The following is a 60,173-nucleotide window of genomic DNA, read 5'->3' on the forward strand; positions in this document are numbered from 1 at the left end:
AAAAGGGGGCTCGTCAGCCTATTATGTAATCGCCACTGTTTTTCTCATAAATTCCCATGTCCTGAAGCCAAACATCTTGGGGGGAAGGATTTGATGATCCTGAGAAATCTGAGAATTGTTTTGTCAGAGCACACAGAGAGTAAATTGTTGTTGCAGTGGGATTTATCTAATTATTGTTTAATGTTTCTAAATTTACTGTGCATATTTACTGATGGAAACATGTCCGTACATTTGTGTGAAACCCACCACTGAATCATCTCCTCAACTGACACATTGACGAGTTTTTTATTTAAAAAAATGCCTGAAGGATACATCTTCCTTCTTGGATGCGAAAGATCTCTGGAGTGCTGAGGCAGTTTTTGGCAGACTGAAACCCAAATTAGAATTTTTCTGCATGTCCTCTCTTTGGAGCTTGACATTCCTATGTGAACTTACTGAGTTAAATTATTAAGTTGAGAAAATTTAAATATAAAAATGATTTTAGCTGATAGCGACTACATCAGTCTTTTTTTAATATATATGGGTCAATATCTGTCAAAAGGTATGGTGAACTATTGTCTTTGCTTCCAGAACTAGCCTAGGAACAAGAAAAAGACAAACCTAAATGCAGAGCTAAGATTAATCAAGTTTATCTCAACAACATCTTCTTAGAATTTGCAGAGGAGAAGGCTTGGAGAAGATTCCATGGAGGGTTGGCAAGTAAGCAGTGAAGGTCCAAGAAAGTGGGATGCATTGAGAGGTTTCTGACTGGATTTCCTGAGTGTTGTGGCGACAAACGGGGAAGGCTGCTTTGACACGATGCAGAAGTAGCATGAAAAGAGAAGCAGGTGGTGCAGACTGAAGCAGCCATTTCTAGTTGAAGCTTGCAGAGAGAAATGAGCGAACCTGAGGCAGAAAGACAACGGGGTTACTTGACTGGAAACAAGAACAAACTAGTGCTGACTAAAACTGAGCAGAGTGGGCCTTAGTGTTAGTACTATGTTGGTGAACTGAATGAACTGGGATTGATTTTCCACTGAATCTCACGTATGGGAAGGAATAAGCAGCAGAAGGGGATGGAGTGTCACACCCACATAGACATACATGCAAGGAGAGGGAGACAAACTGGGTAAACAAGAGACACAAGGAGAAGGGAACAAACAACAGAAACACAAGGGACAGATGAGAGGCATATGACATGTACTGATATGGGAAAAGGCCTCTACCATGCTTGCTTTGAATCAATTGAAACTGTGGCAGAATGTTCAATAGCTCATCTCAGGAAATTACTTCAAAGCAACTTTATTAGACTTGGAAGCAGACAGATTGACATGCACGTTATTATTGATTCACATTGACCTCCATGAAGGAGTTACAAGCCTCAGTGGATGAGATGGGAGAGGCAGTGCATACATCTGTGTCCTGCTTTCACCAGGGAAAGCTTTATGGTGGAGTGGCAAAGAGAAAGCCACTGTTTAAAAACGCTAATTTTAAATCTATACTAGAGTTTATCAGATGGCTTGTGGGAGACCCGAAAGTCAACTGGAGGGAGGTTCTTTGGTCTGATGAGACCACAATTGAGCTTTTTGGCCAACAGACTAGACACTTTAGACTAGAGCCTGCACAAACACTCCTCTCAATGCTCCCCACCTTGAAGCATGGTGGTGGCAGTATCATGATGTGGGAATGCTTCATGCCAGATGGTAGAAGGTAAAATGAATGCAGCAAGTATTGTAAAACTCTGGGACAATCTCATGCAGTCTACACTACTATATGAAAATTTGTTTTCACTTTAACTTCAAAGACTCTCAGTTGTAAAAGCAATAAAAGGACAAACTACCATGGGGGTTGGATACTTGTTATTGGCAGTGCATTCATTGCAAACCTGTTTCTATAAGGCTGAACTGCATATTATGCAGCACATTGCGTATGAGGGTGATTATCACCGACCAATCATTGTGCAACTGTTTTCAACAGTTCGTAGTGACAGTTTGCCCAACCTTTCCTGTGTTGAAGCACATAATTTGTTGTTTGTGTGTGTTGCCTCGCACAAACATAAATGCTATAACTAAAACCGGTAGCAGCCAAGCTTCTCAGAATGCAAATAATTCATTTTAACAGCTAGCTTCATCAACCACATGCAATCTTAAGGTCTCATAAAATGCAGACAGCTCTGTTGAAAATACCATAAGAAGTTACATATGGATAGTAGAATATTAGCATTTTTCAGTCAAAGAAAAGTTACACAACTCATTGTTTGCATTTACCTTCATATGCACCTATGTCCACTTGTGCTGATTTCAGAGCAAGCAGCTGACAATGCCAGTAACATTATGAGGCTGGAGGTTTACGTATATCATGGTTCATTGAGCGTGGGTGTCTGAAATATGTTAAGCTTTTGAATAGACAGTTAAATCGTGGAGTGTACTGCAGGAGAAGTTTAAGTTGTTGCTGTAGATGTCTTGATATTTTTCTTCCCACAAACTGGGTCATTGTGGAAATCCACAGTAACTGTTGTGAATCCAAGCTGACTACAACTGCTGTCAGTGAAGGAGCAACTCTTCAGAGCCACGTTTCAAGCCTACATTTGGTGATTTCTTGATACTTTTAAACGTGGCAGAAAATAGTGAAATACAACTCGAGGGTCGATTCTTTTTTTGTTTGTTTGTTTGTTTGTTTGAAGCTTCTCTTACAAAAGGCCTGGTGGGTTTTGAAACGGTGAAGGATGAAGGGAAGAAAAGGGTAGAGTGATGCAGCAGGACAACATGAGCAACAGCAGCTTTCATGGATGGTTTCCAAGAAAGAGATGGATTTTTCTTGTACTCTACGGTGCACCTTTTCACCTTTTACTCCAACCACATCCCTGTTCTAGGGATTTCTTACAGGTTATATATAAAATAACATTTCCTGCCTGCTCACCGTTCACACTGTATTGTTTTTTTTTTTTCATGAAAAATACATATACAGCACTAACCTACTTGCAGGCATATGTGTTTGTGTGTACATGTGTTCCTATATGTTCGTGTGTGCCTTCACTTGTCTACTGTATCTGTGTGTCATTGTTTTTGTGCAGAACTTGAGGCCAGAGAGCCAGCAATTAAAAAGAGGACTGGGACATCTAAAGGCTTACAGGCACAGACCCAGCACACATGCTGGCAGTCAATTGGCAAGCCAGGGGAGGTGAAATTGGAGCGAGAGAAAGAGAGAGAGGAAAGGAGGAGGAGGAGGAGGGTGAGTGCATGTGGTAGAGAAGGGGAAACCAGAGAGAAGAGGGCGGGCTTAGACTCAAGCAGAGCACACACACCCTCTACTCAGCCTTCAGTCTGGTCTAGGCATGCAAGAGGCAGCATGTGTGAGTATGTGCTGTGCTGTAATGTGTGTGTACATAGAGTGAAACGCTGCGCTGGAGTCCGGGAGATGTCTCATTGATGCAAGGATTCCCCTCTTTGCCTCTTTGCTCTTGGAGAGGACACGTGCTGATTGTGTTTGAACCACCAAAGGGAATTAACTGTTACACACAGAGGAAACACTGGGAGCTTAAGTGAAGGTAAATAGATGCATTTGTTGTTTTGAGGATGTTTTTTTTTTTTTCAGCTTTGTGAGAGAGAGATTTGTTGGGGGAGTTAAAGTAACTGGTTTCATGTGGTTTGTGTTAAGATGATTTGTTAACCATTTGTGAGGAAGGAGGTGAAGTTGGAAGTTGTTCAGTAGTACAAGATTTTTGTGTTGCGTTATTTGCACACCAGTATATGTTGGTGAGCGTACACTAACGTTTTGTCAGATCGCATGCTTTCTTACACAATGTGTGTCTCTGTATGTGAGTGTGACTTCTCTCCTTTGCCAGTACAGTCTACTACTGTTTGATAATGATTATTTATTTCTCTCTTTATGACTCTCTCCCGCTCTCTCACTCTTACACACACACACACACACAGGCAAATAAAATGAAAATTGCTTTTGAAAAAAGCTTCACAAATGTTTTAATAACTTACTAGCAGCTATCCTCCATGGGCCATTGTGTGTATTAGTTGATGAAGGAAGTTTATCAATCATTAATGCCCTCAGCAGGGACATTGCCTAGTTTCCTACCCGAGGTAATTTGTTGATAAGAAAATACCTTAACAGCTCTCTGGACTGCTGCACCTGATATTTCCCCACCACTACAAACCGCACAGCTCAAAGGGCAAACGTTGGATACATGCTGTGGCAGAGCATGTGTTTGATTGTGTTGTGCTTTTACATAAGATGATACAGAGATGTGAAATTATATAAGATAAAGTGAGATTACTCTCTCTGTGAAATAAAAAAAAAAGATACAATTACTGTCAAAAGCTCATTAGAGAGCTGCTGTACTCTGAAGAAATGTGGCAGTACAAGTCAAAATTTGTGGTTCCGTCATCAAAGGTGCACAAAGCAAAATGAAGAAAGAGGGATCACTCACTAACGGATTATGGTCCAATAAAGACATTAGCCTACTTTGTGTGTGCGCTCTGTGTTGTGAGGAAATAATAGAGGAGAGGAGAAACAGCTCAAGAGCAGAATAGAGGGGGACTTACTCTGACAAAGAGGGAGACTTACTGAAAGTCATGAGGGAGCAGCAGTAAAAGGCAGAGCGGTACTGAAGACTTGGAAGAGAGCGACAGTAGCCGAGAAGACAGAGAGAGAGACAAGTTGCAAAGAAACTGAAATGCAAAAAAAAAAAAGAAGGAGAGTCTGTAAATGTGCACTGTGGACATATTCACCATCTGTCACTCAAATGTATGTGTGTTAGAGCAGGTGTTGGGTCTCAGCTGTGCAGAGGGTCATCTTCAGGCATCCACACATCCAATGAATTATGACAGATCAAAGGGCAGAGAGTCTCTGGTGTCTTTTCTCTTCCCTTGCCTTCTTTCTTCTTCACCAAAAAACCTGTCTCTTTTTGGTGTTTGGTTGTGTTCATTGAGAAAAGTTGAACAGGTAGATTGTCCTGGATTATCTAAAACTGCATTAGCCATGAATCCAGCACAGATCAAATGAGGAATCCTTCAGTTTTACAGTATTTTTTTTGTTAATCATGGGACTCTGATTGATAGTATGGTTTATTGTTGTTGTGGCATATCACATTTAGGTAATATTCCTTTTCTATACAGTCTAGATTCCTGTGATACACTCAGATCTTCCACAGAACCTCTTTGGAACTTTAAAATGACAGAAGTCACAGGACATTTATCTCTCTCTTTAACTGTAAAACAGACAATTTCACAGCAAATCAGAAATTCTCTTCGGCCTTATCAGCAAGCTTTAGCACGGTGTTTACTCTGTGAACCTTTACCAGCAGCATTTGATGTGTTTTTGAGAAGAATAAGACTAATAAACTTGCTCTCTGTCTATCTGTCTCTTTCTTATTTTCTTTCATGTTATCTCTTCCCTTGCCACAATTCCCTGCTTCAGTTGCTGCCATGAGGAAGTTGAATATTGGCAGGGTATTTTGGGGAAGTGATCCGTGAAAGGATTTATAGTGGCAGATAAAAACTGATGTGTGTGTGTGTGCGTGTGTGTGTACCCTCGCACACTTTTTTTTTTTCAAAATTGACAAAGACTTTGCAAAAGCCTGAGGCAGTAAAGAGAAGGGGGGAGGCCAGTATCTCATATACTGTTACACTCTGCTTATCCAGGTTTTTGTGTATATGTGTGTCCATTTCCTATGTGAGCAAGCGGCCGTTGAGGGGCAAACATGCCTGTGTGTACATCCACACAACCATGTGGTCTGGGTACAGTAAGCTAATATAGTGTGTGAGCGTGAAGGGGGGGATGGGACTGGGCTAAGTGAGCCTTGTGGGTGTATGTGTGTGTACATACTGACCCAGATTGGTACAATGCTGGCACGGCTCACCTTTAAGGCAGATGTAGGTATTCTCTTTTACATACGCCCAGCCTTGCATAAACAAACATTCTGGAGTCTCTAAATTTACATTCATGTGTTTAAACTAGACTAGAACGTGAGTAACTCCATTCATGAGCTCAAACAAAAACCAATGCTGAGCTTTAAAGTTAGAAGTGGAACAGATTTTTGTTCTCAAATGATAGATGGGTCCTTGTGACAGATTGCTGCCCCCCATAGTGTGATTACAGTAATACACACACAAGTTAATATATCGGTAGATATTCTGCAGCCTCATTATAATCTGTGCTATAAATACGAATCACCAGGTCGTACTTATCCTTTGACCTGTTCATGTAAAGCTCATGATGCACTGCATGTATTAAATAATGCATTACACAAATGTAAATTTTAATAATAATGATTACAATCTTCTACTTCACCAACACCAATAACAACAGGAATCTCGATCTTCCAGCAGATACTCTCTCATCATTGTCCACTACAAGACTCTTCTGATCTTGTGGCAGAGCAGACAAAGAAATGATTACAGATACGCTCCGTAAGATGTAATTTGATGTGCGTGCGGCAGACATGATAAAGTGATGATGCAATTAAAGTGAAAGGGATGATCTCTCTTTCTCTCTGTCTCATCTTTGCCTGTCTGCCTCTCTCATTTTCTAAATGTTGCTTCTTTAACGCTTCATCCGTCTTCCTTTGTGGTCCACTTATTTCTGCTGTTAAGCAAATATGAGGCTTACGCAGCCCCCGGTGCCCATCTCCCTGCATGCAATCAAGCTGTTTAAATGTTTGTGTTTGACTGTGCGCCTGTGGGTTCTCTGTCTGTGTGTGAGTTCCTGCCTCTCCATCTCCCAGTTCTCGGCTGCTGTCACTTACAGCCCACTAGAAGCCTGCTTTGGGGGAAACCAGGGCGAAACTGGGAGTTGATGGCAGAGAAAACGTTTGTGTGCCTGATTAAGGTGCTGGTTCTGTCATGGTTGCATACAGTAACAGAGGGAATCCCTTTGCAGTGTAGATTATAAAATATGGCTGTACTCCCTAAGCTTGGGGTCAGGATCCTCCCTATTCAAAGGGAGTTACACACAGAAAAAATAACTTTTATGCTACTCTAAATGGAGCTTGCTTCTTCTAATTGACTTTTTGGAAAATTTCACTTCAGGAAAAAGCTGCTGAAATAAAATGCTGTTTTGTTGAGCTGGTCTTAAACCATGCTGTGAAAATGGGTTACAAATAGACTTTCTTTCATTTTAAAGTCAAACAGGTTGTTAATCGCTGGGATGTGGTTGGCTGTTGCAAATTTTTTGGAAATTGTGTAACACGGGAGCAGGCGAATGACTCATTGTGAATATTATGTGAGACTGACGTGTTTGCTTATGTGCATCCGTTTGTAATGCCGCTGGTCTTGTTGAGCAGGACTAGAAGAGCTGTCAGCAGGAGAGTGCAGAGTATAAGGTGAAGAACATTGTGTAAGCCTCCTCAACATCGGCCCTCTGTTGAGAAGGAAAAAAAATGGAGAACGAGAAGCAGAAGGGATGCCTCTAATTTGTGAAGTGGTCCAGACGGGGGAGGGGTGTCTCAGAGCTGACATGAGCTGGCATGTGCTCTCATTCATTTCCTCTCTTTTGTCTGTTCTGTGTCTGCTGATGAATTGGGAGTTTCCTTCTTCCTTCCTTCCTTCACTCCATCTATTTTGTCTCTTTGTCTCCCTCTTTTCTTTCTCTTTCTTGCTCCATCATATCTCCTTCCCTGTGACAGCGTTGCCATCCCTGTCATGTCTGCCCATTATCTCTGATCAACGTTGCGTTCCAGCCCACACATCAGCTCCGGCTGCCAGCTGATGAAGGCTAAATGCGTGTTTGTGTGTACAAGCATCTACATCTTATTTCACATACAGAAGGTTTGATCTTCTTATTTCTTTCCTGGAGGATGAAAAAAGAAAGATGAATATTTATTATTTTGCATGAGTAATCAACATACGCAGGATGCTGGTAGCGTGCAAACAAAATGATATTTTGTCATTGCTAAGAAGTACAATGTGGATGTGTGGTTTTGATGGGAAAGGGAAACATGCTCCCAGACAAGATACTTGAACAGGAAACTGCTGTAAAAGACTTCAGAGACAGAGAGTGGAAATACATGTGTGTGTGAAGTGCTGAGTAGGGATTTAAGAGAGGCATTACTGCAGAGGTGCAAAGACTGTCTTCAAAGATTGTATTTATGCTTTGTTTGCACTGGGGAGATTTAGCCTTCCTGGGATCTCCTTTTGTTTTTATCACTGCTCGGAAATCTTTACGCTCCCTACTTTTCTGCGTGGGTTGTCTGTGAAACTTTACATCCACTTGACTGTGTAATTACAGCAGAGGAAACAGGTCAGTCAGCCATTGTCTCTGCTTCTGCGTCTTCCTTGACTCTCATCTTTCCCTTCAACCCCCCACATAGATGGTTGCCGCTGCCGACCTGGCTTCTGGCGACTCAGTGCTCATCACATAGTCACACTTCGCGTTGCTGCTCGTTGACCTGGAAGCGATGCGGTGGGATATTACAAGGCGGTCTCAAAAGCCTGTGCGTGCTTTTGGAAGTGTGTGCAAGCATGTATGTGAAAATGTATGTGTGGGAGTGACAAAAGCAAGGATGAAGGCTCTCGGGCAAAGCTGGATATTTAATTTGTTTCATTCTTTGGGTATAAATAACCTGTGCTGAGTGCTGGGTAAGGTTTCTATCAGACTGTGTGCTTTTTGACGTTGTCCCGTGATGCATTAGCTTTTAGGCACGTGAATGTGTGTGAGCGTGGTCAGGTGGTCTTTGTCGTCTGCCCTCAGGCCTGCACTCAGATGTCGGTCGGTCGTGTGGAGCTTATGCAGGTCACTAATGCACTGAGAGACGAGGCTCTGTTCACTGTAGCCACTCAGCAGGCCCAAACAATAACCCCCAGCTCGGGTCCGCACAAGAGATCAACTCCCGGGAAATGGAGCCATTGACCTAGATCCAACCTCTTCCACTGGAGGAGACGCCACATAACCGACATGCTGCTGACATCCTCGTCTCAGAGACACAATTGTGTTTGTCACAAGGCGTCTATTAATCATTGGCTGAAATCCAACCGGGCAGTAATTTGAGCACCCTTCTTCTATGTAGGATGATATAGTTTAGCCTCATTAACTTAGATTAGGTTTCACTTTCAGGAAGATGCTGCTTTAAGAAAAGGGATCTTATTGTTCACTTTTGCAAATACCTAAATCATCATGCTAATTTGACAGCATGGGTTGGAATTTGTGTGTGGTTTCTACTCTTTAGCTTTACAGCATTTATTTGTACCACTGTCTGAGCATACTGTGTCATGTGGTGCTGAGTTAAAATCATTTAAATGCTATATAATATACACATAGGGGGCTTGGTTCCACTAAAAGAATTAGATTGAATAGAAAACGGAGAAAGTCTCAACAACACAAGCAACGTGAAAATTCTGGCAAATTAAGATTATTCTGCTATATTCTGCTAGTTTGTTGGTTAACTAAGAGATCCGTGTGCCGTAAACGGTTCAATCAGTTCTAAAAATAGTCATTAGCTTCAACCTTAATCTGTCTTGAGTTTTATTTTAGCCTCTGTGTCTGTGTGTTTCTAACCTATTGTGTGCTAACAAAACTGGTTGGTTTGGTGTTGTTGAAATTTACAGAACATTGATGCAACAATCTGGGCGTAGGTCCACTCTCCTTCTGTGAATTTGTCACACCTTGCAAAGGGTGTTTGTGTTTGTGTGCTCGGTGAAGAAATGGAGGGAGGTCAGTTTTCTCTTGTGAAACAATTAAAAATAGTCTGATCGTGTGAAAAGTACAGTATATGATGCAAATGCTCTTTGAACTGGACTAATATTGTTTATATTGTTGTCACTGTGTTATTAGGAGTTTTTAAAGGAAGATTTTTGTACTAAAACTATTTTTCATGTGTCATAATTTCTTTCTGCAGACTGTAGTAGGCTTGCGTTGAACTATTGCGTATTGTTTTGCTGGTCTGTCTCCCATGTTGGCCTGAGACGCAGACACAGTGCACACTGAGCTGGTGTCTGTCTGTCTGTCACATTCTTGCTGAACATTTCTTACCCCCATCCCTCAATGCAGCACATTGTCTGCTGTCTCTCCTTCAAGGGGGCACTGCTGTTGACTCAGGTGCAGGGATGCACTAAGATAACTTCCCCTTTCCACATCCTGCTGCTCCCCCACCCTCCCCCACCCTCCCCCATCTCCCTCCAGGCTTAAACTCTGCGCTGCCCATTCCTCTGCTGCTAGCATCTCTCACAACATTACCTGCATCACCTCTGTCAGGTTTATATTGGGATGGTATGTTTTGCCCCTGTCTCTCTGTACCATCTTATCCTTCAGTGTTTTTTTTCCCCCTCCCTCTCCTGTGGTACCGTCTCCACTTTTCGACTCCTTTCCTGTCCTATTGTTCAGCCAACCCCCTCTATTGCTCCCTGGTGATGACTGAAGTATTACTACCAAGGTTTTCCATTTAACTTCAGCAGTGATCTTAATTACTGAAGTGATAACAGTTTTATAAACCATCTATGATTTACTCTGACAGTTCTCTTTTAACTAAGAGGAAGCCTATACTTGTTTACACCCCCAATAATTTTATCTTTGATGCATTTACTTTACAGTTAAATACAACAACAAACAGTTTTGTTAACACATCCTGGTTAATAGTTATTTTTTCATGTCACTCTTGACAAATTTAAGGCCTGATTTCCGTTTTTATTCTGTACACAAACTGGAAATGACGACTGTGTGCTGTAGCAGCTTATTTTTCCCGTTGCATTTCTATTTTTTGGAACACACATTAGAGTTCAATCCATATGTTTTTTTCATGAGGAAAACCAGCTAATAGTAATCCAGGGCACCAATAGGTGATATATGGATTTATCTCTTGTGTTAAAATTTAAAATCACGCAAACTCAAACACAAAACTTTTCTTTATTTGTTTCTCACATGTAAAATTAAAAGAGAACCTTTAAACATTTATCCTCCAGTGTTGAGGCTATTCCTCATGGAACCAATCAGACAGAGCAAGACAATACTCACTGTTTGGTGACTACAGATGGAGAACGGTGTCTGCATCAGGGCCTAAGTACAGCAGTTTTGAATTAACTTATTGTAATGATGGGTAAAATCACACCTGACAATCATCTGTGCTGATAATCGGTCAACCCCATACAGAATGTAGCCTTTGAACAAAAGACAGGATGCTCTAAACCATTTGTGCAAAACTCCGTCAATCTAGATAATCACAGTAATCACAGCGCTCACACGGAAATATTCAGTTTGTTCTTCTGAAACAGGATAATGAGGGCAATTTAATTTTTGTGACTTTCCATTATATAAATAATTTAGGCTTTGTTGTCCAACAGCACCAAACAAGCACCTTAAAGATGGCCTCTATCTTTCTTACAGACAATCTGGTCAACACTCCAACAATAACCTCCTCAATGACTCCCTGCAGGTAGTCGTCCAGTCGTATCGTTACTTACGACAAATGGGGCCTGTTCACATCTGCCCTACTTTGAACTGACACAGCATCTATCTCTATCAGCCCCTCAGGACCTATCAGCAGCACTCCACCTCTTTACCTCTTATGTCTCCTTCCACCTCGGCACGCATCATTCATCTGTCTACCTGTGGCCCAACACTCGATTCCACCGGCTCCCCACCGCATTAACAGCCTCTCATCCCCGCTTTCAACACCATCATCTTTTTTTTTTTCCAGGCCCTCTTGCTGCTCTCATCCCATCCCCCTGTCTCAACCTCCCACCTCAATCAGTCTACCTTTGCCTAAAACCCTCTTATCCCCCTCTCTCACCCACACAGCCACCCTGTTATTTCGCTGTCCCTTCCGGCCTGCACACAGCGGAATAGAAGTATTACCTGCCAATTTAGCTCCATTCAAACCTCTCTCTGTTTGTCCACGAGTGTCTATATACAGTGTCTGACTTTGAGGCCATTCTGTAGTGCAACTGGCACGAATTTCTGAAGACAGCATTTGATTCTAAAGCTAAGTATCTTCAATCTAAGATGAAAGGAAACCAGTTTTCAAAAATACACTTAGCTTTCTGACTAAATTGGTTATATTCTTACAGTTTACATCATGTGGTAAACTATCCATCTATGTCAAGCTTAACAGCTCTTTACAGAATGGCCCCTTTCACACTTCATTACTTCATTGCCATGTCAACCAAGCTGAGAGGAGTTTCGTCTCAGTGCACCACCAGTAAAACCTGAAAAGGAAACACAGGACAACTTCCACACATTACAGCTCAATAAATGCCAAAGAATCCAATGGCACAAACACCACAGGATTGCAGGGCGTGCCTAAGTGCAACGGTGATAAAAACAGACTGTAAAGAACTAAACAGACTATCGAGGATACCCAAGTGATTGGGTCACTAAACATGCTGGAGTAATTAAAACAGTAGTAACAAGTTAGTTGTGATTTTTCCCTCCGTGTTTTTTGCTGATCAGATCTTCCAAAAAATGCATAAATGACTTCCTTTTATCTCCTGATTAACAAAAGCCCAACACTGGCTGACAAAACACAAGTCTAGAAATGCATGTGTTACAGTTCTGGAGTTTCTTTCCCCCTTTTTCTTCTCCTTCTGTCAACACCAGCAGCTCCTCCTCCCCCAGGCAACGTCTTTGCCCCGCAGGGTCTCTGCAGTTACCAGCTGAATGTGGAGCACAGTCTCATCCTGCTCCTCCTGGATAATTAAACAACACTCCTCTTACTGCCTCGCACATATTTGGAATGGCAAATCACCGCATGAATATTCAGTTGATTGGTTTTGATGACTGGGAGGCGATTGTCTGTGCAATCACTGTTTCATCAGGACCGAGCCCTGATTGAGACCTGGCAAAAGAGGGAGATGACTTATTAATATTTAACAAACAGCAAATGGTAGTTTTTTCGTTCACCATCCAACCTGCTGCACCGTATGCCTGAACTCTATCAATAAGAGGATTTTCAAGTGGCATATTAACCTACAACAGAAGTCCCTGGAAGGATTTAATTAAGTCTGACATGTCTTGATCTTGACCTTGGGAGAATGGAGCACTGTGATCATCTTGTGTAAAAGCCTCACATTAAAATATACATCTTTAAAAATCATAATGGGAGTCTTTAAATTGTGGGGTTTCCTTTGATTTCATACAGGGACTCCTGATAGCTGAGGTTGCACTCTGCAGCAGCAGCAGCAGCATTAAAAGCTGCACACATTCATTGAATCTCCAGGGCCTCTCACTCAATGGAGGACTTGTGGTAGGAGGAATTTTCTTTAAAATATGGTAATCCCTGACTGCACCATGTGGCAGAGACAGTCAGCTGAAATCGGAGTTAAGGAGCGTACAGCGTAAGCTCCTAGAAAGACGGAGGAGCGTATTTAATGAGGTTAGTGACACTTGAGGAGCCAAGTGAAGTGAATTGGCTGACAGTGAATTCCACTGCCCTTTATCTTTTTTTTTGACTTGATCCTCAGTTGCCACACTGACCCAAAATCTAAAATCTTTCATATATGTCATACTGGAGATGATATGCTGCACTGCATATCATGTTTTTAAGCTGTTATCTTTATATTTCTTTTCAGTTTTATCTTCCTTCACTCTCTCGCACATGCTTCTTTTTTTTCTTTTTTTTTTTTTTTTTACAGCAATTGGCACTGAATTTGCTTTGCTAACACAATCCCAAACTCCTTTTCTCCACTTTGCTGTTGGGAGATGAAATAGAAGGGACCATAGTGAATGAATAACAATCCTCTCATTTCCTCCCACTCCACTTTGTTCTGTCGTTTTTTGTGCTTTGCCTCTGTGGCCTCGAAATGAAAGCGCTCTTCAGGAAGGAATTATAATTTGTCTCTCACCAGTTAAAAGAAATTAATGTTTGATTTGAGGAGGAGCCGAGACTCATGCTTGCAGGCACACTGTTTGTGTGTGTGCGTTTAAGCTGAGAGTCGGGGGGAGGTGGCGCGTGTCTTGTCAGATCCCGTAAGGATGAATAAGAAGCTAATCTCCCTCTTCCAGGGAATTCTGCTGCTGATGTTTCAGACAGTCGTCTCTCAGAGGGACTGTGTGAGTGCAGCGGCGTGTGCACTCCCATCTCGACAATGGGATGTTTTCGGAGCGTATCTGACTCTTGTCTCGGCGTTAGATATATGTAGTTCCTGCTCAAATGTGAACAATGCACACACACACACACTAAGGTGTGCACGTTCACAGAAGCCGTCAGGGATAAGCCCCCAGTTCTTAATTTTTGGACCATGAGCCTTCCTGCACTTAGCCCTAATTCACATGTTATTCATGGGGCATTTGTTATCTTTAAAAGCAGATTTGCTCAGCACAAACAACAAGAAAGCCCCACAGTGCATGCACGCATGCTTGTAGGTATACTTGTGTGTATTTCTACAGAAACTGGGGAGCATGGAGACAGTGATAAAACCCTTTGCCAAATTCCCATGGTAGCCTATTTAGACTTACTTGGGAATTAAGTTTTCCTCATCCACAAATTCCTTTGTTTACCCCCCAGCAAGAGCATAAACCTCAGTGACTTCACTCCTTGCCTATAGCAGGAGGATCAGGGGGCACAGTAACAATTTGAAGAATGTTAAAGGTGCGAGAAGAAGGCCTAAGGCAAGGGTGATTCCTGTGTCTGCATCATGTGTTTTTTAAGCGAGTTGCGGGGGGTGGTCATGGTTTAAGGGTGCGGAGAAAGGTCAGGGAGGAATGGCGAGCTGAGAGCCTCTCTGGTTTCAGCCGTGTCTAGACCAGCCACTACTGTTGCAGTCTTCAGTTTAACTGGGATTATTTTAAGCCAGTAATGGCAAAGAGAAAGCACTGGGTGGTAAGGATAAAACACAGTATCAATTACGACTGTCTTTTAAAGTGTTACAATTCTGCTCATTAATCATCATTATTTAATCTTTGGATTAAGTACCTCTAAGGCGTTTTATCCGGTCCACAAAACTGGAGCTCTGACAGAGGTATCTGGACTGAAACGTTCAAAACTATGTTTATGCAGTCCAAAACTAGTATAGACATTGAGAAGTAATTTGATTTTACCACAAGTCATTAGTGGTTGCTTTTGATGTGTAACATACTGTGACGAATCATTTTAATAGCAGAACCTCAAAAACTTTGCAGAAGATGACTCGTTTTCTTTGTTAATGGGATCTTTTTGAGAGAACATAGTACAAAAAGTGACTTACTGCTTATAAAAACAACAAAAATGAAATTAAATTACACAAATTCTGGTGCTTGTCTTCACTAAAGCCCAAATTCTGCATTGGTAGTCTGGTATGGTAGTCTATTGTTCAGTAAAAGAAATGCATTTGTCTTTGGAAAATAAAGTGCTCAGTGATTTCATAATATGAAACCAGTGGAAGACTTCAACAGCCAACTCCAGCATTCGGTCTAGACTTTGACAACAATGGAACATGTTTTCTTTGGCTCCATTCACCGCACAGTGCCGTATAGTGGTGCACATCCACGTCATGTTTAGTTTGAGTCTGCAGAGCGGGGCTGTGTGTCATTTGGGTGGAGCTGTGAGACAGGTGCAGAGATGAAAAGACTGGCAGGGGGAAGAAGGGTGTGTCTTCGCCATGGCTGTTCTGACAGGCCTTTGGTATTTTTCCAAAGAGCGCAAGTGCATGCGTGTGAGCCGGAAGCACAGCTCGAATTTCTCTGGGGATCGTGCAGGTGTGTGTGTGACTGGAAGCATGTGTGCCTTCATGCCATTGTACTCTTGGTGTGTGCTGCAGAAAACTACCTGCTACTGTTTGTGTGTCAGGTGGTAGATGTGAGGGCCTGTAAGTGTTGAGCATCTCTCTAATGCAACCGTCGCCGTGTGGCAATATAAGTTTGCAATAAATGACACATCCAGTCCCAGCACAGTGCACAGCCTTTGTCTCACTCTGATTTTGTGATTTAAATGCATGCAGAACAGGTTTCCTCTCACAAAATAGAACACCTGCAATTTAACAATGCTGTTAGTGGAAAGATTCAGGGAATAAAAATCAAATCTAAAGTTTAAAATGAAGCAAAAGGCCTCTTTTTTTTGGGATTTGTTTTAGGAAATCAGAATTCAATTTTATTTTCCCCAACATTCGTCTTTGTCCCCTCTCGGTGTGCGTGTCTGTGAGTGGGCATGTCTGCATGGTAATGATGCTCTGGCTGCTGTTGCGCAGGCCATTGTGTTAATACACTCTCTCAATGTGTTAATATACTGCGAGATTGAGAGCGAGAACGAGAGGGTGAGAGAAAGAGAGCGAATAATTATGTTTCCCCTTTTGTCTCGGCTGCCTCAATTAAGCCTGAAGAGAGGCAGACAGAGCACATGTCTACTTATCCACTTAAAGCTCAGCAACAATAGGACCTCCCAATTTCTCTCTCTTTATCTCCCCCTCTCTCTCGTTCTCATTCTGTACATCTTCCTCCCTCCCTTTTTTCCTCACTTTTCCCTATCAAACTTCTATTCATAGCACAGCACCCCGATATTTTTTCCACCACACTTCCCTCTTCTGTCTGCACCAGCCTCGGTTCCCGCCCCTCCTCATATGTTTCGCCTCCAGCCTCGCCTCACCTCTCAGCTCTACATGGGTTTAGCCGAGAACTCCCCCACCTCCTCCTCTCTTTGCTCCCCCTCTCCCTCTCCGGTGCCTTGCTGCAGGGTACAGGCAGAGTTAAAAACGAAGAGACTAAACATTTTTGACTGTACACTGCCGGGGGAGAGGCAGCGGTTTGATTTCCCCTGTGTCAGACAGGATGGTTTTGTTTGTTTGACCTGTGTGTGTGTGTGTTTTTTTCACCTTCTCCACACGAAACTCAGGAAAAGACTGAACTATATGACTTGAGAACAATAATGCACAGTGAACATAAAGGACAATAATGGTAAAACGCCTTCATTTGTTGTTGATGCCTTCATAGATCAAGTATTGATCCATTGTCGATTAATTATATTGATGTGGGATTTTAAAGGAAAGCAGGACTAAAATCCAAAATAAATATTCAGCATCTGTCAAGCATTGCGCATCATGTTTGCTTTATGGGGGTGGGTGGACAGCATGTGGGTCGGCCTCATCAGGACATAAGGGACGGGGGAGAGATGAGAATAAAGGGCGGAGTGAGAGGAAGAGGAGGAGGAGAAGCATCAGGGTCAAGTTTAGCTTATATAACTGCTTCCCACAGCTGTGCTGCAGTGGTCTGAATAAACAAACATACATGCTGGCCTGGTGCAATGTCAGAGCTGACCAGTGGAGCACAAGCTTTTTGTGGTGCTCTTCCTTGCGATCATCTGCTTTCGTGGAGGTAGGATGCATCTTTCGCACTCCTCCTCGTCTCCTGGAGCTGCATTTAAATGACTGGAAGATCCTCCGAGATGCCACAGGGTCATGAGAGGACAGAGGATGTGAGGAAAGCAGAAGTTTGCGGATCGCCTTTTTACTACTTCTCCTTTTCTGAACTCTCATTTCTGCATCTTTTCCCAGAACTGTAGCACAGTTGATTTATTGTCCTTAGCCCCAGAGAATAAACAAATCAGCAGCGTTATCTGATTACTATCTCTAATTTGATGACACAAATAACAAGGAAAGCAGCTGCAGTCTAAGTTTGGTGCAAGTAACTCACAGCGCTATTGTACAGCCATGGGAACAAAGTGATGCTTCTTTTACATTCTAAAAAAAATGGGGAAAAAACAGCATGTCTGTCCAAAATTACTGACCAGATGTGGGGGCTCCAAACAGACTCTGTGGTGATGGCCATCTGCTTTGCAACTGATAAAGCCTCTCTTTTTCTCCCTCTTGATTTTTAATTTTTTTAAGTTTTTACATCACAGTAAGAGATGTTCTGTTCCATCATTTCCATGCTTATTGGCTTATCGGACCACAGTCAAACTGTACGATTGTGTTCACAGCATGGAGGCCAGCAGGTAGACTTACACTGCAGGGAGCTCCTGAGCAAAATCATCAATACTATCTGCCTTGTTCTGTGAAAAAGCTACATTTTCATCTGGTTGCGAGCTGAAAATATGTGCAAATCTTCACACAAGTGAGCATGCTGGCATACCTTCACACTATACATAGCACATTATGGAAATCTTGGTCTACCCTAAGCGGCTCAGGGCTGGTATTAGAGAAAATTAGGTCGTGTTGGCAAGGATCATTTAATTGAGTGTTAAGCAGAAAATCATACTCCATGGCTTCTTTCATCTTCTGTCATTTTACCACCAGTGTGCATGTGTGTGCATGCGTTGTCTTTGTCTGCAGGGAAACAACGGGTGTTTTCCCAAAATGTTGTGTGCACAAGCCTCTACATGTCTGCATGGTTTCGGGTGGGCAATGAGTTTCAGGGTATGGTTCAAAGAGATTGTTTGTGAGCCCCCCGCAGGCTGGTACAACACATCTGTGCTTTGTTACTGATGATCTGTGTGCATGTCTTGTTTGTCTGCTGTTTTTTGCCTGATTGCATGATCTTAATGACCGCCGTGTCCTTTATTCCCTTTCATCATGTATACTGTCTCTCATTCTATACATTCCCTTTCTAGTTTGCACCACAGCTTTCTTTTCAACTTTACTTCACCCTGTTTATGTAAGATACCTGCCAAGTCCTCCTGCAGTAGTTTCAGAAATACCTTCCTCTACTCGTCTTCTGTCTTCTACCTCTGTGTGCGTTTGACACATCAGGTCACTTTGAAGTTGTGAGAGCTCCTCAGAAACACTCCTCTCTCTCTCTTCTTGTTTCTCTAAGGGTCGGCTGACACCAGCTTTTGAGGATGTGTGGAGGATCGTGCGGCCGGTGAAAGATGACACCACACTGATGTGGGGAAGCTGGTGATGCGGCTGCTAATTCATAGGTAACCACAAACTTTACACCTCAGTACCTCCACGCTTCGCAAATCTCTGAAGGTGATTAGATTTTCTATTGAAGAAATCCTATCAAATGATTTTTGCTGGTTTTAGTGAAAGGAAATAACCTCTGCTATGATTTCTAGATTAGTTTTTAAAGGCCCGATAGACTCGATACAGGGAAACATTGCATATTTTTCCGTCAGTCTTTCTGCAGTTTGAGCCCACACTGAGAACCTGATGGTGTGGGTTTGATGATGTGTGACTCACAGAGGACAAACTGATCTGGCAGAAGTTGACTCAGCAATTTCGTGTTCTTGTATAACAGAGAGCATGGGGTGAAATGGGCCGCTGAGATAACGTCATGATCAGCAGAACGCAGCTTCACACTGATTTCTTTGATGGACTACAGTAAGAACAGGACAACCAATCCAATCATCGGTGTTTGAGATCAAAAGTGCACTGCGAAGAAGGCAGAAATTAAGCGAAATGTTGTGTTATTTAGATTCCCATGACCTAAATTAAAATTAAAATAAAATTAGGGATTCAGACATTTAAAATTTTAAAAGCCTTTGTAGTCCCTGGGAAAAAAAACAAACAAGATTTTGATGCATCCTGAATAGTTGAGAAGGAGCAAAGCCAGAAAACAGGGAAACTTTGAGAGAAGTGAGCTGTTTCTTTGCTCCAAATTAATCTTTAACTAACTTTTTTTTTATCCTTGTGCTACCCATTTGAGCGTGCTCTACTAAGTAACTTAAGAAGTTTCCACCTTGACTGTGGATACCTGATCTCTGACCTTATTTGCCTGAAAGCTCAACTCTGCAAGGCATTCACGGACATTCTAGGACTTTGTTTCACGCATGTGTAGAGTAAACATGAAACATAGTTAATATAAATCTCCAGGCAGAATCCTCCAAGAAGCGACTCAACTTTTCTTACTGTGTAATCCATCGTTGTTTAAGTTGCAGGTCCATGTCTTAATTTTCTTACTAATGCAGTTAAAACACTGTGTTCTAGTACCGTAATGATTTGTTCATTGATTAAACCCTTAAAAACTCATCACTATCTATCATTCTTACATATTTAGAGGATTTGTTCCCCATCAAAATACTTATTTCCTGCCATCCATTAGATGTAACTCTACACTGTTGCTTCTCTCATCACCCGTTCATCACCTGTTCATTCGCTCCAATTCATTTTAGCTCAAACACTATAAAATTACTCTATGGTACACAATGACAGCTTGTAATACAGGAGTAATTCCGGCGTACATGTTCAAACTTGAAACGGATTCTGAGGAACAAGTTACAAAGCGATGATACAGAAAGCCCCACCCCACCAGTTTGCAGGATTTGTTTGTGTTTATCTCACTTTACGAGATGTCCATGATAAGCCACAACACTGACTACTTATTTAGGTCATGTTGTGTCTTGTAGCATCTACAAAACACCATAGGAACATGATTTAAAAAAAAGACTTTCATCCAGATGGGGTCTTGAACAATACATTGTTTTTCTGTCAATGAATACAAAAACTAAGTGTCTATATATGACAAAAAAAATCCATTCTGCACTTAAAGCATTGCTTAAAGACATTTTTTTTTCTTTAAACAAAATTAAGTAAACCTTCATAGGCATAGCAGTATAGCAAAGTGTAGTATTTTCAATTATATTTAAACTACTGTGTGTTCTCTTATTAGTTTGCCTGACCTCCTTAAAGCCACTGGTTCACATACAAAATACAGAAAATTAAATATCTAAAACAAAGAATACTAATAAAAATACTTTACAAACAGCTGGCACATGCATGTTTCTGCCTGAAATCTAAACCACTCCATTCAAATTTGATACTAGTCACTGGATCTTAAACACAAAAAGGTCTGTGACACCAACTTCCTTCTATGCAAATGGTGTCAGTGACTTGGTGTGAGGTTGATCATATTACTAAATACATGTACAGACAAACTATTGTTCAGTTTGGTGCCAGGTAAAAGCTTTGGTGATCAGTATCCCTGTTCCAGCACATTTAAAACACTCATCCCTGCTTTCTAAGCTTATAATATTTGGTTACAGGCTAAATAAAGGGATAAAAACAACATTGCTTTACAGAAATGTTTTTCTTGTTCCAAAGCTGAATCATGGGAAACGTGGAAAGTCAGAATGGGGACAGTAGTTTCTACGGCGACGTGACAGGCCATCTCTCCCGTAAAAGCACATCCCGCTCGCTCCGCCTCTCCAGCAAGCAGCCGATCACCTGCCGTTCAAGGCACTCATCCTCAGTGAAACAAGAGCACAGAAACTCCGAAGCCTCAACTCGCTCTTCCAGCACCCCGAGCATCCCACAGTCCTTAGCAGAGAACGGACTGGAGCTTTTCAATGCACCAGATGAGTTTGAAGACTTTGGCATCAACCCGCACTGGACGCAGCGTGTTGCTATGACAATGAGGCCGGAGTCTTATCAGCAGGATGATGACCCCTTGGCCACGCCGACCCCTGAAACCTCAGAGGCCGACACTGTCGCTCAGGATGGAGGGGAGGACTCGATGGGCGAGGGGGACGTCATTGGAGATGAGAGGTACCTCCAGAGGATGAATGAGGGTCCCAGAGAGGGAGGGAGTTTTAAAAAGAAGCGGTCGAAGTCAGCGGACATGTGGAGAGAGGACAGTCTGGAGTTCTCTCTGTCTGACTTGAGCCAAGAGCATCTGACCAGCACTGAGGAGATGGTCGATGGTGGGGAAGAAGAGGAGGAGGAGCACTTCACATGCCCCAGGGGCAATGCAGGTGATGATCCAATACTCTCATGTACTCATTCAGAGGCATATCTGTTTTCACTGCTGACATTAGTGAAAATCATGCCTCCATTTGCATGACTGGAAGCAAAGTCTTTAGTATACATTTTCTGTTAAAATAGGTAGGTATATAGTATATAAGTAGAAGTCTATTGATGTAAATAAAAAAACACCCCTATAACTGCACAAGAGAGTGGTGACTGATGGGCAAGAAGCTGTTCATATATATGTGTCGAGACATGGGTGTAGGAGTGTTGATTTGATTCACTGACAGGTGATGAGGAGGATGAAGGTGGGAAAAATTGCAGCCTCTCACTGAGCAGCGAAAAATGATGAAGGAATGATGAGGAAAATCTGCTGATTGAAGGTTAGCTGCCATTCATCAGTTGATCACAGGATTGTTAGCCTAACTGCTGCTGTGCTGGAGCTGCGGGAGTTCGGAGTGTCAGCAGGCGGTAGCTGGCAACTGCTGCAGGTCCAAGAGCTGCCATAAGTGGTCGGCTTGCTCAGAATAATATGGGCTTCTACTGCAGACACACAGACTCACAATCACTCAGAAAAATCGTACAGATGCACAAAAAGACACAAGGAGAAGGTTAAATGTGGCAAAGTCATCTGAAAGTAACTGACGGTAATCAGAATACATTCACCTTGCTTTGACTCACACACACACACACACTAATACACACACTGTCTCTGCAGTAACCACCTGTGTGTGCGTGTGTGTGTTTGTTTGTGTGTGTGTATGTGTGTGTGTTCCAGGCTCGGCTGAAAGGGCATCATCTCTGGACCATCTGTGCAGCCAGCAGAGTCCAGGCCTCAGGGGGCAGAGGAATCGCTATGCTAAAAATCGCAGAGAAACTCAATGTGATGGAGAAGGAGAGGAGGGGTTGATGTCTCCATCCGAGGAGGACGGCGGTGGCTATGGAGCATTCACGCTCCCTTGCCGGCGCTCCCACTGCCTCTCTGAGGGCTTGGCAGGGTTAGGTATTCCAACTGCACCTTGTCCTGCCTTCCAGGGACGACGTGCACAGACTACTCAGGTTTGATCGCATTTCATATAAATATGAGTAAATATTCAAAGCAGACAAAAACTCGTCTCTCCCTCTATTTTTTTCTTGTATTCTGTCTTTTTTTTGTCCCTTCTATGTTAAATCCAGACCCCTAAACTTAGAATGATAGTAGGACTTTGTCTACCAGTAGTTTCCAGGAAGTTCAAGGGCTTTACAGAAATGACAGAGGACACCAGTCAGTCCAGCAAATTAACATTCTGTTGACAACCAGAGACATTTCCTGTGTGTGCTTATGCTTTGCAGTTGTGTGCACGCATGTTGCATGTATGCATGTATGCACACCCAAGTGTGTGTTTATCTTTGTGCAGTTGAGAAGAGGATTACAAGAAATCTGAAAGTTGTTGTGGACCTCTTTGTCCCATGTGCACTGTCCTTACATGCATTATTATATACAAACAAAGAAATTTTGAACGTTATTTAGAAGATGTTCTCTTGATCTTACTCAAGCAGAGTAACCAAGTTGGTATAATGCATCACGGAGAAGCCAGTTAGTCAGAGATTCAGTAGATAAAAACAAAACTATATCAGTAGAATAAAGGATATATCCATGTGCTTCCTGTATTTTTTGTGTGTTACTGATTTTTAAAAAAAAGCCAAGTAAGAATGAAGTATTAAAATAGTGAACCAGGCTTTTCTTTCAAATCCCTCTCTGAACCCCTAAGCACCCTCGGATAGCAGATCACCCCTAAGTGCTCATTATAAATTCATCTAGCCGGGCTGAGGGGGGTTGCTGGATATAAATAGACCGACAACACAGCAAAAAACAAAGAGAAACAGAGCAGAGGGAGACTCAGTTTGGTGAAAGCACAGAGAACCTCCTGCTCAAAATGAAAAGCCTTCTTTTATCAGAAATGCAAAGGCAAACGTGCACAGACGGACTTTATGATGCACTGAAGCACCGACCAACGTGCATGTACACACTTAGAGTAAAGCTCCTGTGTATCCTGAACTGTCAGCTTGATTCGAGGAAAACAACTACTTGTATTATGCAGACTGCTAGTTGATTATTTAGACTGGTGCTTCTTTCTGTGTGTATCTGTAATGCCACTAGTTTGTATTTTGCTGATCTAAATATATGGATAATCACTAAGTAAATAATTTCTGTCTTCTATCCTGGATGACAGGACATCTCTGGTGTTTTGGGTGAGGGAAGTGAGTACGGCGACAGTGGGATCGACGGTGTGGCCGCAGAGATAGATGGAGATGGAGAACTGGTGTCCCGGCGATGTAAAGCCATGTCGGCCTCCTTCTCGGTCTACTCGGCCACTGAGAGCAGTGTTTTCAATGGGAGCGACAGTGGGAGCAGCAGCGCGGGAGGAGGAGAAGGAAGAGGAGGCGAAGGAGGCAGGGGAGGAGTGTACGAAAACTTCAGGAAGGAGCTCGACAATCAAGCCTGGGTTAGTTATGTTTGCGTATGTGTGCATTACCTTCAAATAAAGATTCACTGTGTTTCTAATCCCTTCATCCTTCACGCACCTAATCAGACAAATCGAGGCCGAGACTGCACAGAGGAGGCAGGTTCGGCTGTGAGCGACGAGCAGAGCAGCGGCACACTGAGCAGCGCCTACCCGTCCGACACAGTGATTGGCTGTGCACAGGGCATAGTGAGGAAAGCAGGAGCTCTGGCTGTGAAGAACTTCCTGGTTCATAAGAAAAACAAGAAGGTGGAACCTGCAACAAGGCGCAAGTGGAAACACTACTGGGTTTCTCTCAAAGGTGTTGCACAGAATCTCATTTCTGTTATGTTTAAAATTTGTTTTTAACCTATATGTAATTGTGAACAGTGGAGAATAGCAGGATGCAGATATCCATTGACATCCCCATCAGAGTCAGATGCAACACGGTTGGTCACAAACACTATCATCCATGCTTCTGCAACTGAAAATAAATCATTTTTAACAACATCTTGCAGCCATAACGTCAGATTAAGATCAGCATCTTCCCCGGACTTCCACTTGTTTATTCTCCAGCTTTCTCTCTCTCTCCTGTTAGATTCTAATCACATCAGACTTAACACAGTCCATGGCCTTGGTTGTCAGACCTGCTGTCTTCTCTCACACTCCTCTGTGTGGCCTAACATTTCCTCTCCTCAGTCTCATCACAATTTAATTTTATGGTGGGATCCGTGTCTAATCCAATCTCATCCTCTTGAAATACACAAGATACAGCATCTGCAGCTACATTCCTGTCTGTCTCCACTGTTTGTGTCCACCACTTTTAAAATAGATAAATCTTTCTGACCTCAGCTTCTAAATTGGTACTATTAAGAACCATTGGCTGGACTTTTTTTTTTCCGTTTAAATACAAATTTAAATTAATTATAAAATTGGCACAGATGCATATTTTCAGTGTTAACTGTATTTCTTTTACAGGGTTTTCGCCACATTTTTGATTGCTTTCAATAAAAGAAAATATTAAATGCATCTCTCGTTCCTTTTTTTCAAGGTTGCACCCTTTTCCTGTATGAATCCGATGGCCGTTCAGGTATTGACCATAACAGCGTTCCAAAACACGCACTGTGGGTGGAGAACAGCATTGTCCAGGCCGTACCTGAACATCCCAAGAAGGACTTTGTCTTCTGCCTCAGCAACTCTGTTGGAGACGCCTTCCTCTTCCAGGTAAGAGAATCGCTGGAATTCAAAACATCCACGTGACATAATACTTCTGCTGCTTTCCAAACAAAGGGTTCAGGAATGTTTGTCGTGCAATTACACAGGTAAGACAAAACAGAAGAGGTATTTTATATGTAATAGGTCTATTAAACATAATGGGGAGTGGGGTGGGGGTGGGGGTTGGGGGGGGTCGGGGGGGGGGGGGGTCCGTATTTTTTTAAGTAATTTCATTGTTTTTTGAGACTGCAATATGGAAGTGGATGGAAATAAAGAAAAGCTCGTTTCCCCAGAGGGATTTCTCTTCCTCTCTCTCTTTCTCTCTCTCTGTGTCTGTGCATATCTGTGTCACATGACCTTTATCCATGTGTGGGAGATAAGACAATACTGTGTCCGTGTGTTAGTTTTATGTCTGACATGTTTAAAGGCCACACTGTCATACTGTGACAGTGATCCACCACAAGGACCATTCTGTAATATTAAAATGTGTCTATTTATATTCATGACAGCTTTCCCCTGTGACATTCAAGTCATGAATAGAAAAATATGTAACTAAATGATGAGATTATAGGGACCACCTTCTCCCAGAGGCCAATATTAGGATTTCAATTCTTTTAGTTGTCAGGTGCTTAATGTCTTCTCCTGTCTGTTTTGACTTCACCAGCTGTGTTTGCTTTTTTTTTCTTCATATATCACCTCTCTTGTCAGACATCAGGCCAAACGGAGCTGGAGAACTGGATCACAGCGATCCACTCTGCATGTGCGGGTGCTTTGGCTCGGCAGCACCACAGGGAGGACACGGTGCGACTGCTGCGAACCGAGATCCGCAAGCTGGAGCAGAAGATCGACATGGACGAGAAAATGAAGAAGATGGGAGACATGCAGCTGTCCACCGTCACTGATGGCAAGAAAAGAAAGACCATACTTGAGCAGGTACAGAGGCAATAGAATGATGTCAGTAATGATCATCAGACACAAGTGGAACATCACAATTCTTTTTTTCATATTTGCATCCTGCACACTGGTAAAATTTTACATCCACATGATGCTGACATGAACCAGTTTTGTGATCTCATGTGTCAAGAACCCTGCTTGTGTCTTTAGCGTTCAGTTGACTTCAGCAAAAACACCTAAGGGGCTTTCACAGATGCACAGCTTTGTACGTTTGAACCGCGCTGATCCTTTCACACACTCAAATCTTGGCACTAAATCATCTCAACTGCGTGGCGTCACCCAGACAAAATGTTCTGAAGGAGTACTTCCAGCCGCAGATGTTTTCAAACATCCCAACTGGTGCTCATTTATTAACACATGCGAGTGCAGCAAAATGCAGAATATCCACAACACATGCTAAAACGCTTGCAACGCATATATTGGTTGGAAGGTGAAACTAAAATCTCCTGCTAATCCTTCTGTATTTAACAAATGTTTTACAATGAATCAAAGTTTTTCCGGGATCAAATTTGCTCACTTTCAATAGCTTTATTCTAATTCCATGCATGTCCAGAGTTGCTGCTGAATGTTAAAGCATTGCATGTAAACATTGCAATAGAGGTGAAGAATGTGTTCATTAACAATAGGCGTTCTTGTTCAAGCAAGTCTCTCTTTCTTTATATGTGTGTGGCATTTGGTTAATAGCCAAAGATACAAATGTTATATAAAAATGCACTGGGAAGTTTTGAATGGCACGTGGAAAGACTGAAACTGAGTAAACAATTATATAAGCATCTGACTTTTGTCCAGATCAGTGTTTGGAGCCACATTAATCTGCAGATTGAGTTTAGGTAAATAGAGCTATGTTGAACTATAAAAGACTCAGAAAGAGGAGTTGCTTTAATTTGCATGAAGCCCTGGAACAAACAGGTGATGGCAGGAACTAGTGCATATTAAATTTAGTTTGTGTTTCATTATGAATGTGTGTGTGTGTGTGTGTGTCCCTGTGTTCCACCTCCCACGGCCCACCCTGTGATACATTGCACATAGCACAGCAGGTCGGCAACTGGTGGGGGTTGTGTTGGTGAGTAATACCTCTCCACAGGGGCTGCATCACTCCCACATCTCACTCCCTCTGAAGCCACCGAATAACCGTCTAACACAACGTGATATCTTATGCATCTTTTATCTTTTAGTTTCTTTATCAGTGTTGTGATTTTCGTTAGTGGCCAGATTTAATTTAAGACATAAATCAGGATCTTATCAGCAACGTTTGCTGCATTATTGCAGATTTATCACTTCTGTTTTTTACTCTTCAATCTTTTAGATCTTCTTGTGGGAGCAGAACTTGGAACGGTTCCACATAGATCTCTTCCGCTGTCGCTGCTACCTGGCCAGTCTGCAGGGCGGCGAACCTCCCAATCCCAAACGCCTCCTGGGCTTCGCTTCACGTCCAACCAAACTGGCGATGGGACGACTGGGCATCTTCTCTGTTTCTTCCTTCCATGCACTGGTATGATTAAAACATACACTCAACCATGCACATACATTTTTAGAACTGGTATTTGACTGCTCATTCCAACTGTCTATCCAACTTGCTGTAATTCTGTCCTTAAACCTAATCAGAACTGATTAATGTGATCTTGCCCTGCGTGTCCCTACATGCTCCAGTAGGCATAGCGTGAGAGGTTCCCAACTGCCGACCTTCAATAACAGCCCAGCTTGGAGACTGGGCGTGTTTGTCAGGCTGTGAGCGTCCTGTCACATGCGCCTACAGAGAGCAAGAATTTCTGCTTGTATGACAAATGTTCAAACCAATAGACACCGCATGTTACCTAAGGTTAAACCACAATGCAACTGAACCTTCAAAATAACAAGCAGGAAAGGGAAGGATGAATGATGCAGGCTGATGTATTTGTTGAGCACACTAGCTGCTCTGTTCAGCCTCTGTGTGGCAAGCAAGGAGATAGTTTAACGAAAATATAATGACACACCAGAATCTGTCAGTGCATAGTTGTATTGACTTGATTCTGAGCGCCAACAATGTCCACAACTAAACTGAGCTGACGCTGATCCTAAATTAACACAAGTCAAAATTCAAAGACAGTCCATGGTAGACTTGTATTTCTCTTGTTTCACTGAAGGCAGAACACAGGTGTTAGTCTGAATTTGTTGTCAACCTGAGCTTTTGTCTACAGAAACATTTCATAGGTTAATATAATTTGCAGTTGTCATATACACATATGTGTGCGTTGCTAATGTAATTCAGTCAGGGATTTGCTTTATCTGTGGGTTCGATCTTTTGGGCTTCTTCCTTTTTGAAACTTTTGGTTGTCTCACACTTTGTAACAATGGAATGCAATACAAGCATATTTTTTTATATTAAGAAAATGTTTAGAAGATATATGTGAAAAATACGAGGTCTGAAAGTGTATCCAAATGTGAAAATGGCATTATTTTTAACAGGCAGCAGGGGGTGACTCCTCTGGTTGCAAAAATAATTTTGATTTTATAGCAGTCTGTAAGAATGAGACAACTTCTCACTTTATTTATTACCATAGTAATCGTTATTAAGTTTGTGGTCTCGATTGCTAGTTTACAGACTTTTCAAACACAGCAATTATAGTACAATTTAAAATAAAATGGAATGGATGATAAATTTGGGTATGTATTATGGCAGGACTAACTTGTGAATGACGGGTTTCTTCCATATCAGCGTGTGCTGTGTCACTTGAGTTCCTTGTCAGTTTCATCCTTCACTTGCTATGTCCAAGTTCAAAAACTTTGGTTGTGATGGGAAAATTCCAAACTTGAGGATATCATGGTGGCCACTTTGTTTGTTTTTCTACATAGTCTATGAAAAAGGCCACTACAGCTGTCACGTATTTCCTTTTTTTTTGGTATTGCTTGTTCACTTAAGCCTACGTGCTGCACTTCTAACCCTATACTCAATCAAAACTACCCTTTGAAGAACATAAACACAACAAAAATGTCCTCACGTTGGAGACTTGCACTCATCATTTTCTCATCACACTGACATTTCACCTGTCACAATACAGGTGCACACTGAGATTTACGCATGTTCCCTGTGTGTCGTCCCCATACTACATTCAGTTTGTTCCATTACAAAGTGTTCCAAAAGCCGGACAAGACAAATGACAACAAAGCATTCTTGCCAATTTGTTCTCCTCCACTGGTGTCGACTGATGCAGCCTGTGGCTAAAGGCCAAGTCATTTGCTCAGTGCTCTACTACGTGTTCCTCGTCCCCTGGAGGACTCCAAGAATGTACAGAATGAAACATCAACACGGATGGAATGATCTATATGCTGCTGGGTATCACATGGCTGTTTGCTTTGGCAAAGAGCATTCAGGAAACAAAGAGTGAAGCAAAGAGAAAGAAGTGGAAACACGACACACACAAACACACACACCAACATCAGACATTGACAGTGTTTTTTTGTGATTGGTGGATCGATACAAACTCTGTTAGTAAGCTGCCATCCCTGAGGCACTTTCCCACAAACAGGCTTAACACTCTCTTCCCCTCGCTCCCCCCTCTTCCTTTTACTGCCTACACCCTCACTACTTGCTTTGTCTGTGTCCATCTTATTCTGTCTCCCTCATTTTTCATATCTGCTTTATTTTCTCTCTTCACCCTTTTATGTCTTCTCTCTCACCCATCTCTATTCTCCCTCCATTTTCCTTCCCTATATATACATTATTACACCCCCACATTGAATATTTCTATATTACATTCTTCAAATATTGCTGTAAATGGCCACATTTATCAAGATAATCATACATTTGCCTGAGCGCGAAACAACTATATAAATGATTTGAATTCAAATGCATTACCTCGACACAATTAAGAACAGAGCTTGGCAGCTAATTAATGTAATACAAAACAAATACAATGAACTAATTCATATTGCTGGGAGCAAAATGTCTTCGCAGTTTTTCCTCTGTCACAAAAGGAACATTTCTATTTTTTCCTCTTCATATTTATCAGGGTTGTTGCCATCTATGGCCGAAAGAGACCTCGTAGTAAAGTAGGCGGCAAAAAGGCCACGCAGCTTACATAAGAAGAGTCTGGAAGACAGTTTGACCTATTATGTTTGAAGTGTGTGCGTCTCTGCTGAGGAGACAGCAGACGGCAACACAACTGCAGTATAATGTGTGTTCATTGTGTGTGCATACATATAGGTGTGATATGTGCAAATATATATTGGCATAACGCATAGTGAGTCTGAGCTACTCACAGTCTAGTGGTTGAGGGCGAATTAACCCAGATATGCCAAGAGTTGTTTGCCTGTGCTCATGTAGTAGGTCACTGATGGAGAGGTTGAGAGCTTTCAGAATGTGCCATTTGTATGTACTGTGATGCTAAAAATGTGTTTATATGCGTATATGTGCTGGTGTGTTTACCAGTCGATGCTTGCTTTTATAAGTATGAATGCAAACAAGTCACTTATTGAACAAACAAAGACCAGTTCAATCAGTAAGCAACATTATATGTGCTCATATTCCCCTATATATTTTACTCTGCTCACTTCAACAGCAATTCAACAGCATGCGTAACAGGAAAGGCATGGCACTGCGACCTAGTGCCTGTTTCATCTAGCAAAATTAAAGGATATCAGATAGCCTAAGATACCATATCCTGCATCAAAATGAGGGACCTGATTCTTACACTCCTTGTCTGAATAAAGCAAAGCATATTAATGAGTATGATATTAAATATCAAAGGTAAAAAAAATAAAATTCCCACTGGTGTATCGATCTGTGCAAGAAAGGCCTTGATTGATTCTGAATCCTTTTGTATATAGCTGGTTATTTAGATGTAAAGTATCGCTTTGAAACAGAAATCGACACTGTATAGGAAAAAGGCTTTATTGTGACTGCAAAAGGCTGAGTCATTATGTTCACTGGAGAGACATGCATGTCTTTAAATGTGTTGATGATCAACATCAATTGCTCAAATATACATTCCTTTAAATGAAACAGCTTAGATTGATGTCAAACGATACATTTAAGATTCAAATACACTTTCCATTAATGTCACATTCTCTATAACTGACGCTGTTCCAGGTGTCTGCTCGGACAGAAAGCAGCATCCGAAGGCGGAACCAGGCCGTTCCTCGTACCTTCAGCAAACGTCGCAGTCGCTTCTCCTCCCTCTGGGGCCTGGACACCACCTCCAAGAGGAAGACCAAAGGACATCCTTCAATTGACCAGGTTTGACTGACTTCACCATGTCTGCTGTCTGACTGAAGACTTAGTGAAAGTGGATTTTGGAGATGATCCAACTCAGCTGTATTCAACAGGCCACATGCGTTTTTGACATGCAATGGAACTAAATCATATAAAACAGTGTGTGTTTGTAGTTTGTACTTAAAGTGCCTTCTAGATGTAGATGTAATAACTGCTCTGTCGGCGATGCTTTTGACATGTACTGTGCTCTGTGTGGCTGCAGGTGTTTGCTGATGGGATGGAGCCTGTGAGAAAGCCTTTGGAGCGCATGTTTGAAGACTCCGCCAGCGAGAAATCAGTAAGAGCTCTGCCGCTTTTATTTGTCAAAAGTGCCATCGCAATCAAAATGTACCTTCAAGTTAAATGTGATGTCAGAGTTGTGTTTTCTTTGACATTTGTTGCTGTGCGTTCTTTCATTTCCCCCATTTTAATGTTGATTAAGACAAAGCAAACTTAACTAAAAGAACCTTACACTTTAGGGAAAAGTGCAAGTGAGCAACATCTTAAAGTCTTAATTTCTACAAAGCACGTACTAAATGGTGTAATGAGGTCGATCTCTCCATCTCAATTGTGGTTCTCTCCCATTCTGCAGCCAAATTAAAATGACAAAGGCCACAACAGTGAATGTTTATGTCTATACAGTAATAATCTTCCTGAACCTGAATACGGTTCTTACTTTCTTTCTTAGTTCAGCATTCACTGAACCCGGAGCTCATGTAGCTGTCGGGTAACTCATTGTCATTGTTTTGCCTTTCTTATAAGCCAAAAGAAAAACCACTGGGGCATCTTATCAACCTTTGTACTTGTATAATGGGTTACAGGCTTCTTAAGACCCCCAGGCCAGCAACATCGCTGGATTTTCCACCTCCTTTCACTTAACTGAGATCCTTTTGGTGCTCTGGTTCTTCATTTGGAGGGCTGTCTGGGGAAGGCACAGAATCCCTGCACCCTTCCGCACCAATGAACACTTCTTTGAGGTCATTTTGAAGCTCTTGCTGTAATATTTTCAGACATCTACCTCTCTCCTCCGTGAGGCTGCGATTGGAGAAATTTGCAGACTCATAAAACTTTAAAAGCTGCATAATCTCTCTCTTTTGATTTCATCAGATGATTCTCGAGTTTATTTGTGGTACATAAACAGCATTTTTCATCACGCAGCTGTTCCTTCCGCCTGCATCAGTCAACAAATTATTTGCTTCATGCTTCGAGCCTCTACAAAGTACAAAGGGTCTGAAACGCCCTTCTCTTTTTTCCCACCACACACTTTTTCTTTTCTCATTCTGCGTCACAGCTCGAGATAATGCCATTATCCTCATTCTCCTCTCTCTTTTTAGTTTATCAAACAACATTTCCAGATTAGTGTTGACAGATTCCCATTTCTTTTTTATTTGCTCCAGGCAACTCCGACTCTCTCAGCATCAAATAGGTTATCTACTGGAGGGATATTTCTGTCTGCTAATCCCACGGAGACAAATTTGATCTGATATGTTCAGATCATTAGCTTTCTGATGCTTCAAGAAATTATGCAGACATTTGCTACCAAAGGGCCCGGCGGTTTCACACCATCTGTGCTGTCGTCTATCTGCTGCAGTGACCACAATTTACAGACAACTGCAAATACAATGACATCTCAAGAAAGGAGATCATCCGAGGCCAAGGTCCCCTGTAGTAATTTATGACAACTGAATAAGTGATGAATATATATGAACTGTAAAGGAAAAATGTCCAATTACCAAGGGGTTGTGCAAGGACAAGCATGCCAGCTTCATATTTTATGAGAACTGGTAGAAAGTAGCAGAGATGAGGAGGGGGAGGAAAGGTAGTCCTCTGTTTGAACCCAGATAGACACAAGCTCTGCAGCAATAACCCGCTCTGGCTGTGGAGGCCCCCAGTGGAAGACTGGGAGATCAATTTCCTTCCACCCACGCACAGCTTCAGCTGGCAGGGTATGGAATGACCATAGAGAAATGCTAGAAAAACTTGCTTCAGTTGGTAGTAAAGTAGAGCTTGAAATACTGCATCAGTGGCAAAGATTTAGATTTTTCTCAATGAGAATTTCCATCAAAAGGTTCCAAGTGTGGAAGAGTCCCAGCTTTAACTCTCTGTTTGTTCTGGGGAATCCCACTGTTGGCATAAGAGAGAATGAGAGAAAAGGAGAGTTTAGTTCGCTTCCTAGAACCCCCCAACCCCACCCCACCCCAGCAGAGGCATCCAAGATAGGCCAGGAGGGGAACCAGATGGTGCTGAGCAGGGCTGGGAGTTCAGGGAGTTGGGGGAGGTACGAGTTACGGGCCCCCCAGTCTGTTGTCTGTCTGAGACAATGTGTGTGTGCCCTTCTTTATAACCCTGTGTGTCTGTGTTTTGTTTGTGCTTGTGAACATATGCGTTTGTGAATGCAAAAATGTGCTGTTGCGTATAGTTTTCTATCTTCGTTTCCGTCTCTGTCTCAGTTTCTCTCCAACATGCAGACTAACACACAAATACAGCCAAGTCTAAGTTTATTTCAGGAGGGACCACCAGGCCGGATTGTTAACTGTCAGCAGATTGTGTGGCGTGAATGAAAGATGGGGCGGAGGGAGCTGATGGAGTGATGTACAGATAGGGGAAAGGGCACCAGAAGGAGAGGCATGATTAATGGGAGGGGGGCCGAGCTAGAGGAATGAAGGAATAAATGTGGATGCTGTTACTTGATAGGAGAAGATACACTGCAGACAGTGTGAGGTCAAAAAGAAGAGAGGTGCAAGATAGGAGAGAGGCTGACTTGACTGCCAGGTTGTAAGAGGTCAGATTGATGGGCTTAAAGGTTACAGACAATGGCTTTAACAGAATGCCCTCATGCCCATGAAAATGCAAGTGCACACACACACACACACGTAACTAATACTCATGCAGGGATACGACTGTATCGAGAGGGCTTCATCAACACTAATGAATTAGATTTTGCAACCAGATCTCCTGCTGCTCTCGGGCTACCACCTGTTTCCATCATATTAGTCTAATCAATATGAGCAAATGTGGTTGCATTTCTCAGGAAGAAATAACGGAAAATGCTGCATGAGTTTGACTATTTTAACCGTGGAAGACAGAATATGGTTGTTTTTTCTGGATCTTATCCTTCTTCAGAGCCCTGGCTGGTGCTGAAACGGTTTCATGGCTATGTTACGCTTTTGTTTTTTTGTGTTTTTACTATGTAAAAAGGCTGCTCAAAGATGCATAAACATTTATGTATATGTGTGTTGCATTTTCAGAAGGAGAGAGAGGACATCGTGAAAAATCTTCCTCAGCAAAACGTAGACAGTGATATCTGGGTTCCTGATTACCTGAAACCCTCCTGGGTATGTCTGCCGAACAATCAGCCTGTCCTGGCTATCGTACAGCCCGGTGAGACAGCGCTGGAAGTCCTGAGTTCCATTTGCCAGGTGGGCCATTACTGATAGCATTGTAAATGTGATATTACTGGAGTCTATTTACAGTGCCTATAAAAATATTCACCCTCCATTTAGTGCTTTTTAACATTTTATCATGGCCAATATAACTTTGCTTTTTTGACAAGAATTTACAATGTCAAAGTAAAACAGATTTCTACAAAGTAATGTCAATTATTAAAAAAAAGTGATTGCATAAGTATTCACCCCCGTTAAAGTCACTGAATTCCACACAGGCGCAACTAATTGGTGCTAGAAGTCACACGGTTCGTGAAATGGAGATCGTCTGAGTGCACTGAATGTGCCAAAGCTTTATGTGAGAGTGGCAAAGAGAAAAACACTGGTAAAACAAACCAGCAAAAAACTCACATTAAATCTAGACCAGACTTAATGGTATAATAGTATAATAGATGCTGTGTTTGGCAGACACCAAACACTGCACATCATCGCAAACATATTACATTCACTGTGAAGCATGACAGTGGCAGCATCATGTGGGATTCTTGCAGTGTCCAGATGTGTAAGGCTAATTCAGAGATATCTGCATTGGTATTCAATGCTGTAATGGTGGCCAAAAGTGCTTCTACAAAATGAAGGAGGTGAATTTCTATGCAATCTGTTTATATTTATACTTAATTGACATTGCTTTGTAGAAATCTGTTTTCATTTAGCCATTAAAGATTTTTTTGTCAGCCCTTGTTAAAAAAACGACTCATATTGATGTTGAAAATCAATAAAAGGGAATAACTTCAATAAGGGGGATGAACACTTTTAACTGGCACTGTTTTACCCACAGATCTGTTTCTTTAATTCTGAACTGCAATTTGTACAGTACATTGCGTACAAAGGTGGTAATTACAGACAAAACATTGCGCACCATTTTCAGTAACTTGAAATGACAGTTTACCAACATTTTCACTGTCAGAGCACAATAAATTTATTGAGTGAAGGGGTTAGGGTTTGCACACAGATAAATGCTACAACAAAAACCAGTAGCAGTCAAGCTGCTAAGAATGCCCGTCATTCATTTTTGCAGCTTCGTCAAGCACATGCAATCTTGAGGTCTTGTAAAATTGCACACAACTCTGTTAGAAAAAGTTTAAAGTACCATAACTAGTTACAGTAGTTTTACCATTTGTACCTATATACCATGTACCATTAGCATTTTAGAGTTAAATGGTAATGGGACAGTCAAACATTTTCTTAGGCAACAGAAAAACAACAAAGATAATTAAATACAGATTCTAAGAGGTTCAGCTGTCGTCTTCTTGAATGAATCTGAATATGGACCTGAGAATACCCAAGACTTCTTCTCTTGTACTTCCAGCAAGGCATCTAAGCAAAGTGGACGACAGCATCACAGATTTTAAAATCATTTTCTTACCTTACAACATAGACAGTGTATTACTGTCACACCCAGTCTTGTCTCTTACCTTTCCACTCCATCTCCTCTTCTCCCTAATTGGTCTCAGTCAGAGGCACACACAGAATAATGATGCCTAATGACACGTTCCACTTAAGGGACTGCTGAAACACATGTATTAAGCTGGCTGGTGTGTGTGCATGTGTGCCATAAACATGTCACAAGGAGCTAGAGCGTCTTATTCAAGCTGTGTGTATGCTACATGCATGCAGATTTAAGTGGATTACGTACATGGTTGGATACATATATATCTATGTCGCCATGCGCGATAGTATGGTAACAGAAAAGGGAATTATATTTTGTTTGCATTGGTTAAAAGACCGACTTGGCTTTACATCAAAAGAAGAATGAAGAACAACTAATTAGAGTGATTATGTCTTTTATTGCGTTTCTGATTGTTTATTTTAGCAGTTTCATCCACTTGAGTATGCATTTTTACTCATTTCTCTCCTGTTTTGTTCCCTCCAGACCCACAAGATCGACCCCTCTGGCCACTACCTGCGTTTGAAGGTGTGGGTCGACAACCAGATGCTTTATTACGTTCCCAAATTTGAAGAGGACGTCTCTGATCTGGTGAGGAAGCACACAGTACTGTGGTAATAACTTGTGATGTATTTGGATTAGTGTTCCACTTTTTCAATTGTGCGCTATCAGATTATGTAAATGTCCAGTAATCAAAGATACAGACAACAGTTATTTAACTCTGTCATTTAGATTTTTTGTTGTTATTGATGCATTATCGTGTCCCATTTGGGTTGTGGGGTCTTCCCCTTTTTATTAATTAATTTTTTGTTCCTTTATTGAAAGATACGAATGCAAACTTGTGCATATTTTATGACTCGGTTGCTGATTTGATTTGCAATGCATACAAAATTCCCAGGATGCAAAAGAAGCGCTACAGCATGCGCTATGAATTATGCAAAATAGTATTCCAAGTGTATTCTATGCGCTATGAGCACTTCTGTTTGTGAGTGTTTGTGCTTGAACGAATCTTATTATTCAAGTAAACAATCACACTCGCTGAAAAAGACCTCTCCTTCACATTATTCAGCCACTGTAAACCCTCCAAATGAATCCTCTTTGTGACGCTGCTTTGTAGGTGATACACTGAAATCTTTCTCAAAGCACCGTCATTGTATTACTCGCTCTTTTCCTCAAGAGCTCTTTTATCTCCCTGCTTTGATCAGTGACTCATTTCACCCTCTTTCATCTTTAGTCTATGATATTACGTTATTATTTCTCCTTGGCGAAGGCTATTACACACCGCAGACTTCTGTTCCTGTCTGTTGCTTCATACACACAGCTGTGTCTATGCTCTCGTCCGCTGTGAGGTCAAAGCCTTGTCTGAGCACCCACTCACTTCACAGACTTGACCTGAATTTTGACCCCGCAAACCTTCACATGTTGTTGTTCTGCTCAGGAGCCGGCGCTACAGATGGATATATTCATTCTTTATTAAGAGCAATAGCAAAACCTTGACCCTATCCATCTAGCATAATTGCTATCATTCAGTTTTTTGTCTTCCCAATTAAATCTAATTCTTTTTGTCTTTTTTTCCCATTTGCAGGTCTACAAAGAGATTGAGATTTGCCCCAAAGCTACGAAGGTGATCCGGTTTGACAAAGCTGAGTCCTCCACCGTCGGATATGGTATGCTTGTCTCTGACAGTAGCCCTCAGTTCTTGACACGCTCTTAATTTCTGTATCAAATTGATTTCATAATGGACTTTATTAAGTCATGCTTTGGTAATGACAAAAAAGGATGACCCATTGTGTACACATGCGGTCTAAAGTGGATCTAATCGCTCTACGGTTATGCTGCACTCTGTCCAATAGAGATATTCTAAAGAAGACTAATGAGAGGGGTTAATAAGTGAATCTCTGTGTGTCTAAAATCTGTTTTCATAGGTTTTTCTGTGGCGGTTATCGATGAGGATGGAGAGCAGCAGCTTCACATTACTGAGCTGAAAGCAGGAGGACTGGCTTCAACTAAAGGTACTTTATTTGTATTAGGAAGCAAATGTGAAGTGTGTGATGCTTTTTATAGTTAGCATCCTGAGCGTTGATATTTAGAAAGAGAGGACAAAAGAAAAGGGCAATGATCAGATCTGCACCAAAATTTAATGGGTTCAAGCTTTTCCTCCGCTCCACCTCTGCACCAAGTTCCATGAAATTCAGCCTGGTTGCTTTTTGTGTAATCTTGCTGACAGACAAACAAACAAATGGCACTGAAAACACACCACCGCCTCGGCTCTTGCCTTGGCGGGGGAACAAAAATCCAGGATGATTACCAAGGCTGAATCTGAGTGCTGTAACAACAGAGGTTATGTAAAGGGTATGTGAAAGCTGGATAAATATTTCTCTCTTGAACTGACATTACACACTGAAACACCTGAGAAACACCTGATTCCACATTACAGCTTATCAGTGGAGATTTGTGTGACTGCACTGTGTCAGCTACTGAGCCAACATACTTGGATTTCTGTTGTTTAGGGAGGAGGTATGGTAGCTTAGGGAAGGATAAAGAAGAGACGAAGAAAATATAAATACACATTCGATCTGAACAGGTGTTATCAGAGGAGGGAAGCTGCTTGCTCATAACTATGATGCAGTCTTTCATTTGAAATTCTGTGGCTCAACATTTTGGCTCTCCACATCACTCTGGAAGTCCACAGAGAGATTATTCACAGCTAGAAATGCCTCAGTCACTATGTCTGCATGGCATAAACCAGCAGCTAGATCATAAGTAGTTGAAAAACATTTTGGAACTCTTCAGTTTGTCTAAAACGATATGAATCACCTGCCCTGTATTCTGCTAATCAGATTTTTTTTTCCAGCTTTCATCCGGATGGTGGGGTGCGCCCAAGCCTTTATACGTGAAGTAAAAGATTGTGAGACTGTGAGAGCTGCGCATTTGTGGCTTTCTTTTCCTTTCTGAGAAAGAAAAGGGAATTTCTTTGTCTGCTTTGAACAGCTGGGTCTTTAGATCAACCCCCATTCACAGGTTCCTATCTTTTAACCAAGACACGGAGACCTAATGGGTTTCAGGAACATTTGGCTGCTCTGTGGATACAACACTAATGTATAGAAAATAACATGCCCCGCTACATGTGCCCCAGGGTCACACCAAGGTTACTCAAGTGTGATATTGTGCCCTCCAGTGTATTAGCAATTTAAAAGCTGCTTGCTTAGCAGCCAGAGGACACAGCTGTACTATCTAAGTCTACAGGCGGGAAGAGATAGAAAAAAGCTTGTGGCATCCAGATAACACAATACGTCTTTTTGCAATATTACACCACATTCTGCTGAATCACAGAGTTAAGTATGTCGGGCGTAGTAGTAAGTCTGCGTGCACGCTGCGATGAGCCGTGTGTGTGGTTTATTCAGCGAAGAGAATGAATGGGGAATGAAAGAGATCACGCTTCAGTTTCTGCAGGCTATACGCAAAGAAAAACCAGGCCAGCGCTGGACAAGGAGCCCCAAAGGGTCTTTTTCTATCTCTCACTACAATTCCAGTCCCCCCTACCCCCACAGAAGTGCACACAAAGACACATGCATTCAACACACTCAGCCAAGCACACACAGTCATACACACACACGGCAGTATATGGCCAGAGGGGTTATCTCTCTCTGTCCAATAAAGACTCTGCTACAGCTGACATTTCACATTCCAGACAACTAGGTCATAACTTGCAGCAAAATGCGTGCCTTGTGTGTCTATATATAATGTAACTGTGCATGTTTGTTTGTATTTATGGTTGCACTATGAAAATCCTGTCACAGAAAGTCTACTATTTCTATATGATTTAAAATTAACATGACATTTGAAGAAAAGATCATGTGTGGTTGTGTTAACAGGACCTAAAAGCCCTTAATTCTGCACTGAGGGCAGGTGAGACTGCTGTCATATCTCCTGAGCAACTGTCACAGCCAATGAGGTTTATTGGGCAGGTTGCCTGCTAATTGGCCGGCTAATTGAGTAGTCATTCCCAGTTAACTAAACTGGGCACAGGTGGTCGAGGGGAGGGACGAGAGAATAAAGCCACAACCAAAGCAGCGTTCCAGTGAAGTCAGTGGTCTCTTTTATCCTATATAGTAGCACATAGACGGTATACATGATGACAGGACAGGAATAGACATGCATTACACACTCCCCCTTAACTCCATCTAGTCCTATTAGATCACGATTTGCCTCAAGGAAGCAAACATGGAACGATGCATTTTTAATATACTGGAACACATTAGAATCCTAACATGTCTGATTAGTCACACAGCTGCTGCTGGGAAGTATGGCGCGAAAGTTTTGTTTGTGTGCGTCATTTGTACACATTAGCACTCTTGAGCTGATGGAACATAGGAAAGCTACTGTGTGGGTCATTGCCACAGGGATAACTCTTTTACTTTCTTTGAGTTGTTCTTGTTATTGGATTTTCCAGTGTATGTTTTTGCCCCAAATTAAACCCCTTTAAAGCACACAAATTTTACATTTCTTGTTGTGCTTTTTCATCTTCTTCCAGGTTTGAAAGTCGGTGATGAGATTCTTCTGCTCAACGGTAAGCCTGCATCGGCCCTCCAAATGGATGACATGAGGACTGCATTCGTAAACCAAGCGCTGACCTTGAGCGTCAGCACGCTGCCCCAGCTGGACCCTCAGGTGCTGTGCTCGCTTCCACCCCGGCGCTCCGATGGGGAGCAGGACCCGACCACGGACATCTTCTCCCAAAACCAAGGTGAGGCTTCGTGCTCTAGGTAAACAAAGTCGTGTTTATTGGGTGTTGTATAGATACAGAGAGCTTATTTTACAGTTTTAGATTATAATTTAGGTCTGCTGATGACCATCAAATACGGTCAAATGGAGAAGGTCAAGAGAGAAAATGAAATGTGCTTTTGATAAATTTGCCTTGAAGCTTTATCTCTAAAGTGAGTCATTCTGTTGTCTAAGGGATTTTTCTGTTTCAATTCAAAATTAAGGCCACTATTCTAACTGATATTTTATGAATTGCTTGACGGCAACGGGGAAAAAACAGCTTTATTGTTGGAATCCTGTGTTGCATTATCATACACCCTTGAACCCCCAACTTTAGGTGGTGGAATAAAAAGGCAGACTGCAGATAGTGATGCTTTGTTTTTTAAGCTGAGGGTGAATAGGGCGATCTGCTAATTATGCATGTATGCTGTCTGATAGCTAACCTGCAGGCAGCCGCCAGCCATCCTCTGACCTGCTCCTTTTATTTGTGCAAGGGCACCATTTGTATTCCTTATAAACTGGGGCTTGCAATGCACAGGCTGACAAGCTGGCATTGTTTATACAGGGACTCAGAGTGGTATGAATATTAATATGAATCCTTCAGCAGTGTAGAACTGTCATTGTGGAGGATATGCCATATGCAGAGGGTCAGACTGAGAGTAAAACACTTTAGCAGCCAGATGGAGGTTACTGATGATGTCATGCTTTGGAGGAGTCGAGTGCACACAAGAGTTCCTCAACACAGAGGAGACTTTAAATTGGAAATTTCTCCTGCGTATGGATGGAGCAATAACCAATTAGACTATACAGCTATATAACAATGTTATCATGGTGGAAAGTGGGAAAAAGAAGAGACTGGGATTGCCTGTTTATATGTTAGTTTTCAAAGCAAACATGTAATAATCCAGAAAGATGCACAGACACTTATGGGCAAAAAATAATTAAATTATAGGAGCTTGGGTTCTGAATGTTACAGAAATCTGCAAAAGGCTGCAGCTGAATATCAGAGAAGTCCCAAATATTTTATCCACACAACCTGTATGTGCATTGTTCATTGTCAGCTGTTTTCGTCTGTGTTTGTAGAGGACATCCTGGATGAGGTGTCCGGTTTGACACTGGAGAGCCCAGACGAGAGCTTAGAGGAAGGATCTCGACTGACCCCACAAAGCCCGGGAGATCATCCGGAAGATAAAACCTGCACAGGAACTGGACAGAAGGTAGGGAAATGACATGCAAAGACACAACTTTGATATGTATATACACTAAAACAAAGAAAGACACATATGTGCAACAGATCAGGGGATTAGCAGTTGCAAAGGATGGAGTTTCACACACCCTGTCAGATGTGTCATTGCAGTCAGTGACAGCAGCTTTTTTTAGTCATTTTTGAGTCTTTGCCTTGTCATCTGTCTGCCTCATCGCTTCAGGGGAGGGTGATTTATTTCTTACTTATCCTAAATCTTTATTCACCAGCGTTAGTACTTGTTTCCTATGTATGTAACATCAAGCCACAAAGGGGACAGATCAAAGGAAAGAAATGGTGCCATTACATCATATTTACACATATTATTATAGAAGGTATTCACATAAGGTAAATTTATGCCAGCTTGATGCTTACAGTAAATTCGTAAACTCAGTCCAATCCTACAACATACTGGTTTTGTGCACAGTAATCTTAATCATATTCTTACATGAATAACATTTTCCATATGATGCTAACAACATATTACATGATGGTGTGTAAATCTGTCAGTGCTGGCTCATGAACAGATGTGCATACTGTACGTACGAGACGCGTGTGTGCTCTGAAGCACAGAAATGGAGACAGACAGGTGAGTGAAGGAGCGAGTGAACGGCATCACTTTCTAATTAAGATTATGTCTGGTCTGATCAGGGTCGGCGCAGTGATTGCCGGAACAGGCCGTGTGCCAGCCAGTCTCCCTTGGATACGGTTGTCACTTCCATTACCATGGCAATGTCTGATAGCCAGTAACCACCGGAAATTTTTTTTCCTTTCTATACCTCTGTTGATTGCCGAGACATGAAGCAAAGATGAGGAAAAGGGCAGGACAGTGCTGTATTCTCTCTTTGATTTGTGTCAGTGAGCTTCAGTCTTGAGGGAGAATTATCGGGTGAGGTCAGAGCTGGCTAGACTCAGTCCGGTTGGACAGAAGTGGTTCTGCGACTCCAATGTGCCATTACTAGTTGGAAGCAAAGTAAGGGAAGATGAGAGAAATCCAGACAGATAAGGGTTTCCAGTGTGGCTTTATAGGGACGGGACGCCTGCTCAAGTCTCATTTGGTGCACTTGAAGTGTGCAAAACATTTAGCAAGTTGTTAAACTTTGCAAAACAGTTTGAAGTTCGACACAGTCTCTAATTAACATTTAAAGAACTTTTGCTATTTTAAGCTTATAGTGTTTCTGAAAGCTGTTAGAAATCTATTCAAACAAGACAAACAGAAGAAAGGATACAACGCAGCATGAAATGTTTGTATAATTCCATTTGTGTAGTGTGCAGTTTAATCACTTTAATGTTTAAAAGCTTAAGCAGTGCTGCCAGTGCCAGAGTAGCTGTGCGGTGTTTATACAGTAGAGTAAATGTAAGAACTGGCCACAATAAATGTGGACAAAAGTGTACACAAAAGTAAAAAGTAGCCTTAAAGTCTCCAGTCAGCACTATGTTTGTAGTTCTGGGATTTTAATCCACTAGATCACAGATGTGAAACAGAGTGCTCATTTGGAGAAAAATATTTTTGTCTCTCAAAGAGTCCCTTTGCATTTAATGCTTGTATTTTTCGTTTTCCCCCCTATATATACAGTCCACATGAAAACTATTTGCAAAGTTACACATCTTTTGTTCTTTTGCCTATAATGAAAATTCCAAGAGGTTCCTTGTATCGTTGGTGCTTGGACCCTAGTTGTCAGTACTACAGTAAATGCACATTTCAGCTTTAAACTGACTAGTTTCACATTAGTACTGAAAAAATATGAGATATGGCCCTGACTATGTAAATGAAAGGTACATGGTGAGGGCTAGATAGTGTTGGGTGCTCACAAAAAGCAAACATCTGTTAGAGATATTAAAAGTAGTTGCTTTGCCATAAACAGTTTTCAAAAAGCAACGTCACAAAGGAAAATAGGATGAGATCATTTTCATGTTGAAAATAAACCTCTTTGTGACTGCAATGCAAGTCGAGAATGCTGTTCTGGATGTTGGTGTGGATGTTTCCTTGTCAGAGACCAGGAAAACAATTCATCACCAAAACATCAGAGGATGGTTGGAGTTTGCAAAAGCTCACAAAAAATTCAGTCATGACCCTAAAGTGTATGACCTCACTGGTTGGTTGGTTCTGTTATGATTTAGACATGCATTGCTGCTAATGAAACTGGTATAATTGTTTTTGTTGAGGGTTTCACTGGTGACAGAAGTGGCAGGATGAACGAAGAGATAATCAGTAGTATTTGGTGTGCAGCTACAGCAACCTTAAACCGGATCTCCACTGACCTGAGCAGTAATCTCACTTCCTGGAGACCAGAACAAGCAGGTGGCAAAAAAGAATTATTGGGGCAAAATTTCAGGCTTTTTGTTCAAATATTAAATTCACTGCTTTTGTTTGACTTTGCATTTATCTACCGAGTCACTTTTGAACCACTGAACTTTGAGTTTTAGGTGGAAAAAGCAATGCATCTCCCACACAGAGCCCAAGGATGCAAAAAACATCCAAATACAGGATCTAAATACTTACAGTCTGGACTTTATAAGGAAGGAAAAACAATTCCCCATAAACAACTACACCAAAGCAGGTTAACAGGACAACAAAGCCCTGAAGGTCTTTATATGATCTTCAGCTCACCTCTGTCTCTTATCTGCTGCTCCAGTCTTAAATTCACTGTCTGATTTTTGTCCTTATTTCCATCTACTGCTGTTTTTTTAAGGCTTCTTTTTCATCTTCCCCTCCCTCCACCCCTATTTTTCCTTGGCTATTTGATTTACTGTCAGATTTTGTTCCTGTAATTAAGAGCTGCAATGTGAGCATGTCCTGTCTCAGACATGACAGCTCAGTTTTTTGTTTCTTTTGTTCCTTCTGATCATCCAGTCTCCTTATCTGCTGTCCTTTTGTTTTGAATGCCCTTTCTTCCCTTCTGTCCTTCCTGTTTCCTTCTGATCTCAGGTCCTTTTCCACCCTCCTCCTCACGAACCCCCTGCTGCTCATTATCATAAACAACATGAGGCTGCCGCTGGCTCTCACACAGCTCGCTCTCTTAGCTATCCATCCGGCTGTGAGCTCTGACCTCAGCCTGAGCTCTTGGATGCTTCGTTTGCCAACAAAGAAAATCCAAAGTTGCCCAAAGAATCCAGGGGAGCTACCACCAAAATCATTATTTCCTTATTTTGAAAAATGGTCGCTCTTTTTCCCCTACATGTCGATCACTCTTTTGTCTTCTGGCTCTCCTATTTGGAAAAGTGCCGAAGTGCTGAGGACTACGTCTTACCTCATTTCACCCAGTGCCTGCAGTCACATGGTGGCAGAGGACTGGAGAATAAGAGGCAAAGTGGGACAATTTTAATTATCCCAACATTCTAATTACTTCATTCTCCACAGTGTTTCACATCATTTAGTGGAGATAAATGAGTGTCTGACTAGCCGGAGGAAATGGGAATGTTCATTATTTTAGACAAAGCATAGATAGAGCAACCTCCCCAGTATGATAAACCAAGCAGAGAATAAAACAGCGATTGCTTGGGATAACAGCAGTTATGGAGATGACGATGATTACTGACGTTCTCTAGGTGAAGTCAGCCTCACAGGCAAGTGCTGGCTATAATTTAGAAACGGTTATCAGTTAGGCTTAGGGGCATCTGAAATGGAAAATACATTATGCAGTGATTGAAGGGTGGGTGGGGGGAAAGGTCTTCATCGAGGTTTGTTTTGATAGACTCCAGATTGTACATTTCCAGACCAGTGACTTGCAGGCAATGCTTTTGTTTATTGTGGTTAAATTAGCTACCTCTAGGATGAATCCATAAGTGGTGTTTGTCCGTCGCTCCGATTTAAAGATGCTCTTTCATTCTCTATCTAATCATGCCCAGTGGTCAAAAGTAACTTATTTGCTTAAGTACTGCACTTAGTACAACCATGAATTACTTGTACTTTATTTGTGTTTCCATTTTATGCAACTTTATACTTCTACTCCACTACATTTCAATAAGAAATATTGTACATTCTACTCCACATGAATTTGACAGCTTCAGTTACATTTATGATGAAGATTAAACATTCTAGATAATATGACAAGCTTTTAAAACAACATTTTTGGCTTCCGAGATCTCCTAAGCAATTTTTTCCAATTAAAGTTCTCATTTTTTTTCAATTCATTAAATGTTCAAATGAATATTTCTCAAGAAATCCAAGATTAGAGAAAAATGTTTTGAAAAAATTGAAACGACTTTGGTATCAGAATATTTTTTTCATCTTTCCTCTCCTTTCAATGAATTGATCTTTAAGATTTATCTGGTGTCCGTGTACATGAAACTAAATTTAAAGTTCAAACCAGCTCCATGAACTGCAGCTTCAACAATAACATACTGCTTATGCTTAAGTATTAATAAGCTAATCATATGTTACTTTTACTTTGCTTTACATTGCTGTATTTTTTCTTAATTGTAGGATTCGAATACTTCTACCATGGTTGATCAAGCTTTCACAGCCTCGTCTCATTTGTTGATGTCCTCTCTCAGTTTACCACTAGAGGGAGCTCTGTGCTGATTCATGAAGCCTGCAAGACAACAATAATGTTCAGTGTTAAAACTGAGCATGCAAATGGAGCAGATCAGTTTGTGCAGATTGGGATATTTTCATAGTGCAACCTTTTATTGATCCTATTCCTCATGTGTGAATGTGACATGATAAAATAGCCTGCAATTTTACTTAAATGCAAAAAGATGGATTTCCGTCTACTCTCTTATTAATGGTCGTCTGTGCTTTGCGCTTACTTTGCCTTCATAACTTTGTAGGGAGAAACCTAAAGTCTTCAGATCAACTTCTTTAGAGTCTAAATGTTCACACATGGATTTGTTAAGACTGGTGTCATAACAAAACCATCCTTTCAGTTCAGATTAAATGATTAAAGCCTCTCTCTGTGCATCATTCCTCATGGGGATTTATGGATTTGCATGTTTCTCTGATTTCCAATGAAACTGAACTTCAAGACTCATCCTCCCCTCCCTTCCCCTCCCACCGTGTTCACTGACATTGATGAGTACATGCCTGTTCTTTTTTTTGAAAAGCACCGTCCAGCCAGGGATAAGCTGAGCATTGCCCATGAATATATTTCTATTTACTCATACATGCGTACATTTCTGCACATCAAAATTCAGCACACACACGTGTATATTCATGTGAGTGATGCTTTTCTGTGTGCCAAGTGTGTGGATATGCGTAATCTCTGTTTATCCGGCCTCTCACTGTGCGAGGTTTCGGCTGACGGGTGTGAGAGCAGGTTTGTGCTTGTCTCCACGCTCCTCCCTCATACTCATGCTGTACTTTTCTACCTCTGTGCTCTGAAGGCTGAGTCGAAGATGTGGCACATGTGCTAAAAGGATACAGATTTGTCTCTAGGGTTAGGGAATGCATATGTTGGACTTACAAGAGAAAAGGTATTGCTGCTGTGCCTGTTTTTTATTCACTTTCTGGTTTATTGTCCCTGAGCTGCTGCTGTTTTCACATGTCTGAAGTCAAGGTTTTGTGTGTTGCATATATGTGCTTATTTGTAGCCAACAAATTTGGAATTAACTCGGTCTTTCTTTATCAGATTTGCTGTGCATCATTAATACCATACTTGCATTTGATAAAGTGTAAAGTGGCGTTCTTGAAGCTTTTACGACACGCTTTTGGTGCCAAACATTTAGAAATTTTACCAGGTATTCAAACATCTTTGCAGAAAGTTCTTATGTTCAACAGCTGTGACTTTCTTTTCTTATCTGTGCTCTCAGATCTGCAGATCAGCCACATTCAAAACGAGGTCTTATTCCACTGGGTGTTGTGTAATACTTATTTTCTCAGGAATGACAAATGTGCAGAAGGTGTGGTTTTGTGAGTTGTACCTGAAACCCCAGTCAGACCTGTATGTGCAATTTACTGGTTGACTACCAAAAATAGATACTTAGATACTAGTAGATACTTAATGCACATGGGAATTTCTTCTTGTCTTGCATTGGTATCCAGATGTTGTTCCTCTTGATCATGTGATCATTCTGACATTTGATTGCATTATTCCGTGAGAGCGAGCTCAAATATTTACCTTTGTTGAACAAGGCTGCTGTCCTCAGATGTAATGACACGAGTCTCTCTAAGCTGTGATGAAAGAGAGAGAGAAGGCAGATGCCTGTTGTCCTTTCCTCTTGGAAGTATTTGGCTCTCACCACCCACTGCTTCCTCACCTCCCATTCTCTCCTCCCTCCTTTCTCCTCCCATCTTTTCTTCCATCTCTCATGAGGATGCGATGCTTGATCTTGTTATTTAATGTTGTATTCTATACCGCTGCTGCTGCTGCTGCACTCAAACACCTGGACAGAAGAGCGAGGAAGGACAAGAGAGAGAGTGAGATCAATGAGATAACGAGAGCGTGCAGAGACGGTCGCGGGATTGAGAAAGTGATTGGATAGACGTTGTAGGATAAGGTGACATGAGAGTGCTGTTGTTTATTGCAATCTGTTCTCTTCAATCTGTGTAATGACCTCTTTGTGGAGCTGAAACTGCAGTGTTTTTTTAAAAGCAGCAGTGCAGAGTGAATAGCAGGCTTTTACTTGTACACTTTTGATCAGTTTGACTGGACAAGTTCAGCATTCATACATTCTGCATAGTTGCACATTCTGGGGAAAAAAAAACAAACAGCCTTCTGGCAGAGGAATGGAAGCTACGAGGACAGGAAATGAACACCTGACTTCTCACTGAAACCTGTTTGAACTGCCGGGATGTCAGCTTTCAGAAGGCGCAGGAATTCCAAACCCTCGACCGAATGCATCTATGATATGTTACAGCTGGTGAGCCGTGCAGTCTGACATTAGAGTGATTGAATGCATGTTTGTGGTGGCTTGTGTTGTGGATTTCATCCCGCAAAAGGCCAGTGATTATGTCATGGTACTGTATCGGCGGTGCTAAGTTCCTGCTTTCGTCCAATTCCCAGTGGAACAACCCAGTCAAATAATTTATGTAATATGTGTCTTCAGTCATGTGGTGATTCTGTGGAATACAGTGTTCAGACTTTATCGTGTCATACTGCCCTGTTTATATTTCAAAGGAATGGAGGAAAAAAACTAAACGGTATCACTATGCTGCAGACACAGTGCTGCATAAAGTATATAATAACTGCTGTATATAATCAGACAGGGCTCAGTTCTTTGGAAATTGCAGTGAATGACGATATAAGATTGCTTATCTTGAATTTAATCCTTTAAATCTCAAAATGTAATTACTGATGCACATCATCATTTTCAGTATTATGGTTATTTGTCAATTAAGCTGCCATTTGGAAGTTAATTAGTGCTGATGGCGCAATGTTATGCAGTCATTCTTCTCCTTCCTCTGTCCCCATCTCCCGCTGTCATCTGTCTCTGTCACTGCTCCATCTGTCACTTGGCTGTCTCTTATTCCTCTGGCTGTCAAGGGCAAGACCTCACTTATGAAGAGCAAGACTGACAGTGTCATTTCACTTACAAAGAAATGCAAATTCAGACTCATTGTTCCAGCAGGATCAGTGTTTCTGCTTGCACAGTGATCACTGCTTCCTTGTCTGTTTCTCAATACTCTGTTTATGGACATAGATTTATGATCCCTCAGCATATTTGAAAATTAGCCGTGAAGTCAGTGGTACAGAATGTTTTCAAATGCATCTGTGAGACCGGTTTGGGCAGTTCTAGATTGTCTGCAATGCGGCTCCGTCTTTGGATGTTCTAATATGACTAACAGTTTGTAAGCGATGCCTGCAAAGCCGTGTGACTGACTTGGACACGACAGAGGACTCGATCTTATAATAGGTCATATTATTTCTTTTGCAACGCGTGCTTTTGGTTTATTGTGTGGTCGGTGTTGTGGTTTCCTTCAAGTGACTGACGGAGATCGTCTTGACTCCGTGAAAGGAATTTCAATATCAGCATCCCTATCAAATGGTGTGTGTGTGTGTGTGTGTGTGTGTGTGTGTGGATGCAGCAGTGTTGCAAAACTGGTTTTGAAAACCACAATGGAAAATTATGTTTGTCATCGCTACGGCCCAACAGGAGACAAGCCATGGCATCAGCAAAGACAAGCCAGCTGACCAGCTGTCTGCGAACCAGTCAGTAGAAGCACACAAGCAGGTGCAGAGTATTATCACAGATTACAGTTAATAAACACTTTCGGCGACCCCCCCCATGCAGATGAGGGATATTTTTACAACATACATTTGCAAAAGGACTTCTATGAATAACACTGATGACTGCGGGACTGAATTAGGAGCATTAATCCCATCAAACTAAGTGGAGTCTGAAAACTGGATCGCCCCAGCTTTTGTGTTTTCGACATACAGATTTTTTTGGTTTGCATCATCAAATCAGTTGTGTGCAAAAGAATTCCACTGCAGTGTCTCATGGTGTACAGTTGCGCTGCTTTGTCATGGTTTCAGTCTGGTTGTTTGTGCTGCAAATCCCTATGAATGTCCCTCCCTTGTTAAATTACACCAATTCTCATTTCGTAGAAGGTTTATTTCATTAATGATGGGCACATTTAGGAATACAATGAAGTGGAAAATCTTTGCAAAAAACTATAAAAGACTTTAATGTTGGTCTTGGACAGGAGCTACATTAAATAGGAGTGTAAATCCATTTACAGTTTGTGTGCGATGTGTGGGCTGAGCTCATTCATTCCTTCACAGTTCAAGGAGATTCTTTTTTCCTTCTTGACTACAAGTCCAGGCTGACTAGAGCCTGTAAAAGATGTCGGTATACATCTCTCCATCTCTGCTTCATCTCTGAACAGAACTCACAGTTCTAACAACAGCCTGTCTGGACTTGCAAACTGTGCTATCAAACAACAGATTCACAAATGTTTGATTTGAATTTTCACTCGCAGGAACATTGGGTTGTTGTGACAAAGGAAAGACTAATAATTCAGATTTGTCTCAACACATCCTGCTTCTCGCTTTTGGTGACGCTACTTTGTCACTTTCTCTCTATTTTTGAATTTCCGGCGTACCATTATGCACACTTTCACAGCCTTGGGACTACTAAAGAACACACTTAGGTGTGGACAGAATCTCTTGATTATACAATATTTATGCTCTTGTGTGGGTTCCAGTGAGTAATTCTGAAAATGCGGTTGCACATCAGTACAGAGGATGATGCATCGGGGCTTTGCAATGACATATTTCTTCATCTTTATGCATCCTTCGTAGCTTTAAGAGTAGCAAGAATATCAACTAATATTGGTGTGACTAGCCAGAGAGAAGCTGTGGAAGAGCCCCTCATTTTTTAACTATTAGCCCTACTAACAATTTAGTCTGGCAAGTCTGCTCATGCTTGGTATTTTGGATAGCAGGGATGTTGGTGGGTGTTGTCATACCAGGCTTTGCAAGAATGTGCTGTATGTATTGTCAGCAGTGCATATTTTTCGCTTTGTTTATGTGTCTGAGTTTAATAATAGAGGCTTGACCCTTGAAGATTCTCCAAATGTGCAGATTATGACACGTCTCCTTGCTATTTTCTATACAGAGCACGGAGCAGGTCACCGCCTTCTGCCGCAGTCTCCATGACATGAATGCCCTGGAGTGCCCTATGTCATCCTCCTCATCGTCGTCTTCGTCATCCCTCTCCCCGAGCCCCGTGTCTGCTCTGCCGCCCACTGCAGGCGCTGCCACCCAGAGACAGCTCTCCCACGCAGACAAACTGCGCAAGGTCATCAATGAATTGGTGGAGACGGAGAAGACCTACGTCAAAGTGAGCGTTTCATTTGTTAAAGACACTCTTTAAATCCAATAACTGGTGAATCATCCCGTCTTTTTCATAATAATGCGCACACACTTTCATAGATGTTTTGCTGAGTGTCTGCCATGGCGGGTTAAGTTCACACCTGTAGGAGCAGAATTCTTTCTTCTCTTAAAAAATCCTTCCTTATTAAAGAGCCTTCACATGAACAGACACCCACACATGCGATGCCTCATTGCGCCTTGAAGATCTGATAACCAGCTGATCTTGTTCATATTTCTTGTCCTTTTCAGGATCTGAGCTGCCTAATAGAGTGCTACCTGACGCCCTTGCAGAAAGAGAGCTTCCTTACACAGGATGAGGTACATTGGATCAGAGCAGTGAAAGAATAGAAAAGTGTTTACATAAGGTAAACATAATCAGCACTGGTAAGGTGGCACTCGCAGAATGATTCATGTGTCTCTGTTGCAGCTGGACGTTTTGTTCGGTAACCTCGGGGAGATGGTGGAATTCCAAGTGGAGTTTCTCCGAACACTGGAAGATGGAATCAGACTGGTGCCGGATCTGGACAAACTAGAAAGGGTGGAGCAGTTTAAGGTTAGAGAAGGGGGGGATCTCTTCAGTTCATTGCACCATTCAGATTTGAAAGCACTTGATTTTTCGTTTTGGATGCTGGTATTGTTTGGAGAATTCACGATATACGGCAGCTTACGGTGTTGTTCCAGTTGCACAGACACGTGTTTGCCCTAACTCCTTTTGGCACGCAGCTGACAGTTTGGAACACAGTTGAGACGTTTGCTTATTTAGCTGCTTGTCAAAATAGTAATTCCCATTTACTGCATTGTGTAAAAGCAGTGACGTTAGATTGTGATATCATAACACGCTTGTCTGCTTCCACAGAAGGTGCTGTTCTCCTTGGGTGGCTCATTCCTTTATTATGCTGATCGCTTCAAGATCTACAGCGCTTTCTGTGCCAGTCACACCAAGGTCCCGAAGGTCCTTGCTAAAGGTAAAAACAAGCAGAAATTTCTACTTTACATCAATCACAGAGTCACTGCTTACTCCTCTGATAGTTACACTGTAATTTATTGCTATCTTCCATCTGTAGTGTGTTTTAGCTGAAGGCTTAGTGTGGTAGAGGAAGCATGTTGTTTTATTCACATGCCCTGCAGTGCAGATAGTGAGCTGCCAGTTAATTTTCTGCATTTACTGCCCTGGTTGCTATCCACGAGAGACACTTTAGTGGCCACTTGTTTAGGTGCTTTTTCTTTCATCTTAAGCTGGTGTCTTTTAGCAGCAGATGTCTTTCAGCTGCTGTGCTCCTCTCCTCACGTATAAAATAAATGACTGCTCATGTTTTTGCTCTTTGCAGCAAAGACGGACCCAGATTTCAAGGCCTTCCTGGCTGAGAGAAACCCCAGACAGCAACATTCATCCACTCTGGAGTCTTACCTCATCAAGCCCATCCAGAGAGTCCTGAAGTATCCGCTGCTGCTGAAGGAGCTCTACTCTCTCACCGACCCCGACAGTGAAGAGCATTACCACCTGGATGGTAAACAAATTTTTTGCTTTTATTTTCTGTTGTCTATGGAGCAAAAAAAAAAAAAATAGGGTACAATATGTAATGGTGTTTAGGATTGGAGGCTCTTTATAATGAATTATTGCTTCATTCAGTTGCAATGAAGGCCATGAACAAAGTCGCGAGTCACATCAACGAGATGCAAAAGCTTCATGAGGAGTATGGAGCAGTTTTTGACCAGCTCATCAATGAACAGACTGCAGATAAGAAAGAGGTAACGTACATTACGTTCAAGGAGATCAATCTTGAATTCAATAAAATCTCCTGTTAGTTATTTTTTGGTTTTATTTATATGCTTTCTTCTGTTTATCTCAGGTTGCTGACCTCTCAATGGGAGATCTGTTGCTACATTGCACAGTGGTGTGGATCAATCCTCCGGCCTCTTTGGTCAAGAGTAAAAAGGACCCTGACTTGGCTGCTTTTGGTAAGAGTTCATGTGGAATGTGAAAAGGTTCTGTCCTACTTTTGGCTTTCTCTGTGTATTTTTTTTAACTGTCTATATAGTAAAAGAGAGCTTTTACAGAGTTGCAAGTAGACTAGAAAAACTCCTCGTGCATTCATGAGCTGAAACTGATGTCTGGCGCGGTGTTATTTGCAAAAGGAAAACTGACATTTTTAGATTCATCCCTAAGACTTGGCCTCAGACCTGATATAAGCTCTGTAGAGGTAGTAGTTATTGCATTATCGTTGGGTTTGGTTGCATTACAGCTGAAAACTGTCTTTTTGGGTAATGATGGGTTAAAAAGTTTTATTATGAGTACTTACAGAAGCAGCTGATGACATGCCTTTCTGTAGCTTTATGCACAAGACGGTAAAAACAACATATAACTATGAATAATCTGTAGACTCATACAATACTATAGTATTTTCCAAATACAGTAGATATGCAGTTCCACTTCTCAACAACTAAAGAACATATCTACTGTATATTTGAATGTGCTGTGCTCAGGAGATTTAGTGCATACTATGTGTGAGAACATCCTAACAGCTGCAGGCACGTGGCACTTTACTCTATAATACTGTCAGGTTTAGGTGCTATTTCGGGTAGTGGAAAAAAAAGAAACCCAGTCAAGCATATTACATGAAGGATCTTTACATTCTTTTTCACTTTTTATGTTAAGTGAATATTAATGGGATGTCATGCAGTTCCCACACACCCAGAAGTGCCCAGATGTGTTTAAAATTCTACTCAGCTGAGACACTTTTGGCAATAAATATTACATCTACATTGCATATGGGCTTTTCATGCAAGGTGATAGTGAGTAGAAGTGGCTGCTTTGCACGTGTGGTCCATTTTTATCTTTTCTCCAGCTGATACATTGTTCTTTTTCTGTCAAAAGCTTTAACTAAAAGTGTTCATTGACACCTAGCATCATGCTGTCACTGTCCTCAATTTGGTGATGAAATATTCTTTGATGCGATGAATGAATGCAGACCCTCCTAATGGCTTCTTTTATTTCCCTCTTCATGTCTCCCTTGCCCTCATTTAGTGTTCAAAACAGCAGTTGTGTTTGTGTACAAAGATTGCTCCAAGCACCGGAAAAAAATTGTAAGTCCTCTTTTTTTTTTCCTTTCCTATTTTCTGTTGATTAATTCCAGTTTGAGCTGCACTGTGTTGGAGGATGTGCTCTGTGGAATGGGGCTCTGTGTTACCACTGAAGTGCTTTTTAAAAAAAGTTCTGGATGGCACATCGAGACCACAAAGAAATTAAGTTTAATGCCTTTCATCATGGGAAAGTGGACTGATTATTGACTGATGATATTTAATGAGGACAGTTACTGGCGACTGAACAGACAGAAGAGACTTTATATGCGCACTTGCAGCTCAGTCGATGCTTGTATGTGTGTGTGTGTGTGTGTGTGTGTGTGTGTGTGTGTGTGTGTGTGTGTGTGTGTGTGTGTGTGTGTGTTAAACCAGCCATCTGTCACTGCACTCTTATGCTCTCTGCTGCCATGATGATGCATTGCAGTGGTGGTGTATTAGATATCCACTTGCCTTTCTTTTTCTTCAGGGTGGATCTCATCGTGTGTCCGTGAGCGATGACAGGGATCCCTTTCGTTTCCGTCACATGATCGCAACAGACTCTCTGCAAGTCAGAGCACTCGCAAGTACGTCTTTTTAAATATGGTGTCAAACAGGCCTAATTTTCTTTTGTCTTTTCCTTCAGGTACAATAAACACTTTGAGAACTGATTTGTTCCTTCAGAAAAGTCATTAGACTTGCTGGTTTTGTTAGTGTTGGCCCAGAGACAAATCAATATTCCAGCTGGACCAAACACAAAACTCAGGGCTTAAAATTATTTCATCTGCTTAATTGACTAGTTTAACAAACAAATAAAATCTTGTAGCTGCAATTTATGTTGGAGGAACTAACTTATACAATACATTTCCATCAGAAAACATTTTAATTATCTCCTCATTAGTTAAGAAAGTGCACTGAAGTGATTATCATATTCTGTTTAAAACAAAGTATTCTGCATTTTTATGCTGAAATCATAAAGACCATTTGCATGTGAGAATGTGTCTTCCAAACCGCCACAGTTCTTTTGTACGAATCAATATTTCTGAAAATTGGTGTAGCTGCTTTTCTCTCCAAAGAACATAAATGATAACCTTTGTGAAAACAATAGATAAATACCCATTATCAGCTCTGCGTGCAATCTTCCTCACATCCTGTTTCTGTCTCAGATGAACCTTACATCACCCTCTGGCTATTCAGTTCTAGTATGACAGTTTATCTTTCTAATGGCCAGTTGTTAGCGGAAAAGAAATTGATGATGGGAATTAACTGAATTCTTTTTATAAATGTAGATCACATCTCTCTTCTCTCCCTCTATTAGACTCTGAGGCCACAGCGGTGTGTGAAATAGTCCACACCAGGTCTGAATCTGAAGGAAGACCTGAGAGAACCTTCCAGTTGTGCTGCAGGTATATTTTTTCCAGAAACTGTATATGCAAACCAAAAGGCTTCAAACTAAAGATCTTGCTTTAATGTATTGTTTTTAAAATCTTCTTTTTCTGCTTGTTTTACAGTTCTCCAGATAGCAAGAAGGACTTCTTGAAAACGGTCCACTCCATCCTGAGGGAGAAGCAACGCCGGCAGCTTCTTAAGACAGAATCTCTGCCACCCAATCAGCAGTACGTCCCCTTTGGTGGTAAACGCCTGTGTGCCCTCAAAGGAGCTCGGCCTGCCATGAACAGAGCAGGTGGGTGTATCTTCTGGCCTACAGGAATCTCGGTATGCTACTAGTACAAACATGTCTCTATATCAAATGTGTGCATCAGTGCATTCTTAAAATAAAACATGATCATCTTCTCTTTCTCTCTGCTTTAGCGTCAGCTCCGTCTAGAACCCTGGCCCACAGGAAGCTGATGAGGAACCGCATCACCATAGACACCGACCTGGTTTTCCATGGCAACAACAACAACAGCAACGACTCCAACCCCTCCTACCCGTCCTCCAGCTTGCCACTCTCCCAGCATGCCCCCCTTCAGTCCCAGAAATCTCAAGGAGAGGACACGGACCGCTGGGTGGAGGAACAGTTCAACCTGGGCTACTACGAGGACCAGTGTGAGGGGATCATCGATGTGGGGCAGGTGAAGGAGACGGACATTCTGAGCGACGATGACGAGTACTGCAAGTCTGTCCGAGCAGCTTCGGCAGAACCGAATGCCCTGGAGGGGGAGATGGAAGGACTGGACCTGAGGGGCAAAGAGACGAGGAACCTGAATGGACTTGCAGAGACTAGAAGCAGGATCGTGCAGGAGGAGGAAGCTGATCAAAGACAGCACGGAGATGATTCAGACTCATTTGCATCCTGTGGGGTCTCACTATCCCGCTGTACGACCCCGACTCTAAAACTTGCCCCCTTGAAGCAGTGTGCGGTGGAGGGGGCCACAAATAAGGACCATGATGTCATCTGGGTGCGACGGGAGGACTTTGCCAACGGGTGTAACGGCGACGTCTTCTGAGAAGGGACTGACAGAGGAGCAATGCTGATTTCCTCCACTTTTTACTTAAAGTAGGAGTGCAAGAAAAGATGGAGTGAATTGGATACAAGCTTTAAATATGTAGAATCTGCAGAACGTGTATAGAAGGTCCCTGCATCACGACACTATCCTCTTCTTCCACCTCACCTGCATCCCCCCAGTTCTGACAATCCTAAAGAACCGAAACACCCCAGTGTGTCAGAAAAGCAGCTTCATTTGATGTTTCTCTAGAAATTCTCACCCAGAGCTGCTTATAAAACACACCCAGATGTTGCACACACCAGTGGATTTGTCTGTAAACATATGAACAAAACAGCACTGCATGTACACGCAATAAAACAAGCAAGTGTGTGAGTGTAAATGCATATATATTTACTCTAAGTGCATACAGTACACAGAAGCACAGACACAGAAAGTCAAGGCAGCTACTGTACCTTGCACACATTGTACTGAAGAGACGCCACCGCTGAACTTTGACCTTCTGGCCCAAAATGTCTATTTTTCAACACAGGAATGTGGGTGTTCTATTTTTCTGACTCGGAAACCGTGTTTGTATCTCGACACTCAAGGGCTGTGTGTTACTGAACTTCTCTTCAGGGGCTTTTTGGCTTAATGACTGCTGTGTAGAAGATGGTGAGATCTAACTAGCTTTACCGTGCTTTTTTATATTGTTTTAACTTAATGTCAGCTGCACATCGCTGTATAGTCAGGGGTACAACAGAGTGCCGTTAAGCTCTTGTATAAAAATGTTTTAAAGCTCACCTCGTCTCCTATTATATCCTTTTTAAAAGATAGTCAGGACAACAGATAGTCTGCATTATTTAATCATTGCCTTTTATTATTATTTACTGTAATTTTTAATGTTTACACCACATTCAGCTGCCCAGTGTTACAAACTACCTTTTGTGTGTCCGGTGCCAGTAAACAGGCATGAGAAAGCCATCACTTATGCCCTTTCACATGAATGTTCAGTCTGTTTTGTTTCTTGAATAGCATGTTGCTTTATTTTTTGTTAACTGATAGATTCCCCCCCCCCCAGAGGGCATGCTCTCTTCATGATGTTACATCATTCCTACAATCCTGTTTTACTTGAATTTTTCTTTGCTGTTTTGAAAGGAGGTGTTCAACAGAGCCATGTTTGTGACTGTACTGTGACTTCAAGGAGAAGAACAATCACGCAGTTGAACTGTCACCCTCCAGTGGAGATCATTTTCTGTTTTTCAACCGGTTCCTTTTGAGTTTTGTCATGTCAAGCATTGACATTTTACATTACTTGGCTACACTTCCACCTGACCTCCCTGCATTCCTTCCTCTATCCACCAGGCTGTGCTGCTTCACTGTGTCACCACAACAACATTCTCTGCTCAACACAGTCGTGCGCACCTTAATGGATGTATTGAACATGCACTTAATACCCAACTGTGAGAGAGGGGGGGACCCGCCAGCTTCTCTGACTGGCAGTGAGAGGAGAGTGGGTGGAAGTACTACACTTTGGATGATGCTGTGTTTTTATTTTTGTTACAATGCTGGTTTCTTAGAGTTGAGCTTACTGGGTCATTGTGCTCAGTTAAGACTTCAGACTGTGAGGTACAATCACCTGGCCTTGGAGGCAAAATCCTGTGAGAACCCCCCCCCCTCTGACTCCTTCCTTTGTACTTTTAAAACTGTGTTCGTACATAAAACTGTGGAGCGTTACAATTTTTATGTTAAAATAAATTTTCTAAATTTAGTTTTGTTGTGAGTGTGCTGATTATTTTTCATTTGACAGGATGAACATTTTCTCTTCTGCAACTAAAAAGCAATAATAAATTTCATACTTATTTTCAGTCCTAAACTGCTTTTCATTTTGAATGAAGTGGCAAAAATGAAACAAAGAACCTACACTGAACAAACTGTCAGTTTCTAAATGCATTCTTTAATTGAATATAAAGTAGTCTACTTTCTCAACGTGAATGGTATTTAACAGAAGCTCTACAGGGAGGCAGCTCTGCTCAGTATTCATATCAGGCGAACGTGTTGTTCGGATTGTTGCCCAAGGACTCCTTCTGGAGATGCTGGATGGTCATTTTCAGTTAATTAAGTTTGTCTATATGCCGATTGTCTGAGGTCCAGGTTGACTTGGCAGGTTTGCTCAGATCACTTGGCTCCCAGCTATGAGACAATTCACAAACTGAGATAAACAAAATGTCAATTCTGATGCGATGTGGATTTTTCTTGAGGAGAGCAAAACATGGGAGGCTGTGGGACTGTCTGGCTTTTTCAAATGTCACAATATCAAACAAGAAGTCTAGTTAACAAACCACAGGAAGGGTTAGATCTGTTAATGGAGGGTTTGTTTTACCCTCATTAATCAATGATGAAGTCAGATCTTAAATAGGGATGCTGGAGCACACCAGGGGATTTTTATATAAAATACATTCCCATTGTTCACACATCATATCTTTCTTTTTCATCCCCCTTTCCCCTTCTTTTTTAGTCCTGAGACTGGATGGGAAGGAATCCAGTGATCCAGTCAGATAAAACCTCGCTTTTTCTGTAGTGAGAGATAATCTGGCATCTGCCCTGTAACCTGAAGATTATTCTCCTTTCATCACGACCGGAGGAGAGAACCACTGCCAATCCATCTGCTCCTTAATCCAGACCGACTGTGGCCAAACCAACCACA

The 60,173-nt window shown here is 41.8% G+C and overlaps 1 protein-coding gene across 2 annotated transcripts; it reads left to right on the plus strand.

Annotated features, from left to right (window-relative positions):
* The first annotated feature begins 3,259 nt into the window (after nucleotides 1-3,259).
* Nucleotides 3,260-59,237, plus strand: tiam1a (TIAM Rac1 associated GEF 1a). Of its 2 annotated transcripts, XM_022209670.2 has the most exons (29): nucleotides 3,260-3,526; nucleotides 18,637-18,742; nucleotides 20,865-21,514; nucleotides 22,285-22,565; nucleotides 23,720-23,992; nucleotides 24,080-24,311; nucleotides 25,041-25,213; nucleotides 25,913-26,137; nucleotides 27,465-27,650; nucleotides 31,227-31,373; nucleotides 31,612-31,686; nucleotides 34,637-34,807; nucleotides 36,705-36,809; nucleotides 37,804-37,885; nucleotides 38,144-38,230; nucleotides 40,753-40,965; nucleotides 42,066-42,199; nucleotides 51,727-51,951; nucleotides 52,233-52,301; nucleotides 52,411-52,536; nucleotides 52,840-52,948; nucleotides 53,312-53,491; nucleotides 53,614-53,732; nucleotides 53,834-53,942; nucleotides 55,009-55,067; nucleotides 55,531-55,627; nucleotides 56,359-56,446; nucleotides 56,552-56,724; nucleotides 56,853-59,237. In XM_022209670.2, the coding sequence occupies exons 3-29, from the start codon at nucleotides 20,872-20,874 to the stop codon at nucleotides 57,488-57,490; spliced, it is 5,019 nt and encodes a 1,672-aa protein (XP_022065362.2). In that variant the 5' UTR covers nucleotides 3,260-3,526; nucleotides 18,637-18,742; nucleotides 20,865-20,871; the 3' UTR covers nucleotides 57,491-59,237. The 2 variants fall into 2 exon arrangements, with proteins under 2 accessions (XP_022065362.2, XP_051793291.1); XM_051937331.1 differs by lacking the exons at nucleotides 3,260-3,526; nucleotides 18,637-18,742; nucleotides 20,865-21,514; ... (12 more) ...; nucleotides 40,753-40,965; nucleotides 42,066-42,199 and adding an exon at nucleotides 47,616-47,640.
* The last annotated feature ends 936 nt before the right edge of the window (nucleotides 59,238-60,173 follow it).

This window comes from Acanthochromis polyacanthus, chromosome 17 (genome assembly GCF_021347895.1).
Source record: "Acanthochromis polyacanthus isolate Apoly-LR-REF ecotype Palm Island chromosome 17, KAUST_Apoly_ChrSc, whole genome shotgun sequence".
Taxonomy (NCBI): Eukaryota; Metazoa; Chordata; class Actinopteri; family Pomacentridae; genus Acanthochromis; species Acanthochromis polyacanthus.

Excerpts from the sequence above, each read along its gene's own strand:
- tiam1a (XM_022209670.2), top strand. The coding sequence starts at position 20,872 with ATGGGAAACGTGGAAAGTCAGAATGGGGACAGTAGTTTCTACGGCGAC. Across the intron at positions 31,374-31,611 it reads GACATCCTTCAATTGACCAG|GTGTTTGCTGATGGGATGGA; the intron begins GTTTGACTGACT and ends GTGTGGCTGCAG. Across the intron at positions 51,952-52,232 it reads CGGAGAAGACCTACGTCAAA|GATCTGAGCTGCCTAATAGA; the intron begins GTGAGCGTTTCA and ends TGTCCTTTTCAG.